Source organism: Prosopis cineraria, unplaced genomic scaffold, assembly GCF_029017545.1.
Source record: "Prosopis cineraria cultivar Desert tree isolate PC_DT_omini unplaced genomic scaffold, ASM2901754v1 PC9, whole genome shotgun sequence".
Taxonomy (NCBI): domain Eukaryota; kingdom Viridiplantae; phylum Streptophyta; class Magnoliopsida; order Fabales; family Fabaceae; genus Prosopis; species Prosopis cineraria.
Window position 1 is genome coordinate 21,046,052 of NW_026555340.1, and position 71,923 is coordinate 21,117,974.

Genomic DNA, 71,923 nt, shown 5'->3' on the forward strand with positions numbered 1-71,923 from the left:
ACCACTCATCCTAAAGATGCTGCTTCTGCTACATCTTCTTCATGATCCTTCCTATTTGCTTGTCAGCTACAATTGATTGAGAAATGACGATACATACATACTTAATATACTTCAAATCTAACTTTAATTTTTCTATGGTAGAGTGAAACATTTTAATTACTTGAATGAGATTGAAAGTTTGAACCTTATAAAAGGTCAAAAAAAAAAAAAGCATTCGAAAAGTTACCACTAATCGAATCTACTAATGCTTAAATTTGATTTGATAGCCTTGGCTCTCATTGCACATAAAAATGTAAAAGTTTGACATGTAAATATTAAAATTTAACTTGTAAATGAACTAATTAAAAAAACAATTAATTTTTTTATTTGAAACCTGAATGTAATTCTCTCAAAAAAAAAAAGTTGTGCAAAAGTTATTTTTCTTGTCCTATTTATAAATTACTTCCTACATGTTTTATCAGAGTCAAGAAAAACTTTAAAACTTATTAACTTCATTTAAAAATTTAATAATTTATCAATTTTACCCCCATTAAATATACATATTTTAATAATATATTTCTCTTTTCAATATTCAATGAAGGGTAAATGAAAAAATTTGTTAAAAATTAATTCAATAAGGTGACTTATAAATAGGTCAAAAAAATCTTTTCTCTATATCATAAATAAGATTAAAATGAGTACATTAAAAAAAAACAATCATATATTAACAAGGCTCCTAACAATTGTTTTTACTTTGATATTTTGACATAGGAATACCACTTACATATTGAGGGAAAAAAATGAAGATAACACACACGTCACACAGGAATCACACACACACAAAAAGGCCATTCGAAGGCGTTTGAATTTTATATATATATATATATATATAATAAAAAAGAATGTGTGTGTGGGGTAAGACTTGATGGTTTGTAGGACCACATGTGTTGTTTTGGGCTCTAGATCTGTGCAATTACCGAAGATGGTCCCACGAATTGGCTTTTGAGAGTTTTTATGTTTTGGTTTCGGACTCTGGAATGCATGCCTTCTTTTTTCGTTTCTCTCGGTCGTCGTTCCCACATCATCATTCTCACAGTCCCACACTATAAGGACACGTATCATTAACTTAACCCGAGTCCTAAATTTCTTGCACTAAAGAAAAAGCACATATGACATACTAATCCGGTTTTATATACAAGTTACCTCCGAGAAGAAATTTATAGTTTGATTCTTTTGCATAAAAAAGGTGAATCACTATATACTTTTTTTAATTTTATCTTTTTACCATTTTTAACTAATAGAGTATAAAAATGTAGGGAGAATTACTTTAAGATCTTACTCAACACAATTAATTATTCTTAGATTTATTGATTAACTAAATTTAAGAAAATGACAAATAATTTTTTCAAAAAATTACGTAAGAGAGAAATTACTGTTGAGTTTTGGTGAAGTTATTAAAGTGTGTGCGGAATTGATAATTTAACTATTTTTTCTTAGTTTTGATGAAATTGTTAGAATGTAGATGAAATTGTGTGTTGATTCTCTCCTCTTTCATTTCTATCATCTTTTTTTTTTTTTTCCTTTCTAATCATTAGATTAAGATTTGGATGGTTTAGATTTGATTTCTAATAAAATTATTATTAACATGTTAAATTATAAAAGTATAAATAATAAAATTTAAATTGCTAAAATTTAATATGTGTGTGTGTGTGAACAATTAAAAAATACAGTAAAAACAAATAAAATAAAATATTTTATGAAAAAATCAAATCTAAATCATTTAGAGTTTAATTAGAAATTAGGAAGAAGAGGGAAAAAGGATCATATATATGTGCGTGTGAGTGTGTATGCAGCTATAGATATATACATATACGTGCACACATCACCATCATCATCCATCGCCTTCATTGAAAGAGATTTACATGTTGAGGAAGCTGATTAGATAAGCTTGATTTGATTATCATGGAAGTCCACTCATTACTCATGTCTTAGATGTCAACAAAAGAATTCAACTTGGCGTGCTGCCTATATGTGTATATATTGGTCTTCTTATGAGTCTATCATACTTTCTAATTAACTCAACCATTAATTAAGCAATTCTAATTTTTTGTACTATGATCTTCTATTTCAAAAAAATTGATTATATGAATACATAAATCATTGTAACATTAGTTTAATTCAAAGGTTCAAAAGAATGTCTGGTTGATTTGTGTGCATTTCAAAACTAATTAATAGCATGTTTTTACTTATTTGACCTCGTATGTACTAAATGAATTTTAATATTTTTTATGAATTCATCACGTATGTAATAACATTACGGGATCAAATTTGAGTATTGTTGATTCTAGGTGAAGGCCATAGAGGTAACTCTCTTGACATTTTCCCCCCATTCACGATGTTCAAAAATATGATCTTATTAAAGAAGAATTGAGCCTCTCCTATGATATAAATATTTGAACAAATTGTACTATCCATGAGTTATCAACAGTGTGACCTTAATTTATATCTCATAATCTCTCGTCATGCACAAATTTATTAATGGAACAAACTCAAATTGACATTCCAAAATATTTAATAACACTTTATCCCATTTTATCCGTGGAGTAACTTACTATTTATTATTTCAATAATTTTTTAGAGGAGTAGATAAAAGTTAAAGAGAATATTATGAAAGTTGTTGGGTTAGACATTTTAATTAACAATATTTCTAAAAATTTAATAAATGATAGAATCTAATGGTAAACGAGTTGTTGTTCTTGTATTATAATAATGTTTTTATAGACATTAAATGCCGCAGATTCAGTATATATGTTTTATTTTTACATACTCTTTTCATTAAAAAACATAAAACATTTTTAAGGTAAAATGTTAAAAAAATATAAGATATTTTAAGTCTTTCAATGTATAATTAATGAGGAGTTTTTTTTTAAAAAATACCTATAATTAAGGATGTAATCAATAAAATTTTTTAATTAAGAAGCCATATTAATTAAAAACATGGAAAGAATGTGCAATTTTTAAAAAACAATTAACTCATTCTTTAAGGGTGCAATTTGGTTAAAAATGCTTTATAATATTGAAGAGAGAAAGTACTTATTATATTTTTTAATATGTACTCCCTCAGTCTCAAATTATAGGATACTTTTATGAAAGATTTAACATCTCAAATATAAGACACTTTGATAAAACTAAGGTTTCATTAATAATACTTTTTCAATATTACCCTTTCCATATATTCTTTCTCTTCAATATTTTTTCATCAATAGAGTATTGAATGAATGACATTTTTAAAAGTTTATATTTTTGTCTTGAAAAAGTAAGGTTGTAAAGCATATTTAATAAACTTTATTGATATGTGAAATTTTGTCTAAAAATATTTTATAATTTGAGACGGAAGGAATACAATGTAATTGTCTTGAGAAACAAAATACTCCCTTTTCCCCCTGTTATATTCACCAGAACCAAAAAGAGGTGGTTAGTTCATTAACTTTGTCTTAAAATAAAAATAAACTTTTAATTTTACTCTTATTTAAATGAAAAAATTTTAAATCTACATTACATTCTCTCTTAGTTAATGATTTTAAATAAAAACAATATTAAAAAATATAATTAATATTTCATTAAATGCCTTTTATTAATAATTAAATTTGTTTAAACACGTCCTATAATGAAATGAAAGGAATACTATTCACTGTTGACAAATGCATATGATTTTTAATCTGGAATGTTGGTCTTTGTATTCATTAAAGTATGAGAAAATTAAAGCCCTAACTATTCATCTGACTTTAATTTTGCTTTGGGACCTGCTTGGCAATGATGAGAATAAATACAAGCAGACACTACTTAGTGGGGGTTTATGAACTTGTTTAAGTTTATTATATTCTTTCTATCTCAAATTATACGATATTTTTAGATAAAATCTTACATATCAATAAATTTCATTAAATACACTTAACAATCTTATCTTTTCAAAACAATAATATAAACTTTCTATAATATCCATAATTTAATATATTAAAAAGACAAGTGATGAAAATTAATTATAGAGAAAAAATAATATTAAAATTAATATATTTAATAAAACTTTAATTTACTCAAAGTATCTTATATTTTAAAAAAAAAAACTTTTTTAAAAATATTTTATAATTTAAGACGGAAGAAATAATATATATATATATATATATTATATGACATTAGTTTTTTGTGTTTCATCGGAAGAAGTGGAGATTTTATTGCGTTATGAAATGAAATGGCCCCTGTGCTTCTTTTCTTTTTTTCCCCACTTCTTCCTTTTTCAAATGGTCATATGCCCCAAATTGCAGTATTGCGCCGTCAGCTCTTTTACTTTTTATATTAAGTCCTTCGGATATTTCTTAATTTCTTAATTACAATTGGTTTTAGCTAATCAGGCCCCAAACAGCCAACATAATTATATAAACATATTTCAAATCCATTATAAATAATAAATTATCCACAACAAAACCCTTGAAATCCGAACACTGGTGCACTCCCTAGGTTTATAAAATTTTGCTTTCACACTGACCAAAAATGTCATCAAATAACTTAGATTGTATTAAAATTATTGAGTACGTAGCATTTTATTAAACTACTCTTGATTTACATATTCTCTTAAATACTCTCTTTCATGTTTTAAGATAAAAAGATTAATTTTTTGAAATTTTAAAGCGACAAATTTTAGTAAATAGCACAAAGCTCCAAAATGATAATTTTTACAAATTGAAGGAAGTATACTCCTCCATTTAAAATTTTATGGTTTTTTTTTTACTCTTTTCATGTTTAAAAATATAATACATTTTGATGGTTTTTTAGGAGTAACTAATGTTTTTTTTCCCGAAAAATTCTCTTAATGAATATCAATTTGAATTAATGAGTTTTTCATACTTATTTGTGATTAAGTTACCCTATTAAGTAATAATATTTATTTGTGGTTATTAAGTTAAAATTTGAAGGGAGTATAATATATAATCATAACAAACAACAAGTAAAAGTGAACATTTGATCTTCTAATTTTATATAAGATCTCAATTTAGCCCTTTAATTTTATAAACATTTTTTCAATCTTTTAACCTTAATGTCATTAGTTTTAAATGATTACTTTTTATTTCAATTATTAGTATTATAAAAAAAATTAAACTTAACATATTAACATTTAAGAATATCTTGTCAATATTTAAAAGATCAATTTCAGCATTTTTTGTTAATGAGAATAATGATATTAGAGTTAAGGAACATAAACACACTTTATAAAATTAAAGAATATGAGTAAAACTTTATATAAAATTAAAGAACCCAATATATAGTCATCCCAACGAGTAACATCAATATAAAATGCATATTGTAAATATCTCAATAACTAATCAAAATAATCAAAGTAAAATTTAATAAACATACCTGTGAATTCCTTGATTTGGAAATTAAAAAATGTAAGTGTAAGTAAAGATCTCAATTATTTAAAGAGAAGGCATGTTCACAACTTACTAAATTCCTTTAACCTTCAAAGGATATAGAGAAATTGAGAGAGCATAAAGACAGTGAGATGTTGGCCTTATAAGAATTAGGGTTATATTCACTTTTATAAATATACATACATACATATATTATTTTAACTCTTTTTCAAATTCTCTTGTCCTAATCAACTAAACGATAGGAAAAATAATTGACAGTTAAAAGGTTATATGTTAAGCCTTTGTCTAATAAATTTATTTGTATGATTTATTTATCATAGTCCATCAATAAAGGTTATAAAGGGCTAATATGTTTTGGGTTAAATAAAGGATCGCAAATCCACAGTATTACAACAATACATTTTAATTATAGTACATGTTTTAAAAAATGATAGGTATGGTCAACGAGTTCAAAGTTTGGAAGCAAAAGGCAAAGCAGAGAAAGAGGCACTTTGGTTTGGAACGCTTCATTACTCATTCATACGGCGACGGACGACTATTCAAACTTACGATGGGGCGGCGCTTGCTCCAAGTCATGAAAGATTGAAAATATTCTTAGTCAAAGATTCTATATCCTTTTAATTTTGTTACCCAGTGAAGCCATTGAGAAAGTTGAATTAATTTATTTTGAATTTTTAAATTTAAATTTTAAAATATGTAATCACATTACATAAAAATATTGAAGATCAAGATCGTCGGGGCCAAAATAATCTAGCCTAGGTTTCTCATAATATTAGGAGATTAAATAAAAAAATTTCTATATTCTTTTATTTTTTTTACAGTTCCTTTTATAAAATAATAAGTGAGTTAACTCAATTATTATAAATGATTATAGAAAAGGGAAAAAAGAGAATTTGGATCCTATCTTATGATAGAAGAGAGTTAAGATCCTTTTGGTTTTGGATGACGAAAGAGATGTAGATTAGAATATCTCATCGCATAATTTGATTATTATTTTTCCAATGGATTGTTTATTAGTGGCAGTTAGAAAAAAAATCCAAAAATATCATAATTTCCCCTCTAATTTTCAATTTGTCCCATTTAATTTTAATTCATTTCTTTCTTCTCCTTCAATTTCTTTTTTTTTGTAATTGTTCCCTCGATTTTATAATATAAGTTTTTTTTTACAAGAAATTTTTTGCTTCACGCTGTATATCTTCTTAAAAGTTTAAAACATTATTTATTATAATTTTTTTATTTTTCAAGGTATCACACAGTCAATGTTCAACAGTTGTAAAATTAATCTCTTAAAAAATCTGAGTGACATTTTTCTTATTATACCCTTATTTATACAAGTGATATGGAAATGTTTTTTTTTTTTTGCATTAAAGTAAGGGTAAACTTGACAATGCAGTCAATAATTTGATGTATTGATTGCATTTATGAATATGTGTATCAAAACTTTAAAAAATTTATATTTTAAAATGGAAGAATTATTACCTAAGTATCTAATAAATTTAATTAGGTCAGATAAATTCATAATTCTTCATACTAATCAAATTAGTCAACATCTTTTGATGAAATATCATCATGTTCATGTATAGTTAAATCAAGAAGTTCTTTGGCAAAAAAGCAGCTCATTTAGATTCAAGATTATTCGGAAGACATGTTTTCAGTTGTTACTTCATTGGATTATCAATGGCAACTTCTCAACCTCTATTGATTCCAGTTCTCTTGGTATCATTATCATCCACCATACGATTATAAGCTTCTAAATAACCTTCAACAAAAATATTTTACAGCTCTTAATTATGATATTAATTTCCCAATTTCTCGATTTGTCTCATGCTCATTCCATATTTCTAAGTTTATATGTCTTAATTCTGGTATTGTTCTTAAACCTATTCTATCTTAGAACTATTTTTACTTTTAAATATATTGATCTTTTTATAAAAAAAATTTAAATCAATCAACATTTTCATATAAAATGAATTTATCCAACAACATCTCAGATGAAATAATCTAATGAGAAATACAATATTGCCTTAGGTTTTTATTACAAAGTGCTTTTAACTACTTCATTGAAATCAAGAAATGGTATTTAACTCATTAAATTATGTCTTAAAATGAAAAAAAATCTAAATTTACTCCTATTAAAAAATAGAAAAAAAGATACATAGTATACATTAAGTCATAAAATAATATTAAATTTATAACAGGGATAAACTAAAAAATAATAATAAATAATTCTTTATGTGTTATATATTAAGGATAAAAAAATCCTTCTAAAAAATATCTTATAAAACAATTATGTTAAGAGAATTAATCCTCCGTCAATTCTATTCAATTAAGTTGTCCTTGAACTTGACCCAATAGTACATGTATCAAATAATAAATTAAAATCCAAAATAAACCAAATAATATATGTTGAAACACAAAAAAGCTGAAGAGAGATTTGAGAGTACTGGTCTACTGGAAGCCAGCTAGGTACTAAAATACCTGCATATTTCTCTCTAACCAATTTGCAGATAATGAGGCATTAAAGAACCCCGCAAAGTTGGCAACAGATAAGAGCCTAGTTAAAAGCTGTTGTGAATCACAGACACAGAAGACCCAGCACCTCAAATCTGGGCACCCTGCCCTTATTTCAAAGGACATGAAATAAGACACTACACAGAGATCCAAACCCAAAAAGTATTCCTAAACCCTACATTCCATGGCACCACATTCTGATTCTGATACACTCGTAATCACCTATCACTCACTTAACCTAACACATTTCTCTATATATCTAAGAAAGACAAGTTTTTGATTGGGTTCATATTCCCAAAATTGAAACTTTTTTGTTGCTTTGTTTTGTTTTGCTTCAGATTCAATCACATGTGTGTATGTGTGTGTGGGTATAGTTGTCATATTCATGCATACATACCCCTGCCTGAATATGATTTAGCCCTCTCACAAAATAGTAGTAGCTTCTCTTCCAAACATTCCTTGCCTAACAAAAGATGAAACAAATAATTAAATAATGTGTAGAGAGAGAGAGAGAGAGAGAGTACAAGGACATGTCTGATATAGGTGTATATACACATATTCGCTTTAGCTTTTGTTCATTCTTTAACTGCTTTTAGTCTTTTGCTTTGATTAGAAGACCAAAATGGGAAGAAGAAGAAAACATTACACAGCTATATAGGATACTGCCAGATCTCCCTCTCTCTCATCTTCCCCGCCCCCCCCCTACTCTCTCTCTCACTTTGCTGACTAGGGGCAGCCTTTGTTCGTGCTGACCAAGTCGTTTTGCGTTGAAGCGTTAAAGCGAAACGACCTGCCCGTTGCCCCTTCATGTTGGGTTTGTCTTTATTAGCTGAGGTTAAGATTACAGATACATTAGGAGGGGAAAAAAAAAAAAAAAGCGCGCTCCCCCCCCCCCCACACAGTCTCTCTCTCTCTCTCTCTCTCTCTCGCATTCGCTGGGCTGCGCTTTATTCCGTTCAAATTCGATACTTTGCTGTTTGTTACAGAGAACGAGGAGGCCCTTTTGTTTCCGAAGACAGAGAAAGAGAAGTTGGACCTCTCTCTCTTTCTCTCTCTCTCTTATATGTCTATGTCTCCCACATTGTCTTGTTCAATTTCAGAATCTCATCTCACTTCCACGCATCAAAGTGTTCTCTCTCTCTTTCGCGGCCTTGCGCTTTTTCTCATCATATTTACTGGGGTGTTAGCTTCTTTGCTTCCTAGTTCCTGCATTTTGCAGTTTGGCAGCCATACTTAGCACCAGAAAGAGCAAAGAAAGAAAACCCATTTGCCATTTGGTGTTTATCTATTTGGGTTGTGAGCTGAGTCGTTTCTCAAGTGATTTCTCAGGTTGGTTGGAGCTCTAAGAATTTAAGAATTAGAGCATCAAATGTGGGTATTCTTGTTTCAAAGTTCCAAAGGGAGAGAAGCAGGAGACTGGAGAAAGGGCTTTTGTTCTTTGAATTTCTGAAGAATTTTGGGTAATTGATTCTCTCTCAGTGACACACCCAGAAACCCAGAAGTAGCGGAGAACCATACTTTGCATTGGAGCTGAAGAGCTGTATGAAGTAGAAATTTTAACAATGAGAGATGGGAATTCCAAGAAAAGCAAGGTTCTTCTTTGTTTATAAAGCGAATTGTTTTATATCTTTCAGGTTTATTAAGAGTTTACTGACTGTTTGTTGATTTGCCAATTTGATGATTGAAGCTCTCTTGGTCCAAGAAAATGGTCAGGAAGTTCTTCAATATCAAAAGCAAACCTGAAGAATTTCAAGCCGATGGTCGTGTTTATGGAGGTGGGTTTCTGGGTTTTCTTCAGAATTCAACTTTTTTTTCATGGTTGATTGACGATTTTCTAACAGAATAGGGTTAATTAAGCTGAACAATAATCTCAGACTTCAATCCCACAATGCAAAAGCCTTGTATATTCTCAGGTTTCTGCTGGTTTCGGAGAACCCGAGGAAAGTCGACAAATAAAATCACTTAGAAAGGAGAACAAAGCATAGTATAATTCATCAAGTTTTGGCTGATTCTGTCTTTTTTGTTATCTAATTTTTAAAAGATTTAGTTTGGCCAATTGTAAATCAGCTTCAAACTGTTGTAATATGCCTGTCATCTATGAGTGCTCTGAATTTTTATATTTTTCCAATTTTTTTTTTAAAACTCTTTTCGTTTCTTGGTATCCAAACAAAGATGGAGCTTATTCTTCCTTCTCGTAACGTTTGACAGTCAATTTCGTTCTCTGGCTGCTTCATGGATACATATTTTGATTTTGTTCTTTGAATTTGATGATGTATTGACCCTGCTTGCTTTCTCCAGGAAGTGACGTAGATTACAGAAGCAGAAGTAGCTTCTCTGAGAGAGAGCCATGCACAATCAAGAAAAGCAAAACAGGTACAGATTTCCTCTATAGGCTAAAGAATTTCCAGTTATTAGTTAAAATCCTTTTAACCTTGTTCTGATCAACAGAGAAGTTTAGCCGGGGAACCGAGCAGGTCAGGCGAAGAATGAATCTTGACCATCCGCGAATCATAGATGTGCAGAACTATAGGTACATATATATCTATGCTTTGATCCATTTCTTTTTAATTGAAAATCCTTTTGGTTGCACTCAGTCTCTTATGGTTGATTTTTTATATATTTTTTTTTTCCTGAGTAGCATGTTTGTTGCAACATGGAATGTGGCTGGAAGATCTCCACCAAGTAATATGTGTTTAGATGATTGGCTCCATGCCTCGCCACCTGCGGATATTTATGTTCTTGGGTAGGAATCTGGTACTCGTCAACATCTTTTAAAATCAAGATCTGTATTAATGACTTCATACTGAGAGACTTCTACCTTTCTCTTCAGATTTCAAGAGATTGTTCCGTTGAATGCTGGTAACATTCTGGGTTCAGAGGACAATGGCCCGGCGAAAAAATGGATGGCTCTAATTCGAAAGACTCTGAACAATCTTCCGGGTGCTAGTGGAGGTAGCGCATGCTATACGCCATCTCCCATTCCTAAGCCTGTTGTAGAGTTGAATGCAGACTTTGAGGAATCAGCTAGGCAGAAGAATTCATCTTTCTTCCATCGCCGGTCTTTTCAAACAACTTCGAGTAGCTGGGGTATGGACAATGATCCTATGATTGCGCATCCACGATTAGATCGAAGATACAGTGTCTGTGATCGTGTGATTTTTGGTCACAGGCCTAGCGACTTTGATCCCAGTTTTAGATGGGGTTATAGACCTAGTGACTATTCCCGGGCAAGTGACTATTCCAGACCAAGTGACTATTCAAGATGGGGTTCATCGGATGATGATAATGGTCTTGGGGATTCGCCAAGTACAGTTCTGTTTTCGCCGATGTCCTATGGTGGACCTACGCCCAATGAAGATGGGTTTGGAATGCCAGTAGGTTCTAGGTACTGTCTTGTTGCAAGCAAGCAAATGGTAGGGATATTTCTTACCATATGGGTGAGAAGTGAGTTAAAAGATCATGTAAAAAACATGAAAGTATCATGTGTTGGAAGAGGATTGATGGGATATTTCGGAAATAAGGTAATTTAATAGTCAATTGTTGATAGCCCTAACTTTTTCTGGTTTCTTATAGTTGTTCATTGTGAAAATGTGTGTTACTTGAGATTGAATATAAGAGGAGTTCTTGTTCCTATATTTACAGGGATCCATCTCAATTAGCATGTCTCTGCATGAAACAAGCTTTTGCTTTATTTGTACTCATTTAACCTCAGGACAGAAAGAGGGTGACGAGTTGAGAAGAAATTCTGATGTGATGGAGATTCTTAAGAAAACAAGGTTTCCTCGTGTTCATGGCGACACTGAGAAGTCTCCAGAGACAATCCTTGAGCACGAGTTTGTAACTTACTCATATATTACACTTTCAGTCTCCCCCAAATTCTCAAGCCCCTTAACAGCATTCTAATTCTGAATAATTTATGTGCAGTCGAGTTATATGGCTTGGAGATCTAAATTACCGGATTGCCCTCTCCTACCGTTCTGCTAAAGCACTTGTTGAGATGCAAAACTGGAGAGCATTGCTGGAGAATGACCAGGTATGTCTATATATTCTTGCTAATGGTTGAACTATTGCATTGAACAAGTAAAATTAATCTTGATATGAATTGACATTGCTTGCAGTTGAGAATAGAGCAGAGAAGAGGTCGTGTATTTGTGGGGTGGAATGAAGGGAAGATATATTTCCCTCCAACATATAAGTATTCAACTAATTCAGACCGATATGCTGGCGATGATATGCACCCGAAGGAGAAGAGGCGAACACCTGCTTGGTAAGATAAACATCCAAACAAAAAGTAATAGGAATTTAGCAGAGACACATAACAAATGCAGAAATAAGGCAAGTTATATGATGATGAAGTAAAATACAATTAGATGGTAAAACATGAAGCATGAGGTTTGTTCTTGATTGGGGTATATGAGTTTTTTAAATTTTTACATCTCATGCCAATTAAACTATTTTTCTTTGTATAGGTGTGATCGCATCTTGTGGTATGGAGAAGGTCTCCACCAGTCATCTTATGTTCGCGGGGAATCCAAGTTTTCTGATCATAGACCTGTTTATGGCATCTTTTGGGTTGAAGTCGAGTCGAGTCATGGAAAATTGAAGAAAAGTATGAGTTGCTCTCGTTCTCGAATTGAGGCCGAAGAACTTCTGCCATATTCCCACGGATATACTGAACTAAACTTCTTCTAAATAAAAGGAGGAGCTTGTTTGACATGAGATATGTTCATTTGTATTCAAGTAAGCTCTCTCTCTTCCTCTCCCTCATCCATGGAGACAATCTCAAACTTCCAATGCACAGTTTTCTTTTAAAAACTTAGGTACCTCAGGAGAGAGTGTAAATGATTTGGATATTTTCTATTGCTTTGAAGCTCATGCGCACAGAAACTATTCAAAACATGTGAGAACTTTTTTATCTTTAGGTCTGAAAATGATTTTAAGGGGTCACTCTCCTACATAGGCATGACTTTTTTCTGGTTTACTTGATGGCTTAGACCAAAAGTACAAGATTCTGGAGCTCTTTAAAAGAATCATATGGCTCAGCATAATAATATAGTGGATTCTGCAACCCAAACATTAGAGCCTAAGGAATATACTATTATAATAGTCCAGCAGTTTAGTCATGCTTTTAAGGATATCTCATAATCAAACTTGATTTTATGGATTTCTTTAGTTAGGCCTATCAATGTATTCTGCAGAACATGTTCTGCTTAGCAGAATCTCAAGTCTGTTTTCTCAATCATCTCCTGCTTTGAAGTCCTTTTTGTTCTTTTCTTTATTGTTCTCACTTCTTTCTTTTTTTGCATTTCCAATTAATTAAAATCAGAAAATTTACATGCACCTGTTACTTACTGTTCAGAATTTGGTCCCCCATTGTGGAGGAATTTCATCCATGGAAGAGAGGAGAGTGACAACGACAACCCATTTCCCTCAAACCGAAAAAGGTGAGTTCTTTCATCTCTTGGGTCAATTTTTTTTTTTTTTTGCTTTTTCCTTGGCTTTGGCTTTTTTGGGTCTCTCAGCTTCTTTGTCTAATTTCTCACCTTTACTTTATATCTTTTTCAGGCTCTAATCTCTAGTTTTGCTCTCTACAGTGTCATGCCTTGCGTTGCCTAACCCACACAGTACCTTCTTTTATCATCATCCTGGTAGCTACTACTCACTCACACCAGATTCAGTACAATGCATAATCATTAGGTGCTGCATTTTGACTATCATTCTCAATGCTTAACCAAATGGACCCTTCAATTATTGGTAATTAACAAGTCCCTCTGACTTGCTTTGTTGTTCTTTCTGGTGATTGATTCTTCTTGATCTGCAATTCTGCATGCTGATAATAATTGTTATTTCTTTTTCCGGTGGTTGTGTTGCAGGAAGTGGAAGATTATTTTTTTTTTATTCAAGATTCTTTGATTTTTTTTGAAGAGATTTATGATGATGAAGGGTGAAATGAAAGATGGTTGAGAGAATAATCATCTGGGCACTACTGACTTTTTTTTTTGGTTTCAAATGCAAAGAGAGAAAACAAGGAAAAAAAATGAAAAAGAAAGAGTTTTGATGTATACTGACTGTAAAAGTGATGCCAAAAAAGGATTGTACGAAGCGGAAGAAGAAGAGAGAAAAACAGAGAAAATAAAAAAGAAATTGATTTTGATGATTGGATTTCAAGGCCTTCTTTTTTTCTTTCTTCTGCTCTGTTCTCTGTCACTGTCTCCATTATTAAATAAAGGTGGTGGCTTTACCAAATAGAATAGTCTGCATGCATGTCCTTTTTCTTTTTTCCTTTCCTTTTAACTAAAATAAAATTATTTTATTTTATTCTTGGAGGGTAATTAAAACCAAAAAGTTTAAGCACAGAGTTTGCAGGCTTGGCAGGTTACTTGAGAGGGTGCTGTTTACATGCATGCCTGTGCTGTGTCTATTGCTGTTTCACTTTTGACTAATTGGTGTTTTCTTTAATTTCTTTTCAATTTCTTAAACTTAGAATCACGAGACATTCTAACACAAATTCTAATAAATAATTACTCTATATCATTATTATGTATAAAATTTATTATTGTTTTTTCAAGGACTAAGAATACCAACCAAATTATCAGCTGCTTATAACATATCATGTAGCTTTGTGTAGTGAATAGTTATAGTAACACCGAATAATTTTTTTTTTGAAGTTACTCATTGGTCTCAATTTATAAAATATTTTTAGAGATAATTTGATATATCAAAATATAAAATGTTTTGACAAAAATAAAGTTTTATTAATAATAATTATTTTAATACTATCTCTATTTTTTTTCATTTTTTTAATTAGTTTCTTTTCCTATCTCTCTTATTAATGAATAATGGAGAGTATTTTTGAAAGTTTATAAAAAAATAAAATTGTAAATTGTATTTGAATTATTTCATTGGTATGTAATTATGTGAAAAAAAAATTTATAAATTAAAACGGAGGCATAGCACATTAGACCATAATTAGTTGAATACATGAGTGTAGAATAATTTTATGGATAATCTTTTTATTTGAAAGATTTTGAATTTAAAACAATAGTTAAAGGGATCAAATATAAATGTAGTTGCTTAAATGAATCATGTAGTCATGAATGCTATAAAAATTTAAAAAAAAATTAATGGGTTGCTTATGAAATCTGAATTAATTAATTAATTATTTGGAGACCACATATTAGGCGTTAATCGTTGCTTTATTATCCCAACGGCATAAACTACTATTAAATGTGAGTATGTGACTGATGTGATTCAAAGAAAAGAAACGCTGCAAGTTAATTAGGACAATTACTTGTGAGAAGATGATACTTCAATATTTTTAAGACCTTTAATTACATTTAAAAGTTATGAATTCCAAAAATTCTTAAGGAAAAAAAAGAAATATTTAGTATATGATGAATTTATTGAGCAGACAAAAAAAAATGCCCCTCCCTACAAATATATGATAATGAGTAGCATATCTTATTTTCATCTAGCTTGCTCTTTTTTTTTTTAAATTGGTTTGTTTAACTGTATGGAATAAAAAAATGGAAACAATATTGTTTTTGACTTTTGTATTCTACTTCATTTTAAGAATAAGCTTCTCATCAATATTTCATAGTGTGTTTGGATTAATGACTATTTGATTTAAATCAAATTTCTCATTTGAATATATAAAAATTTAAGTATTTGGATTTGAATCCATTTTTTATTATTTTTTTATAATTTTAAATTTGCTATATACTCTAGTCATTTGAAATTTCTATCATTTCAAGCCTTTTGTTATCTTTGTATTTCTACTAGTAATGCTTCTGTAACTCTCACATATTTTTTTATCTCTTATTCTAATCACTCATCGATTAAAAAATAGAGGTAAGTTTATCACTTCTAATTTTTTATTTTTGTTTTGAATTTCAACTCATTTAAATCTCTTTTTCATTTGAAATCTTTTAAACAAGCCAGATAAAGAATTTTAAATACATGCATTTTAAATGTGAGATTTGGTATGTAAGATTTTAAATTTAAAATTCAAATTTAAATCCATCAATCCAAATATAACCTAAAAGAAATTAGAGAAAATAGATTATGATGATCATGTGTTATCACAAACATATAGATACTAACTTTTATAATGTGAGTCCTGCTTGTTGTATACAGCTCTTGGTTGCATTTATTTGTTGTTAGCTGTTATGCCTGGTAGTTAGTTTTTTCCCCTCAACACATGACTTCTTGTGTATGCCATAGCCATTGCATTAAAAAGAAAAACAACAAAAAATAAAAAGAATAACTGTTTTGTGTTACTGATATTTGGCTCTGCAATTTCTTCATTCATTCCTCCATGTTGACTCTCAAACAAGTGGATGATTCTGGTTTGTTTGGGACCATTCAATATTATATCTTCCTGGGTTGGGCTAGGACAAATTTATCTTTTTGGTTCCCTCTTCTTTGTTTGGGACCATTGCTTTTTCTTTTGAAGTAATTATAATTGAGTCCCAAACAAATTAAATTAATGACGATTAGGTGTTTAATAATTTTTTTAAAGAATGAGTTGTAATTATCAATTTACACATATACAAATATAAAATTCAATTACAATTTAAAAGCCATATTTGAATATTATATATTTTATCTACAATTGAAACTATTGAATTATCAATGGTTCTTACTTTTTTATATAATTATTGGATTGAATCAAATTTAAATATTATTGGGTCTAATTGAAAATAATTCTTTTAGAAGTGTTTTATCACTTTATGTTACGGGTTCGTTTGGATTTCAGTTGGATATAATAGATTATGAAAATAATTGATTAAGTGGTAGATTTTAATCATAATTGATTATGTTAAAACGCAATCTGTTTGGATACTCATGCTAATAATTTTTTAAAGATTCAAATTTTATTAAGAAAAAAAAGAAGAGAAAAAAGTTTTGTTTTAGTTTTATTAAATTTTCTGCCTTTTTTGTGATTTTTTTCTTGGACTTTTTATGTAATTTACTTATATAACTTTGTAACAAAAACACGCAGAAGTGGAGAAGTTGAGATTTGGAGTGTTGGGAAAAAATCAATTTTTTGGGAAAAAATCAATTTTAGAAAAAAGTGGGTGTTTGGGTAAATTATGGCTTAATCGATTTTTTTGCCCTTAAAATCGATTAAGTCCTCAATCCAAACAGGTATTCATAGAAAGTCAAATTTGAAACTTGGTGCTTAAGTGACATGACAAGTGTCTATTAGATTATCAATGGTTCTTCTTCTTCTTCTTCTTTTTTTTGACACAAAATCAATGGTTCTTAAAAGATGTATAATGAAAGATAACTGCAAGATGACTGCTTTAAGGTGGGCTATATTAATTTTGGACCAACTATTTGGACTACAAATTTATAAGTGATATTGGACCTAACAAACCTTGTTTATCCATCAAAATTTATTTAAGTATAACTATGCTTCTTTATATAGAACAAAAAAAAAATTGAAGGCTTGTTTGACTGTTAAATAGGATGAAAATAAAATGAATTAAAAAAATTAAAATAAAATTAAACTAAATTATCCTTTTTTTACAATAACCATGATAAAACCTAATACTACACATTACAAATGTGAGAATCATCATAATCATCACAAATCTCATGAATTATGATTCTCAATTTTATAAATTAAATTATTCTTTTCTTTATGAACAATGAACATAGTTGATTTATCTCTTATCTACATTTTAATTGGTTTATTTTTATTTTTATTTTTTTAATGCATTCCATTCTTATATTTTTTAACAACTAAACAACCTTTAAATATAAATATGCATGCATGCTTCTGCCACTTGAAAATAATAAAAAAGACAAATAAAAGAACTATACACAATATCTGGTCCTTGTTCCTCATCATTAGAGCTGTGCAAACAGGTTATGAGCTAGTTCGCGAGCTAGGCTGCTCAGGTTACTGCATTAGTGAGTTGGATTGGGCTAACCCGTCAAGATAAACAAGTTAGAAAAACTCAATCCAATCTATATATTAACATGCTAGTGAGCCTGCGGGCCAACCTACAAAATATGATTTTATTTTTTAAAATTATAATCAATATATCATATACATAGATAATGATTTTTCTCATTTTATTTTTTAAAATAAAATTTGAATATAAATCTAAATTATTTTTATCAACGAATTTATATTTGTAATTTCAATCGATAAATCTTATGAGATTAACAAATAATATATATTCAAAATATTTTTATAAAAACTAAGAAATAATTAATTTACAAACTATAATAAAAATTTCATTTGCAAATTATAAGAAAGATTTACATTATCTTTTAAATGTAAAGAACATAATTGAGACTCAAATTATAAATTTGAGAAATATAATTATTATTGTAAATTTATAAGAAGATATATTATGGTTGAAAAAAATAATTTTTTTTTTAAAAATAAGCTAACCTACGGGACAACTTGTTTTAACCTATCATTTTTGCGGGTTAAATTAGTCCAACCTATTTTAAAAAATGAGCTAATTTTTTTAACTCAACTCATTAAAATTTACAAGTTGAACGAGCTAGTTCGTAAACTCAACTCGTTTTCTCGACTCTACTCATCATTATCAACCTTCCCGCTTATACTTTAACCCTCTGATAAGATCCAAAGCTTCTCTACCTCGTCTATAGTTATATTCACAGCCTTCAACTTCAATTACATTGCATGCACACTCACACGTGTACTCTTCACCTCTACAACTGCTCAAAACTTCGATGATTGAAAACATAAGTTAAATGTAAAAATAACAATATTATAATTGTTAAAGTATTAATATTTTAATAATATATTGCCAGTTACGGTGATTCGATAATCACAAGGTGCCAAATCAAGGTGGGAGGTTAAAATAATATTTTTTATTTTTGAGTAAATGAATAAATTATCTTTAAAATTTTAGGTGTAAGAGCATCATAGACTCTAAACTTTTTTATTATACAAATTATTTTCTCAATTTTTGAAAATAGTACAATCAGGCCATTTTCATAAATAAAAATTAATTTTAACCGTTAGTTGACTATAAAATGATCTAAAAAATGACCTAAAATTACAGACAAGAACCAAATCTTTTTCATATTTTTTGTAATTTTTGAGATCATTTTTTTATCTTTTTTTAATCAACTAACAATTAAAATTAATTTTTGTTTGGCAAAAAAATTTGTTGATTTTTTGTACAATAAATAAGTTCACAATTTATGATGTTACTGAATCTAAAATTTAATGAATAATTTTCTTATTTATGCTTTATCTCTGGTAATTTATTTATAAGGTAAAAATTTAATTGATATTAAGTTTTTATAATGTACTAATTTGTAATTTTTTATTAATCAAAAGTCAAAGCTAATATTTATTATAACATTACACCTTTCTTTTCTTTTATTGTTGAAGTGTAACATTGCACTAAAACAAATTAAAATTTGTGGTCCCATATGCTCTCAACATGAGAATAATTATAGTGAACTTCTCGTTCAGGTAATAACGAGGTAAAACGGATCGCAATGGATTAAAAAAAAAAAAAGATACATCCAAGCGTCGGGTAATTTAAAGGAAAAGGAAGAGGGAATATACAACGTGCACTGATGATAAGCCAAATTGAATGTGGCTCAGGTAAACAAATTCCGAGCATCCTTAATTTATTTACGTCAGACGATAACAGAAACCTCAGCCCCATCGAAGATCAATTAATTACTTCTCTTTTCTCTGCCATGACAGTACCGTAACAAACTGGATATGCACGAAAAGACAAATAAAAAATTAAAAGAATTAAAGAACTATACACCATACACTATATGCCGTCCTTGTTCATCATCTTCTTCTTCTACCTTTCAACTTCTACATTTTCCACCTCCGTTAAGATCCAAAATTTTCTTTGGTGTCCACATTCATAGGCTTCAACCTCAATTACATGCACACTCACACGTGTAGTCTTCACCTATCTAGCTGTCCAAAACTTTCTTCTTAACTCACAAGTCACACCGTACGTCGTCCCCACCTGAAGATGATGCTCTCTGCAAATTCTTCTCAAAATTTTTTGTCTGTTTCTGAAACAACACTCGTCAAGCTGCATGATGCTCCAAACCCCAAATGTCATCCATGCATTGAAACCAGACCTCACGCTCCTTCATTTTCTTCTGTATAAATACCCAACTGATCTTCCTCTTCATTCCATCAGCACTCATCGTTAGCTCTTCTATCCGTGATCATCAATCATGGATTCTATCATAGCCAGGCTCCGTCTTCTCCTATTTCTGGGTTCTGTTATCCTCGCGGTGGCCTCCATTGGCCTTGCTTACTCGGATGAACAGAGCTCTAACTACCGAGTCTGTGTCAAAAGCTGTGCCTTTCACAACAGTCTCGCCTGCCAAGCTCGTTGCAAGCTGACGAACGACGCCGAAGAGAAGGAAGAAGCAGCGGAACGTGACCCTCGTCTTCCTGACCCTCGCCGCCGTCCATGGCAGCAGCCGGAGGAGAAGGAACAAGAAAGACGCGAAGAGGGGGAAGAGGAGGAGGAACGACCTCAGTGGCAGAGAGAGAAGGAACAAGAAGAACGTCAACGCCGCCGACGACCTGGTAAGAGGTCGGGAGAAAAAGAAGAAGAAGAAGAGGGACAAGGACAAGAAGAGAAGGAACAGGAACAGGAACAGGAAGAACAGAAACAGCAACGGGAAAACCCGTATTACCTACCCTCTGATAGATTTCAGACCCGTTTCGAGAACGAACACGGTCGGATCCGGGTTCTTCAAAGATTCGACAACATATCCGATCACCTTCGGATGCTCAAATATTACCGGATCATCGAGTACGTATCCAGACCCGGAACCCTCCTCATCCCCCACCACTCTGATGCCGAGTACCTCGTCGTCGCCATTCAAGGTACGTAAACAGCCGTGATCTTTAATTCATTCTAGCATTCTGGGTATTATATAACATACATATATATTGAAAGCTACCTAAACTTGAAACATGATTTGATTAATTCCAGGAAGGGCCTTAGTTACTATTGTGCTTCCCAACTACAAACAGTCCTTCAACCTCAAGCAGTACGATGTTCTGAGGGTTCCTGCAGGGGCTATATGTTATACTGTTAATCGAGCTAACAATCAAGATCTTCAGCTGATCAAACTCGCTTTACCCGTCAACACTCCTGGTCAATTTGAGGTTTGTTCTTAACTATCAATTTCATATATTAATTAATCCTCGGAATCTCCGAAAAGATTCTCATTATCGATGATCACATTGTGTGTAGAACTTCTACCCCTCTGGCAATCACATCCCCCAATCCTACTTCAAAGCCTTCAACAAGAAGACTCTCCAGGCAGCCTTCAAGGTAAGAAGCATCATCGACATCATTGATGTGACAGTTTTTTTTTTTGGCTGTGTTCTGATTGATTAAAGTTGTGGATTGATGCGGAACAGGCACCGTACGAGGAGATACAGAGCGTGTTCTGGGGATCAGAGGGGCAAGAACAGGGTTCAGAAGAAGGAGTGATAGTGAAGTTGGAGAGAGAACGGTTAAGATCATTGCTGAGGAGGCCAGCCCAATCAAGTTCATCATCAAGGGAAGAGAGAGAATCATCATTAGGTCCTTTCAACTTGAGAAACATCGAACCTCACTACTCCAACAACCATGGCTCCTTACGTGAAGCTCACCCTCATAACTACCAATCCCTTCAAGACCTCGGCATCGGTATCACTCACTTAAAGCTCAGAGAGGTATTCACACTGCAAACACGCGAAGACACGTCACTGAACCAATCAAAGTCTTTTATTTAGAATATGAGTCGGACTTGATGGGCGTTCTGCTTAAGTCTATTTAGAATTTGGGCTTGAAAATTTCTATGCAGCAGTGTTTAAGTTTTGTAAAAATGAACTATTAAGTCTTCTTTTTTATTTTAAATTTTACCTTTAAAAATTAAGATATTTTCAATTTTTAAATTAAATTTAGATTTTTAAAATATTATAATTTGAATTTAAAAAGGCCTATCAATACAGAATTGGATTTTTAAAAAGGATCGATTTTAAAGTAAACGGGCTTTTGGGTCGGAGTTGACATGATCTCTACTAGGAACAATGTGGCGTGGTGAATTTTGATGATGAATTGCAGGGATCTCTGTTTCTGCCTCACTACAATACAAGGGCGATAGTACTGGGCTTTGTGGCTGACGGAGAAGGAGACACTGAGATGGCGTGCCCACATCTGGCGAACCAGCAGAGATCATCATCAGAAGATGAAGAAGGAGGAGAGTATAACCGAAAAGGTAGAAGACAGAGCGAGAGCGAACAGGGACAGCAACGGCAACGACAACAACAGGAGGAAGATCAAGAAGAACAACAAGATCAGCGTAGAGAAGGACAGGTTAAGAGGTTGTCGGCGAAACTGTCGAAGAGTGGTCTTTACATATCTCCGGCAGGTCATCCGGTGGCCATCAGAGCCTCAGGGAACAGCAACTTGGAGGTGGTCGAGTTCATCCTTAACGCCCCCTACAACTTCAGGAACTTCCTCGCAGGTACGTAACACACACACACACACAGAGGCGAAGAATGATCAGGATATATATAACATATGGGTGATAAATATGTGAATGAAGGTGCGAGAGACAATGTACTGAAGAATATAGACAGAGAGGTGATGGAGGCGGCATCTGAAAGGTCAAGTAAAGAATTGGAGAAGCTGCTCCGTCGGCAGGAAGCGTCGTACTTTGTGGATCGTGAGGATCAGCCACGAGGGGGAGACAAGTCGCCGAGGAAGCCAAACAAGGTTGCTTGGTCTTCAATCTTGACGGCTTTCATGTGAGTGAGTCAGTGAGCGAGCGTTGTGCACTCTATAATTAATAATAAATAAATAAAGTATGTAATGATGCCATCTTTAATTAGCCTATTATAAGGCACGTATGTAAGGGCTTATTATAGTATCTAATCTAAGGGCTTATCCCATAAATGTGAGCTGTACACGAAAGGAGTAGTACTATATGTATCTGATCTATCCTTGTATGAATAAAATGACGCCTAGTTTTTCTCTTTCATAAATAAATGGCTTCTCTCTTCTAAGTTCTAATCGATATCTTCTGTTTCTATGTGTACCTAGCCATGTCTTGATGAGTACTAATCATTATGGAACTACTTGAACACACTTTTCAATTTCAAGATAAAATGATCACTTTAATTTGAATTAGTGTGGTCAAAATTTACTTATTCAAAAAATGTTTCAGTTATAGTTATTGGATGTTATCAACACACTTATTATCATGTTACGTAGGATACTTATTGAATGAATAAATTTGTGTCCAAAGGTAGAACCATATCACCCTACCCCCCAACTGGCCAATGTCATTCTTCATTACTTTTTGGACTAGATTTGGTATATTGGGCTTGAAGGAGAAATTATTGAGGCCCAATCCAATTTTATGGAATATAAGCTCAACGACTAGCCAACTTGTTAGAACGCTACGTTTAGAAAGATTTATGACAGAGTCTCACCCATTCTTCCTCACATTTGAATTACATGGCACACTAACTCTCACCTCTCTACACAATGAAGTTTACCCTCAATGATATGATAGTGTGGATAGTTACCTATTCTTTCTTGTTCCAAAGTTCAAATTTAAAGGAGTGCGTTGTTACCACTTTTTTTATAAATAAGCAACGAGTGTATAATTGAGGTTATTTTGACACTCTGCATATTCAACCCAATCAACTAAACAATTTGCCCAATGCAATAGTTAGACACTTGACCCAGTGTCATCCCCAGTTTTCCCAGTGCAACTCTATCACTATAGCTTAGGCTCCCTTAACTATTTTACTTTATCTTTTCCTTCGTTGGACGGATAACCCATTACACTTACTCACCAGTAATGCAATCCGGCAATGTGCATTGCTTGACATGCTCCTAGTTTTTCACTGTGCTTTGGCACTCCAAGGAAGGGATCTTAGAAACCTACACAATTGTTTGATCTAACTCTCATCTTGAGGATCTATTCCTCTGACACACCTGGCAAACCCTTAAGGGGTAGGAAGCTCCAAACCTAAATTCCAAAACCAAACCGACAATTATATATACTACAAGCTTGTTGTCTCTCCTCACACCAGTGCATGCAGCGAGGCATACGCCTCATAATCCAAACTAATACCTCTCCCTTATCTTATCATCCTATCCAGGAAATAGGCATCCACAATTATACATTTATGTATAAATAATATGTGTGTGTATATGTAAGTTATATATTTTATTCATTATTTAAAAAACATTAAAATATGCAATTCAATAGTTTACAAAATATTTATTTTTGATTAATTTTATCCTTTTATTTATAAATTTATACCGTACAAATTATATATCTTGTTAAATTATTATAAAAATAGAGCATTCTTATTAAATATAGATTCATTTTTCTTATTTAATTTTTCTATAATTAAATTAGTTAAGATTACTTTAAAGATGCCAAATATGTAATATTTTAAAATTCAAATATTACTATAGTAATTTATTTTTTGACAAAATTTGAAGATCTGTCCTAATATCATTGTTCAAATAATCAATATGCAATAACATAGGAAGCATGTAAAAAATATAAACGTTCAGTAACTATTTTTAATTCTTTCTCAAAGTTAATGTATTAGATTTGTTTCCAGTAAATTATATATAAGACATATAGTTTTCGATTTATTTAAAATATTTCATAAACATACAAGTTTTATTGTCTAACATTTATAAATTTATAGAAAATTTTTAATAATATTAATTTTCTAATTAAAAATATCTAATTAGTTATAAACATTATCTTTCAAAAAAAAAAAAAATTGGCCCCCCAACGTTGATAAGCTGGTTCCGCCCTTGTTTGTGTTACTAAATTCAAATCCAAGTAATATAGCTTAGGAATGACCTTTAATTTCTTATAAATAACAAATAATATATTACTCTTCTGATCTTATTTATAAGGTAGATAAAAAATAATATTTGGTCTTACTTATATGACATTTGTCAATTTTCAATGTTTTTCTTTATCTTTTTACTTTTATTAAATATTTTGAATAAAAATATTAATAATAAGATTCAAGAATATTTATTAGGGGTAAATGTGAAAACTTATTAAATTTTAAAATAATATTAATGAGATTTAAAATTTTTTAATTCTTGTAAAACATGTCAAAATATGTTAAAATTAACTTATAAATAGGATAAAAAAAAAATCCTTAACTATCAGTAATTTTTTATTTTAAGCTTCACAGTCATTTTATTTGTAAATTAAATGGTAGCGACATAAATGTGAACCTACATATTCACTGATAACTTAAGGCAAGCCCAAACTAATTTAACAAGTTATTATAATCAAGCGTTTAAAAATTATTGGACTTGGTTTAGGGAAGGGGCTGCGCGAACGCAGGCCCCCACTTTCACAAATTATGACGTAGGCTCCACTATTCAAGTAGACCTTAGGCATACACCCCTCCCAAGTGCAGTGGAAGTCACATGCCTAGGCTATGGGCCTTGTTGATCACCCATTAACCCCGTCCAGGTAAGTATGTTTTAATTGTTCTCCTTCCCTTGCTTTTATAGTCTCTCTTCCACTCTTACACTTCTTGTATGCTCGATGTGGGACTCTCATTGATATCAGCCAAGCTTCCTTTCCTAACTAGCTAATTATATATCCACATCATCTGAGCGGCTGAGCGTTTCTTATGAAAAGTTCACTTTACAACAAACTTAGAAAATTGCACGAACTTAATTATCACTTTCTAAAACAAAAGATAAAAAATTACATATATAAGCTAAGAAAGTGATTAAAATTGTGTGCGTTTCTTATCACGCATCGCCATTCCCCAGCAAAATTTCATAATAGACATCGCTACTTTTACTTTTTTAATTATTGTAAAAGTTTCAGTTCATGATATGTGAGATTATTAAATGCCTATAATATTATTAAAAAATTGTACCGAGAAAATAAAACATTTGGATCATATATATGTGGTATTAAACATCCTGTAATTACCTCCTAGCATCATACTGTATTTTGGCAGATTAACCGTCCGAGAATTAGAGGTTAAAATGATTGGCATGGATTAACATAAATTAGGTCTAACAAAATAAGCTAATATTTTATAACATGATAAATTAAAGTTTGAATTCTTGCTACAAAAAGTGTTCATATTTAATACTCAACTGTGCTTTGAACATGAGTGTTTTTGTTAAGTGGACACTTGAGCAAAATAAAAAAAAGATTGCCATTGGGTAAAGGATATAATTACTATTTGTACATGAGGACTGCAAGGCTGCTTGGAAGAGCAGCATCTTCCACCAAATAAGCTGCAATACCTCTATCTATGATGGGATGGTAGCTTGATGAGCATAATATAAAACCCATAATTGAGCATAAACAAAACAATGGAAGGCATATGAACGGTGGAAAGTTCCATAAATACTTGAAGTCTAATCTAGTCTCAAAGACTTGCAAAAAATAGAAAAGAACAATATCACCCCAAGTGTTTGGTCCTGTTCAACTTCATTGGATTACCAGCCAAAAAAAAAACTTCATTAGATTGTCTTGGTGAACGTTCTAATAGAAGAACCCATCAAAACCTAAGACATATATCCCGCCCTTAACATCAACCTTGCTGGGAATATCAGTATCACATCTCACTTGGTGTTTGGTACCTTTCCTTCCTAAGAAACCATCAACATCTGTTACTCTCATCCTCAAGTTTGATTGACTTCTTTCTTTTTTCTTTTTAAAAGACAAGGTCCTCAATGAAGAATGTTATAACATTAAAAGCATATGCATCTTCTCATGAAATTTTAGCCTGTAAATAGTATAGGGTGTCAGATGAAAACTTATCACAAAACTTGCACTTCCTATCAATGGCTAAATGGAATGTTCCATGATTAGAATGTCACTCTACGCCAATCCCACCATGAGTGCAGTCCTTTTTAGGATAGGTATCTTCAAAGTCCTAAATTTTGATCCTTTTACTCATCCTACTTTCTAAACCAAATGACTCTGCTCTTCACTTGCATTCAGACTTGTCACCCTTAACTTCATCTTGTGATCGACAATGGTATGAGACAACTTTTACTGAAGCTTCTTGAGGACAACATTGAGTGATAGCTCTAACTCCAGACAATTGAGCAGAAGAAATATATAGGCTAGAGGAGCTATCATATTTGACACCAACTGGTTGAGAACCCACAGCAAAAAGGGAACTTGGGATTGACAATTGGAAGCTACTTTACAATGTCTAGCAACATGTTCTATTCCTATGCAAGAAGGACACACTCTTCTAACTTGCTCCAAAACAATTGACACATTCAAAGTCACACCATCAATTAATTTTAAATTATTAAGATTGATAGAGCTCAGGCAAAATTCAGAAATGTAAACTTGAAGGCGCAAACCAAAACCTTTGAAATGGCTTTTATCATCATAGAAAATAAAATTTCCAAAACACTGTCCAACATACCATGCTGTTTTCACATCGTGATATTGCAACATCCATGGTCCATGAAAAATTATATAATTTAAATCCTCCTCATATTACAAGTAAAGTAAAAATGAGTTTTGAAAATTGTTGAACCATTGATATCAACCCTTGCAATTTCCAATGGATGCTAATCAAGAATAACAAGTTTGAGATATGTAACTATCAACCATCAATCACCATAGCAAAAAGGAAGAGGTTCTTATTAACAGATAACATGTTGAACACATAAGAAAGAAACATAGTTTCATATCTTCCACAAAATTGAAACGGTAAAGATGGAATATTGATTGATGTTAATAACACAGTAAATTGGAAGATGCAAACAAATTTTGGGAAAAAATCTGTAGATTGATCAGTTAACGCTGGCTTGAGTACTAGAAAAAAATTGAGCAGTATTAAAAAAGTTGATGAAGAAGATTATTGTGAAGAAAATCTAACTCTGAATCAACAGTAGAGATAGGAAGACAAATGATACTTCCCTACATCAGAAGGCAGGTCTAATCCTTGTTAATGCAAATTAAGACAAGAGTGAGATTGAGAGATGAAGAGATGATGGATGAGAAGACAAGCGATAGCGGTAATGGTAGCTAGGGTTAGAGATGTAAGGTTGTCCTTACTAATTCTCACTTGACTAAACACTCTAATGGTAATCATAGAATTAACCCTTAAGAATTACCCTTACATCAGAAAGTCATTACAGTTTTCCAAAAGTCAAAACCAACATAAATGAGATCATACATTTTTTAAGTTTTAAAACATAACCACATAATTTTTATAAGCCCAAAATTAAAGTACAAATGATTACAGAAGCATGGGATATCAGTTTGTATCAAAGAATTTGCATTTAAGTTGAAAATAACATTCTAGTACAAGAAAAAGAGGATGCATTGCGGTATGTTACACATGAGTCACGACATGTTTCTCTCTATGTCATACTCTGTGGCACATTGCATATAATTGACAGACATTTGACAACAATAGGGGCTAAACTTCTAATGCCTCTCAATTCATTCAATGTCTAATTAAGGTGATCTAGATGTTAATAGAAAGCTCTTTTAGAGCTCTAGTTAATAGTATTAGTCTTATATACAAATTATTTCTCAATTAAGATTTGGATATCCATTTGCAAAATCACTCTTTTTTACACTTAAACCACAACTAAGGTGTTTAATTTCACTATCAAGTGCCAGGAGCTCATAACCATCCCTTGACCACACTCAATAGACTAAAAGATACATGTGCTATACACTACATCACTCTAATAACATGCACATCACATTTTTAATACTCAACCTCTTAATTTTTAAAAATAGCAAGGGAAGTCAATTTCTCACGAATCATCATAATCATGCATTTACACATTTACTTATTTGCATTATTATTTTAGCTCTTTCTAAATACACACACAAAGAACTTATAACCTATAGCTCAAAATACAATTTCTAACATCAACATCAATTGGTGCAAGTAAATCAAAAGAATATGCACTCTGCCTAGATGGCATTTTCATATTAGATTACACATAATAAATCAAAATAGAAGCCTACTATTAGAAATCAAATATCCTAGGCCTTGGGTGCTTTTCACCTGCCTTGACTTAGTTAGCTCTTGTAAATATTGAAGAGAGAAGGGTAAGTATAACTATTAAATAATCGAGATATATCTTTATATTTATATTAATGCATGTCAATTAATTACATAAATGCAAGTAGCAAACAAAACCATTTCACATTATTCCACAACTTACAAGTCCAATCATTCACAACATTATCAACATGCAAATAAATAAATATATCTCAAAAGGGTCATAATGATAATAACAATGTGCCCTTAATAATAATAGGTAAAGCCACAATAATAACAACCATATAATTATAATATGATATGCAAGATCAATGCCTTCCTTATATCCTCCTGACACCCTAAACATCAAACCATGTGCTATTTTAAGGGATTGATCCATATAATTAGACTATCCAAGCCTTCTACTTGTGAGGAATTTTCTGACCAAGACTACTACACTCACTTATGGGTTATAGTTTTCTCCAAATTATATACTATGGGGTGCCATATCCTTAAGCTTGCTTTCTTATTGAACAAGTGAAAGCTAGTTAGGTTTAAGTCCCTCATAAAATAAGTGAGACAATATAAATATATGATCAAGGTGAGCCATCGAGCTTTGAATGGCGATCATACCACATAGATTTAAATTTACTACTACTCTTCTTAAGCAAACTTCATCATAAAAGACCATAATGTACAAATGCTTAACTCATAGCATGCCTTTAATCATCATGACTAGTACATAATATATCATCATCATTTTCATCATATCACAAATCATCATATATTTCTCCCAACACAACTCAACATATAACTCTACAAACACTTACAAGTTTCTCCATATAACTCACCCATTGACAATCATTTCATTTGCATGTTCACACATACATTTATCCTTTCAACGATTCATAACTCATAACCTTTAATTTTCAAATACTTCATACCATACTTGCATAAAATAATTTCACATATCTCTATAATAGTTTATAAAACCAAATAACTAATTAACACACAAAAATAAAAGTAACATTTCTCTTGATTACCTCAAATATTTGAGAGGTTAAATGCTTACCCCTTAATACAATCAATTTTAAAGCTTTCTTCAAGCTCGAATGGTGCCAAAAGGGTGATAAATTTACAATTAGTAATACCCATAATCATTAATTTCACTATTAATGAAATTACAACCCTCAGAACAACACTTTGACTACTCAAAATCCCAATCTCCTTGCATTTGAACATATCCATTAAGTTTATTATCTCCCATTGTCTCCAACTAACATCAACAAACTTTCTAGTCATAATTAATAGCACTAAACAACTCTTAACCACCTCATTTATAACTATTTTCAGCCATTAATTGCTTCCTTCCACCAAACACTAATAAAGTTTTGAATACTAGATTTAAATAATCTAAATAACTTTCGTTAACACTATTTAAGTTAATGGGTTCGGATTCATAACTTCATATGTCCAAAAATAACTTCCATAACTCAAACCCTTACTCAAAAACTTGAGAAAATGGAAAAGGATGGAAGTAGAGGGTTTAGAAAACTTATCTTTAATGTTTACAAGCTTCAAAATGCTTCTAGACCTTTTAATTAGACATGCCCTAATAGAGCTTCTCCTGCGTTCTTCATTTTCTCTATGCAATTAACAAGGCTCTTTTTTTTTTTCAAAAATTCAACCACACATCACGACATGCTACACATGCACTGTGGCACATGATACAGAGATTTAGGCTTTGCGTTTCTGTGACTCATGCTACGGCATCCAATGCGGCATGTGGTATAGAGCCACTTTTTCTTGTTTTTCTCTCTTATTGACGTCTAGGTGATCTGGTTTTGCTTTATATCCAAACCTAAGGCTAAAACTACAACTCAATACATTCATTAGCTCTATCTAACACACACCATACTAATTTACTTAATTAACCTCATTTAACTTAGTTAATTAGGGGTTAATTTTCAAGATGTTATAAGAAAGACAAAGGCTCTCCATTCAACAACAACAAAGGTTCTCTACCATTAAGAGCTAATATGTTTCGAGACCAATCAAAGCCGAGTTGTTGCATATCAACATATTGAAGAGGAAGATTAAGATTGAGATTGAGATGCACAGATGCAAGGATGCGGTGGCGGGGTTTGGGTTGCAGAGACAAAGCTCTCCCTCCAGTAATTTGCATGCCCTACTCTACTTGTGTTCAAGATGTTGCTTAGTTGAGATTGATCCTCTATGGATCCTTTTTATAATTTTTTTTAAATAAAAAAACTAGTTGATTGTTCACAAGGAATTGAGTTATTCATTAATTCCTTTTTTTAAATCTTCAATGAAGGACAACATAAATGCAAACCTACATGTTACTAAGTCAAGCCAAGCCCAAACTATTTTAATAATTTATAATTGAGTTTTTAAAAAATTGTTGAACTTAGCATAGGGAAGAGGCTGCGCGAACGCAAGCCTCCACTACCACAAATTATAACGTAGGCTCTACCATTCAGGTAGACCTTAGGCATGCACCACTCCCGAGTGCAATGGAGATCACAGGCCTAGGACATGGGCCTTTTTGATCACCCATTAACCCCGTCCAGGTAAGTATGTTTCACATGTTCTCATTCCCTTTCTTTTATGCTCTCTCTTCCACTCTCCCACTTCTCATCTGCTCGATGTGGACTCGCACCATTTTGATATCACCCAGACTTCCCTTCCTTTCCTAATTAATTATCCATATCGATCATCTCTGGGCGTTTCTCATGCTTCCTTAGCGATACAATGACACTATCATATTCCAGTAGAAACTAAAAGTAACCCCGACTTTAAATAGAAATCGATGTATCATGATGATATGATACTCCAATCAATTTAAGGTAAAACAAAAGAAATTTGGAAATTTTATTGATTATGCCACGAAACTTTGTCAAAATACAGTGTATATATGTACAGGATTCATTCTAACGAGAACGATATTTGCTGACAAAACTTGTTTTAGCGGGTCCAAGCGAAGTAGACATAATAGCTACAGCAGAAGAGTCAATTGCCAAGAGATTATAATAATATGGAGGGGAGATATAGGGAGAAAATAATACATGTAGCAAATTGGTTGAAATCAGAACCAGAGTCAATGACGATCGATGAGATAATATAATATATCCTTTTCACACACATCTTTGTTATCTTACATTCTCATTTTCCCAGTAGACAACGAATGCAGGCAAAGCCTGTTAACCCATACAAAACTGAAATATGAATGAGAGGAAAAGAAAATCAATGAACTTATTCATAATTATGATAGAAAATTACAATAAAAAAAATCTTCAAAGGATTATTAATTACAAAACTAATCCCAAAACTCTCCAAAGGGTAATCCATGAGGTCTGGATTCAACCTTCTACTGAATACCTAACTCTTAAACATTTATATAAGCTTAGGGTATAATCAATATAATAACTAACTTTTTGTTAGTACTATATTCAATACTTCCACAAAGCCATTACGGTAATAGTTCTTCATTCTGTTGTCCACACACACACACACACAGAGACAGATTATGGCTTAAAACCTGAGTTTGGACCGAGCACTCTTCAAAACAACTGCGTACGTAAAATGTTTAAGGCGTTGAAAGTTGAAACCATCAATAACATTATAGCAGTTTCACACAAAAAGATTGATGGCTTGATTTATTTACTATAGCAGTCCAAGATGAAGAAAACACAAATGCCTACAAAACGGAATAAAACACACACACAAAACGGAATAAAACTACAAGCAGAAGCCTCCTTAGCCCTTCAAGCATCTTCCGAAAGCGGAACAAACACACACACACACACACAAACGCCTACATACATCAATACATATATCATTGCCATTGAAAGGAAGCTTCCAAGATGGAAGACAATGGAGCCTAGTTTTGGAAGACAAGGAAGCTCTAATTTGGAAGATGTCAGAACGGAAGAGAAGATAAGGCTTCTGTTTCTGGTCTTGGGAACCTTGTCCTTCTTCTCTCCTGTTTTACTTGTTCCTCTTTCTCACGACGTCGTTCTCTCTCCTCCTTCTGTCTCTCCTCACTCTCATGTCTTTCTTTTCTCTCCCTTTCTCTCTCCTTCTCAGGATCACGATGAAGCTGGTGGTGGCCTGCGACTCGGTTTCCTTGGTTAAAGGATCGTTTTCTTCTTGTTCACGGCTTAATTTTGACACACACGACGTCGTATTTCGGATTCTTGTTTTCCCATGGCATGGCTGAGGCCGGCCATAACCAGGAAACAGTACCTGCAAACAACAAATGACGAACCTTCGTGGCTTTCAAGGTAGTACTGTCTGGTGGACAAACTCGCAATACTCCTCGTTAAAAATCTGACGAGGATGAAGACTCGGGTGTTAATCTGTACATATAGGAGATGGAAGGAGCTTTTTCTTTTTGAAAAAGAAAATTAAGTAAATTGGCACTGCGAACACGAGCAGGTCAGGTCATTTCAAAAAACACTTATAAAATTACTTACAAAGTCCTTACATTTTTAGTGGGATTTAAAACATGATCTTATTAATTGTGAATTAGATCTTTATTAACTGTAACGATTTTATTGGTAGGAATTCGAGTACTTCTTAATTTTTGCTTTAACTATAGGCATGGGCTTGAGAATTTTGGGAGGCAGGTGGTGTCATGATGAAGGTGAGCATATGTGTAAGTTTTAATCATTTGCATGTCATGAGTAAAGGACACGTGGGCATGGGTGGCGTGGAGGCTGATGAGTGTTTCAGCAAAATGGACAAGAACTCGAGAAGATTACCAAAGCATTGAATACTGAGGAATCAGTGTCATGTGTTCATTTGAGTGCGAGTACTCTGTCAGACTGTGGCGAAAAAAAAAATTATTTTAAGAAATTGCTAATTAAAAATTTTCCATTTGGATGAAGCAAATTTAATTTGGAGTCCATATTACAATCATACCTCTCAAACCACAAGCCAAACATGGACAGTGTATCGTAACAGCCTAAGAATAATTGTTATTTTGAAATTGTACAAAAAATACTAACAAATAGTCTAAATTTTAATCAAAATTAATAATATTTTAAAACAACCTTACTTAGTATAATGCCTTAACCTTAAATTAGAGTTCAAGTGAAATGTAAATATACCAAAAGCAGAGCAATGTCATCTCTCATGTATTAAGAAGGAAGTAATTTCATCTCTCTGTATAATTTTCATTAATTTAACTATTAATTGACCAAAAAAATATACAATTGTAAGCAAGTTAAAGTAAAATCATGTTCAAAGAAAATAAGCCATAGAAAAAAAAAGTAAACTATTTTATGCACCAATGCGTTTGCATGGTGAAAAAGTAGATTAAGATCTCAATCCTTAAACTTTGCTCAAAAAAAGAAAAACAAAAATCTCAATCCTTTAACATCCAAGAAAAAGTATGATATTAAATATTGGTGTTTATATATAAAGGATGACTCTATTAATGGTCGCTTTATTTCATGTTTCAACATCATCTTTGTCTAACTATATATATCCTGCTGAAGCAAGAAATTTAAGATAAGGAAGAAAAAGGGGACCATGAATATGACAAATAAAGTAAAAAAATTCGAATAATTCATATGGTTTGCAGATCCAGGTTGCAGCTGTATTAGATTCTATGTTCAATCATAGTATTATAAATTATATGTTTTCTTGCACGAGCCAATGTTCGCCTCGCCATGAGCCAGTAGATATACTATATATATAAATAAATAAAATATATATATATATATATCCCTTAAAAGGGACAAATATATTTGTCGTTGTTCATACTTAGTCCTCGGTACTTGCAAATTACATAGTACATGTACGAGGCACACAAGATGCACACTCCATTCGCCACGTTTATACACATGTCATAATTGCTGCATTGAGTGATCAGAAACTGAGAATATATCAGCTGTGTAATTTGTATGTAAAGACAACACACACACATATATAAATTAAGTATTAATTTAAGAGTTAATAATTAAAATTATAGTTAAACATGTAATTAAATTTGTTATAAAGCATTTTATTAAAGTGAGTGAGATACCAGTTTAATAGTTTACTAATTCAATGGACAAATTAACCCAGATTTTTATATTATATATAATCATGAAAGAAACAATTGTATATGAAAAAACTTGATGCTTAGTGGCCATGTTCGCAAATTTCAAGGTAGTATAGTATATTGGAGGGTTTATGTGCAGTGCAGTGATATATATGCGCGCGCGCGCGGGGGGCTGAGCAAATTAAAAGGAATGAGTAAGTTCTCAGAAATGACGATGAAAGTACTTCGTCATTTATCCTTTTTGTCTGTGGTCCAACATTACCTTATTCAATAAGTCAGGTTTTGATTTTGCGTTGATTTTGGTTAGAACATTTAAGACGCGCATGGTTTTGAACATAGCTGTGACCTAACCAAAGCAAACGTAATGTTTTGACCAAAATTAACTCAAAACCAAACTCGCATGCTCTAAGACTATTAGAATTAATCCAATCCTATTTGTAAGTTAAATATGATTAAATTTAGAGAAGAGTATTGATTTCTTAAAAAATTTCTATAAAATTTTCAAATTATCCTTAATTAAAATTACTAACATTATCCTTAAATCTTAAAATCAAACATGTCACGCCTAAATGAACCGCCGTTTCTTTTTTTAGCAAATACAGAGAACAGAGCTCTAATACTCAATCTCAATCCAAGCCTGAAAAGAGGTAAAGCTCACTCCCAAGAATGGTGCATTCTTTATCTTATAGACCTTGTTAAGTAAGTGTGAGTTAATTTTACTTAATAAGGGAAAAAGTTAGCTGGATTGAAAAGGATATAAGTAAAAAAAATCCATAAATTCAATATTTAATTTTGAATTAAAATAAGACATCATATAAACATTGAATGGCCTAGCCTAATTAAGATTTTTGAATGATCTCCTGGTTGAGAAGGAACCCACCTAGACCAAATGAAACCATCGATCAATATGTGGACGTTTTTAAAATTAACTAACTAATGATTCATTAAGTTTTATGAAGTGTCTTTAATTAAAGACGGGAAGGAATATTTGTTTGTTCAAGCCTAGCCCTGGATGTGAGAACTAACTCAGTGGAAACCATCAGGACGAAAAATAAACTTAGACTTATCAAGACAGAAATTAAAAGAAAGGGCAACAAAAGTAAATATTAGGGCTTGATTTATTTATTATAGTAATAGTAGAAAGCCAGAGCTCTGATTACATACAAAAGCCTCCTTCAAGCCCTTATATGCCCACACATATATATACATGCAAGCATTAGATTATTATTACATAGCCAATCAAAAGAAAGCATCTTCATCCAAAATGGAAGACAATGGAGCCCGCTCTTCGTCTCCTTCCTCATCACCTCGCTGCTGACGACGCTGCGCATTCACGAAGTATGATTTCTTCTGGTTTTTGATCAGTCTCTCCACTTCTTCGCCAGACCCTGGGAATGCCCTCTCCTTCACTACCCTTGGTATCTCATTAATCACGTTGTCTCTCTCACCTTCACCAAAACAATCAAAAAACCAAGTTAGCTTTATCTTGACTCATTAATATCAATGATCATCATATCAGATGAGTTTTAGCTAAGTCTCACACACACACACACACACGTATAGATAGATAGATACCTCCAAGGAAGTTTCTCTGGTTGTTCTCAGCATTGAGCAGGAATGCGATCATCCTTACATCATTCCTCTTTGAAGCTCTGAGGGCAAGTGGATGACCTGCGAGGGCCACGTAAGCATCACCTTGATTCAGCCTAGAAGAAACCCTCTGAATGTGTCCTTCACTTTGACTTTGTTCTTCTTCCTCTTGCTGCTGTTGCTGCTGCCGCTGTTGCTGCTCTCTCTCTTGATCTTGATCTTGTTCTTGTTCTTGTTCTTCTGATCTTTGATTAGCCAGATGTGGGGATGCAATTTCGACTTTTGCCATTCCATCAATAATTTGAGCCAGCACTATGGCCCTTGAGTTGTAGTGTGGTAGAAACAGAGATCCCTAGAGACGACATTATTCAACACAAAATGAATTATATATATCATCATCGTAATTGTAATTTTGTAATAAAGCATGGTTAAATAAGTACCCTTTTGAGCTCTAGCCAACCGACAGAGATATCCAAGTCTCTGAGTTGGTGGAATTCCTCAGGACAAGCCTCCCACAAGTTACCATATTCGTTGGAATAACGAGCATGAAGGTTTTTCAAGTTCATGATTGGGTTTCTTCTTCTTCTTCTTGGGCTTGAAGATGATTCGGCATGCCTTCTTAGTTCTCTTGCGTGTTCTCTCGACAATCTCACAATCACTCCCTCATTTGAACTCTGTTCTTGTCCTTGCCCTCCTTGTTGTCGGTTTCCAAATAGGATCCTTCGAATCTCGTTGATGTTCTCCTGTTTCACAACACGTTACAACGTTAATTAATCAGAACACAAATTAAATGAATGCTTATAATAATGATGATATAAATTAGAAACACATAAAACTTTAAATGTATCTAATCAAAATGGTTTAAAGAGCTATTCGATTTGGAACAAAAGAAAACTGTGAAAAAAAAAAAAAAAAAAAATAAAAAAATGAAGGATAAAGAAAAAATATAGTTAAAAGAGAGACTTGAAATTAAAAAAAAGTACAAGCTTAAAAGTTTCACAACTAGGAATATTATAAATATGTCTAATCAACTATTTTAATAAAATATGTTATTTTCTTTATTTTAAGAATAGGTTAATTTAAAACTATTTTAATAAAATATTTTATTTTCTTTATTTTTAGAATAGCTTAATTTAAATATTTGAGAGATGTGTTGTTGTTATTGGGCTAGCTCTCACATCAAAGGTAGCCTCGAGAGTTTTCCTGCTGAAGGCCTGGTAGTAAGACTGAGGGTTTTGATTGCCTGCCGGATACCAATTCTGCATTAGGAATCAACAAACAAATCCCCATGAGATTTTTGTTCGTAAAGATCAAAACTTGAAGAACAAATTAAATAACAAAGAAGGAGAAGTCTGAAGTCAATTTATGTTTGAATGATTGATGATGATGACCTCATAATTCCCAGGTATGTTGACGGGAAGAACAAGGCTTGCAGCTCTGAACCTCTGGTTTTCTTCAAGATTTGCAGTATAAACAAGGGACCCTGCTGGGACCTTCACCACGTCACCTTCCTCTATTTTGAAGGTCTCTCTATTAGTCTGGTTCACAATACTAGTAATGGCCCTTCCTGTCATAATTAATTATTAATTAATAAGAATATTTATCAACCGATTATATATATATATATATATTGAATGAAAAAAGGTCAAGACTTGCCTTCGACGGCAACAAGAAGAACTTCAGCATCGCGATGGTGGGGGAGAAACAGAGAATGTGGTTTTAACTCGTACTCGACAAGTCGATAGTTTCGGAGCCCTCGAAGGTGATTGGATCTCTGGTCGAACCTTGGGAGGATTCGGATCCGACCACGTTCGTTCTCGTAACGAGTTTGGAAGCTTTTAGATCGGAAAAGATAAGGATTCTGGTTCCGTGAGCGCTGGTCCTCGTCCTCCCTCAAGCTATGGCCAACAGAATCAGAGACCATTGCCAGGAAAACAGAACCCAGAAACAACATCAACAGAGGAAGCTTCGCCATTGTTGATAATCACTCACAAAGTCTCAGATCACTACTCGTCGATGCAAATCTGAGAATGACGAGTCGGGTATTTATAACGGAAAAAGCTGCCGAAGGAAGCACCAGCAAGGTTAGCTAGCTAGCAGCAGTGGATAGTGCCATGAAGAGTTGAACGTACGTGTACGTGTAAGGTTTGATTTGCATCTCATGCATGGACGACACGTGGACTGGAGGAGGCATGCAAGGTGACGAGTGTTTCACGATGGGACAAGAAGGGAAGACGATAAATATGACACACTGAACCTGGGAAAACATCTGCAGTAAAACTTCCAGCTATATTTCACCTTTGCTTTGTTGCTTGGATTTATCCTTAGTTTGCAAAAGGATGAGTAGGGCCTAACTAATAAATTAAATGTAAAAAAGATGAAGAGAAATGTAACATTGTTTTTAAGTTAATGAATTATTGTAATGGGGTGTGCCTTGTATCTGAGACGATTGAGTCTGAGAGATGCGAAATTAATTGAAGTTATAATTAAAGCTTTAAGTTTAATGAAGATGCATGGGATGGGACCAGTGTTCTGAATCAAGAATGATCATGTATGAATGTAAGGAATGTTGGATTTATATGTGTGGGTTCACATTTACTACCTTCTTCTCCAGTTTCTAATTTATAAAATATTTGTGGGAAAATTTGGCACATCCAAAAATATAAAACATTTTAAAAAGATTAAATTTTTATTAAATAAGTTTAATTTAATATTATTCTCTCTCTCTATTTAATTTCCATCCCTCTCTCTTTTCAATATATTAAAAAATATTAGAAAAACTTCAACAAAATTAATGAATCTTAACTTAAAAAAATTGCTTCCATGAATGTATGGTTGGATTTTGGAATGAAGAATGATGATGAATGAGCGGGTAGAGATCACTGTTTTGAAATTAAAATCCAACCCATCTGATGAAGTGAGATATGAAATTTTGTTATTAACCAGCGATTGATTTGAATCCTAAGAATATCAATCTTTTTTCTTCCAATCCCTCATTTTTATCATAAGATTCGTTTAAACCATTCTCAAAAGACTTCAAAAGCATAATGGTTAAAAACTTCCTCTATGATACGTTACATTTTGATGTTTCAGAGCGTTTAATTAAACTCTTAACGAACAAGTGGCTGAGTGGATGAGAATAGAACAAGTCAAATTTGTATCTTGTCTCCAGAAATTTAAAACAAGTATGATGCATATGTTATCTTTTTCCAAAATTTGAGATTTGGTATTTTATATTTATGAACATTATATGGCAAAATACATTTGATTAAATTAAATGATAGCTATTGTATTATGTGAGACACTAGTGGGATGAGAGAACTCATGCCCTCATCGAATCCAAACCTAATGACTAATATAATCAAAATAAACACTTGTATTCAGAGATGGTTAGCTAGTGGCCCGGGTTCGCAAATCCCTTTGGTAGTATATTATTGGAGAGGGGCAATAATGATATATGTTTACCACTATAAAAATTGAATCTTTTTACTGTTTTTTATTGGAACACAAATATTATCAGTAACAGAGGGAGGGGGACCAACAGGTATGGGCCGCAGCCCCTAATTTTTTAAAATTTTTTTATATTATGTAAGTTACAGACTTTTGACTTTCTCAAAATTTATAAAACTTTTGTAATATATATGTTTTTTAATCTTGACTCCCTTATTCTTAAATCCTCACTCTGCCCTTGAATATTATAATTAACACAGTTAAAATACAACTAAACAAAAGAAAATTAAAGGAAGGGAAAAAAAAAAACAATCCATTTTATCAGTTTTCAGACGGAAAAAGAGATAGGAGGTGAAAGAGAGAAACAGAAATTGATCAATGATTCATGAATTGAGAGAGAAGATGTTTCAGGTATACATGCAAAATGCTACCATCTCTGTGAGCAGAGGATGGATATCATTTTATTTGACAATAATCAAATAAAAACTCTTTATTTGATTGTTATTAAAAACAACCATAAAATAAAATGGCGCATTTAATCTAACATATGTTTAAAAGTACAATCAATAAAATAATATTATTATTTTTATTATATATGGTTATTTTTTATTAATTATCTTTGTTAATTTTTTATTTTTAATATTAATTATAATTTACACTATAATCCTTGAATAATAGAAAGGAAATTAAATAATATATATAAGAAAAATTTTATACTTATGAAATTCAAAATTTTCACTACATTATAGATAAACATTATACCTTTTAAAAGAAATTAATACTTAGATACTCCCCGTATATGTACAAAACAATATTTTCTGGTCACGAGATGGCCCTAAAAACAAGAAAAGTAAAGGAAATTGTTTATTTAATTTTAAGGAGAGACCAGTCATTATAAGAAAAAAAATGTCATTTCCACATAAAGAAGAATAAGTGAAAAAGAGATTAATCTCACCCATATTTTTTAGGTTTAACTAATGACTTCTTTGAAGGAGTTGGTTACGAACTTTGTAAAAGTGCGAACATTTGAATAAGATAAATTTCTAAGATGAAACTAATTAATTTTACTCGTTAGAAGTCTATGATGATTGATCCACCAGCACTAATGCAAAAGGCTTCTTAAATTGATTGGTAAATTGCAAAGATATAGGTATTAATTCTGAAGATTTCTAAGATTTCTCGTAATGAGAACTACCCTACATGCATGTTCTTTTCAATATCTATGACCCAAAAAAAAAAAAAAAGCTACTTCCGCCATTTCAATGTGTAAGAGAAAATAATTATGTTACATGCTTTAAAAAAAAAATCAATTAACTATATATAAAAATAAAAAATTGATTAAAATACCCTTATATTCAATCAAAGTAAAGCTGTATTAATTATTTTTCATGAATGAAAATTATAAGATTATAAAGGACAGTTTAAAAAATTATAATAATTATGACTTTGCTTATATATATTAAAAAAAAAAAAACAAGTGTTAGTTCTCTTATATATCAAGAGAGAGAGTATATGATATTGGAGTTGATGATACTGTTCAGTCCATGCATATGCCTTGTTGAACTGCTATAAAAATGTGTCAGTTACTAATTAACAACAAATCTAAACAAAATTACGTTTTGTTACAAAGTTCATTAGTTTTAACTATAACTTCAGCTAAACTTATTTCTTGGTGCGATGTTAGTATCCATGACTTAATATATTCACAGTATTAATTTGTCCTATTTATGTGGACAAACGTGGCCTTTATTCAATTAGGGCTCCAGCTTAGTTACTGTGAACACGACTCATAATTAGAGGCAAGAGAGAACTTAAAACAAATGGCAACGAAGAGAGGAACAGTACTACAATTTCACACAAAGTTAGGGCTCGATTTATTCGTTTATTTATTTATTTATTGTAGCAGTAGAAAGCCATATCATCAGCTCTGATACATACATATGCAAAAGCCTCCTCCCCATAGCAAGTATTTATTCAAGCCCTTATATTACATGCCCACAAGCATATAAGTATGCTGGCATTATTATTAGAAAGATTCCTAAATGGAAGACAATAGAGCCCTCTCTTCCTTATCTCCTTCTTCTTCCTCATCTTCATCACTTCGCTGCTGACGACGCTGAGCATTTACAAAGTATGATTTCTTCTGGTTTCCGAGGAGCTTTTCCACTTCTTCTCCAGATCCTGGGAATGCCAGCCCCTTCACTGTCTTAGGCATCTGATTAACTACGTTGTCTCTCTCGCCTTCAAAACAATCATCACCCAATAAGTTACAAGTTAAACACTTTAAATCAGACACACACGCACGCACGCACGCACAGAGTAACAGAAGAGAGAGGGAGAGATCACACACCTCCAAGGAAGTTCCTCTGGTTGTTCTCAGCATTAAGAAGGAACGCGACCATCCTCAGATCATTCTTCTTTGAGGCTCTGAGGGCTAGTGGGTGACCTGCAAGGGCTAGGAAAACATCACCTTGATGCAGCTTCGAAGAAACCCTCTGAATCTGTCCCTCTCTTCGTTCTTCATCTTGCTGCTGCTGTTCTTGCTCTTGCTCTCGCTCTCTCTCTTGATCTTGTTCTTGTTCTTCTGATCTTTGGTTATTAGCCAGATATGGAGATGCGATTTCAAGTCTTGATGTTCCATCAATAATTTGGCCTACCACTATGGCCTTTGTGTTGTAGTGTGGTAGAAACAAAGATCCCTAGAGACAACATTATTCAACACAAAATGAACTTATATGTATATTATTTGTGCATAATAATGTTGAATAAAGCATGGTTTAGTATATAATTACCCTTTTGAGTTCTAGCCAAACGACGGAGATTTCCAAGTCTTGAAGAAGGTTGATTTCCTCAGGGCGAGCTTCCCACAATTTACCATTGTCGTTGGAGTAACGAGGTTGAAGGTTTCTCAAGTTCAATATGCAAGATGATGATGAACTTGAATGCCTCCTTCTTCTTGGGCTCGACGATGATGATTCGGCTTGTTTTCTCAGTTCTCTTGCTTGTTCACTCGATAGCTGCACCATCACTCCCTCTTCTGAACTCTGTTCTTGCTGTCTGAGTAGGACCCTTTGAATCTCATTGTACTCCCTCTGTTTCAAAACATTACACCGTAAATTAATTAGAACACAAATGGAAGTTAACTAATAATTTATAATGATGATGATAATGTTGATTGGGCTCTCACGTCGAAGGTGGCCTCGAGAGTTTTCTTGCTGAAGGCCTTATAGTAAGACTGAGGGTTTTGATTGCCAGAGGGATACAAATTCTGCAGAAGGAAATTAATTAAACCAAACACACACCATGAGATTTCTGTTGGCAAAGATCAGAACTTGATGGATTGAATATAATCGATGTCTGAAAAATTGATCGATGACCTCGTATTGCCCAGGAATGTTGGTGGGAAGGATAAGACTAGCAGCTCTGAACCTCCTGTTTTCAATATTAGCAGTATAAACAAGTGACCCTGGTGGGATCCTCAGCACGTCACCTTGCTCCACGTGGTGGGTCTCTCTATTAGTCTGGTTCACAATAGTAGTAATGGCCTTTCCTGTAATAATCATGCATAATTAATCATCAATTAATAAGAATATTTATCTTCCAATATCATGTATGAACGAGGATTATCAAACTTGCCTTCGACCGCGATCAAGAGAGCTTCAGCATCGCGATGATGGGGGATGAAGAGAGAATTTGGTCGTAACGCGTATTCCACGTATCGATAGTTTCGGAGACCTCGAAGGTGGTTGGATTTCTTGTCGAACCTTGGGAGGATTCGGATGCTGCCATGTTGGTTCTGGAAGCGAGTTTGGAAGCTTCCAGATCGGAAATGGTAAGGATTCTGGTTCTGTGAACCTCGTCTTTCTAGCTCTTCTTCTTGTTCTTGTTCTTCTTCTTCCTGCTCACGACGATGTGATTCTGGGCCCTCTTCGTCTCCCTCGCGACGACGTCGTCTCTCATCTTCGCGCTCTCTTCTCTGCTGTTCACGTTGTCGTTGTTCCTCTTCTCGTTCTTGACGACGTCTTTCATCTCGCCGCCTCCTCTCCTCCTCACGTTCTCGCCGATCTTTTTCTCGTTGACCTTGTCGTCTTTCTTCCTGCTCACGGCTTTCTTCGTCGTCGTTGTCGTCTCCCTTGCGACGACTTCGTCTCTCATCTTCGCGTTCTCTTCTCTGCTCTCCACGTTGTCTCTGTTCCTCTTCTCGTTCTTGACGACGTCGTTCATCTCGCCGTCTCCTTTCCTCCTCACGTTCTCGCCGATCTCGTTCTCGTTGACCTTGTCGTCCTTCTTCTTCCTGATCACGGCCCTCTTCGTCGTCGTCGTCGTCATCGTCATCGTCTCCCTGGCGACGACGTCGTCTCTCATCTTCGCGCTCTCTTCTCTGCTCTTCACGTTGTCGTTGTTCCTCTTCTCGTTCTTGACGACGTCGTTCATCTCGCCGTCTCCTTTCCTCCTCACGTTCTCGCCGTTCTCGTTGACCTTGTCGTCCTTCTTCTTCCTGCTCACGGCCCTCTTCGTCGTCATCGTCGTCTCCCTGGCGACGACGTCGTCTCTCATCTTCGCGCTCTCTTCTCTGCTCTTCACGTTGTCGTTGTTCCTCTTCTTGTTCTTGACGACGTCGTTCCTCTCGTTGCCTCCTTTCCTCCTCACGTTCTCGCCGTTCTTGTTCTCGCGCCTTCTCTCGTTGACCTTGTCCTCGTTCCTGACCATATATATGTATTTGGCATTAATATCTTAATATATTATAGGATTAAATGACAAATTGTCTTAAGAAGTATAGGTACAAAAATGTTTTAGATTTTAACCTTATTTTTTATATAATATTTTTTCACAATAAGAACAATGTATTATTATTTCTATTATTAATAAATTGATAAAAAGAAAAGAAAAGCACTACAAAAATCTTTTCAATCATTTTTTGTAATTTTTGAATTCTTTTTATAATTTTCTGACAAATAACAGTAAAATTTATTTTTATTAGCGGAAAATGTAACATTACACTCATTTTTAAAAATTGAAAAAGAATATTATATTAAAAATATATGAGTTTCGTGGTCCTGTAATTTAAAGGTAAAATTACATTTTAATCGTTCACAAAATCATTTCACTGACTCATCAAAAGTCACAAATTCGTTGTACTAAATACTAAAACATGAATAGATATACACACACACACTCTTACCTGTGGATCACGTCCGCGTTCCCGCTCGCGTTGACCTTGTTCTTGTTCCTGACGATATATATACATATATGTATAATATCATTTTGGTTTGCTATATTACTTTACTGAGTCATCAAAAGTCACAAATTCATTGCACTAATACATGAATAGATAGATATACAGTCTTACCTGTGGATCACGTCCACTTTCTATCTCATTGATCATCCTGCAACGAGAGCGGCAAGCAAACTTGCGATAAGCAGCACCATTTTCAAGTTCGCAGCTTTTGACACAGAGGTGGTTTTTGGGATTCTGGTTTTCCCAGAAGGCAAGGCCGACAGAGACAGAGGCCATTGCCAGGAAAACTGAACCCAGAAACAGCAACAGAGGGAGCCTCGCTTGCAACAAAGTGCTACAAGAAGCCATTGTTGTGAACAGTCAGCGATCACAACTTTAAACTCATCGATGCAAATGTGGGAATGACAAGTCTGGTATTTATAGAAGCAGATCATGAAGGGAAGGACTACGCGCGTGTGTGAGGTTTGATTCAATTCTCATGCATGGAGGACATGTGGACTTGAAGTGGCATGCAAGGTGACGAGTGTTTCATGAGGTAGACAAAGGTGAAGATAATGATATGATGCATTGAACATAGACTGAATATGATACTACGTTGTGAAGCTGGTGGGCAGTTTTTTTTTTTTTCATTGACAACATTTAGGTGAAGTTAGATCTCGTAAGTTTATTAAGGTCAAGGCATGTATCAAAGTTTAAAAAGATACTTAGATAGCCTACTAATAAGATTCTCATGTTGACAACATTATTTGACTCCACAATTTTATAAATTATCCAATTAAATCATTACCAACTAAAATAACATTTATTTACTAGTGGGGAGCATTGAAATATATGGTAACACTGTAATTACAAGTTATCATCTTGTATTGCTCGTATATATCCTTATCCTAATGCATTCAAGAGTTGCATAAGGATGTGGGGTATGTACTATGGTAGGGCCCAACTAAAAATATGGAGGGAAAATATAATGATGAAGTTAATGAATTTTTCCATTAGGTTCTATTTGATGTGAAATAAAGTTGTAAAAGCATGTGAAGTTTATTGAAGAATGATAATTATTATCATGCAGAGAGACTACAGTTTCGGTGACAGAATATATTTATATATATATATATATAAGCTTGAGGTCTAATTTTATTAATTAGAGTCAAATTATTAAACTATACTCCCTCTATTAAAAAATATAAAATATTTTTTGAGGAGTTGGATGTTAAAAAATATAAGACATTTTTAATCTTTTGATGTGTAATCATTACTTTTTTTTAAAAGGTACCCCTATTGATAATGATTTATATATATTATAGGGTGTTTAAGAGGGGGTAAATATGGAAGGATAGAGTTAGTTTAAAAGTAGGTAATTATTTTATTAGAGGGTGAAATTCAGTTAAAAATACCTTATATTTTTTAATAAAAAGAATATATATGAATCACTTTTAATTTTAATATGATTGACATGTGTTAAAAAATAATATATTTTGATAAGATAAGGATGAGAAGTGGCACCATGAATATTGAGCTAATATATGGCTAGCTACATATAGTTCATAAGGGACAAGGAAATTTAATTGTGTGAATTTGTCGTTGTTGGTACTGAGTCCAAGGTAACACTAGAACACTCCATTCGCCACGTTTCATAAGATGTTTGAGTTGTGGATATATACCAACTCAAATTTGTGTGTGTGTAAAGAGAAGCAGCATATACAATGAAGAAAAATGGAAACTTTAATTTAATTACATAATGACAAACTTGGATTCAGATATGCTTCGCGGCCAGCTCGATCGCTTATCAAAGGTAGCTAGTCTTGGGTAGTATGTATATAGTCCCTACTGTATTTACCTAAAAGCCCTAAAATGTCCAAGCGTGAAGCTGTTAATAAGTATCAGCTCGACCCTTTATAAACTTGGCCAGGTCTTGAGGACTTAAGCCTATGAGACCCATCATCCTAAATTCAACACTTTTTTCTCTCAAGCCCTGCGCATAATTGACAAGGCTGAGGGTTAAGCCTTAAGGGCAGCATAACTTTTTTAGTTTTTTTTTTAAAAATATTATTTTTTGTCTCTATATTTTACTCAAATTTTATTATACATTTTTGCACTTTTTTTAATATTTTAAGTTTTTATATTTTTTTTTGCTTACAATATTAGTTCTTATAATTTTAGAGGGATGTTGATGTAGTACAAAAGGTATTAAGATTGCTAACGTGTCCACTAATAACGTTAAATTTGTGCTGATGTGTTAAATGAGTGTTGAGTTAGACTTTTTGATAAGCAAAATAAATTTTTAAAAAAGCTACATCAAATAAAAAAAAAGGCTAACATGAAGTTAAAAAAAAATTTCAACTTAAAATATCTCAAAAAAATATTTTAAACATATTTTAATATTAATTTTTAATCAGTAAGGCAACCAAATTTTTTTAAAAAAAATTGAGTCTTTTACATTTTTTTAGCATGGGCCAAATAAGCTCCAGCTTATAAAAAAGCTTAAATAACCAAGTTCGACCCCAACCTTTTTGGGCATATTCAAACCTGCTTAAATACCCAAATTCTTAAAATTTTTATTTTTAAAAAATAATCAATTTTTACTTTAAAATTAATTATTTTTATACTATAAAAATAAAACATATATTTTTGGTATACTTAAAAAATGTAGAAGACTCAATTTTTTTAAAAAAAAATTGTGGGTCTTAAAGTTTAAAAATTAAGATTAAAATATATTCTAAATATTTTTGAGATATTTTAAGTTGAGAGTTTTTTTAACTCTAAATTAGCCTTTTTTTATCTTATATAATTTTTAAAAAATTTATTTTGCTTATTAAAAAGTCCAACTCAACAACTATTTAACACATCAATATGAACATAACAATGTTACTAAACACATCAGCAATCTTGACACTATTTGTGCCATGTCAACATCCTTTTAAAACTATAAGGATCAAAGTTGTAGACAAAAAAGGTATAGGAAATTGAAAGACCAAAAAAAAAAAATACAATGACATATAACAAAACTTGAATAAAATATAGGAATAAAAAATAGTAGTGTTTTCTCTTTTTTTAATTATACTAATACATATATACGTTACAAAGTACCTTACTTAAATATCTAAAAGACAATAGTAAGCTCTGAAGTATAATAGAAATGATACATACTCCAAATAAAATTAAAATAATTAAAATGAAGTAAAATTGAAAGTTTATTCTAGTTTTAGATAAAGTTAATAATTTAACCACTTTTTTTGTTCTAATAAAGTAGTTAAAAGTGTCTTGTAATAGAGACTCAAGGGAATGATTAATAAGGCTTTCTAATTGAAACATTATATTCCTTTGGTACTATTTACAAGGTATTTTTAATATGTTTTATTAAAATTAAGAAAAATTTTAAACCTTATTAACTCTATCTATAAATTTAATTATTTTTCAACTTTACCTATTAAATATATATACTTTAATAACATTTTCTTTCTATTTGATAAATAGGATTAGAGAGAGTATTAAATAAAAATAAATATGAAAAGAGTGCATAATATTAAAGATAATTAAGAGTTTAATTAAATTAAAATTGTTTTATAACTAGAGAGAGTTTGTAAATGGCATCAAGTAGGGTCCCCACTATCACGTGTGATTACTCTTTATTCGTTGTTTTTTTTTTTCTATGGGGGGGGGGGGGATTCCAATTTAAAGGGCCCAATACTATCTCCCCTATGTCAATATTTATTGTCATAAATTCAAATTGGATTATTGTGATTCTCCCATTAATGCTATTAAATGCATAATCTCCCATAACATTAAAATTAAAATGTCACTGCATTAAATTCTACTCCTTATAAATCTCCTATAACATGCTAATTTCCAAATATCAAGTATAGAATACTCTCTTGTAGTTTCATCCTCAAAAATCAAAATGGTAGTCCAGATATCATCACCAATCTCTCCAATTATTGTCCTACTTGCATTCACTTCAGGTTCTGTCTCACATCTTTTCTTCCCCTTCTCATTTCCTATTTCTCTTTCTCTGACACACATACAATATTCCAACATACATGGGCATATATATTGAAAAATTTTGTTCATGTTCAGTGTTGAATGCATGTGAGCTTGCTACAATTGGAGGTGGTTGCCCAAATATCAAGGAGTGCACGGAGACTTGCCGTCCTTGTTATCGGGGTGTTGGCGAAGTTCATGCCTACTGTCGAGACGCCGGATATCCATACACCGCGTGTATTTGTAGCATGGAGAAAGGTGCTTCTTGTAATGTCGTTGGGCCACCCAAATGCCCTAGACCATGGCCACCATCATCTTCTTCAAGTAATGAGACCAATGTTAATGGAACTGTTGTCATAAATTAATAATGCCAATGTATTCACATAATAGAAACTTGACTTGATGCTGAAAATAAAAGCAAAGAAGTTGTAATGATCTTTATTGATGAGTAAAAATTTCACTTTTTGGACTAAAATTGTACTTCTATTTTATTTTTTTGTTCTATTGATCCATAGTAGACAAGGGGTACTATAATTCTAGGGGGCATCCTTTTAAGTGATCCCATAAGCCACTTTTTTTAACATATAGGTCCTTTTTATATAGATTCGATATCTGATAAAGTGTATTCTCTCCCTGTCCTAATTATAAGGCAAAGTTTTATAAAATTTATTTGGTCCTAAATATATGATAAAAATATAATAGTTAATTCTTTTTCTAGTTTCACTTCTTCTTAATTGCACCTAGTTATAATTCCTAGATGCTCACTTTATTGTTGCCATTAATTTTAGTGGAGGGTGAAATTGAAAAAATTAAGTAATTTTTACGAGTTTAAGAATATTAACTACCATTCATAAGGAACAGTGAAGGTTAACATTGTTTTATAATTAGGATAGGAGGAAGTAATTTGGGGATGCCAAAATTTTCTAAAATGAAATGATAGAGGAATACTCCCTTCATTTTATAAGATATTTTCTAAAGTGATTTGATGTTTGAAATAAAAGATGTTTTGAAAAAAATAATATTTCATTAATGATATGATTATATTCTGATATTATACCTCACTATTTTACTCTTTAAATTAATTTTTTTCATTTTCTCTCTTATTAATGAAAGGTACTTTTAAAAGTTTATAAAAAAAACTAGGATTATAAACTAATTTAATAAATTTTATTAGTATGCACAATTTTATTAAAAATGTTTTATAAATTAGGATGAAAGGATAAGTTTAACTTCAAACATATAAATGCTATAAAAAGCATGGGGTGGGTTCCTCTCGACTATGTTTTCCTTCCACTGCTTGTCCACTGCAAATCTAAACCACTGAAATTGAATGCGTACTTTTAAAAATTATCAAATTTAAATATCAACTTTAATTTAACGGTCTAGACCTGCTATCAATATTCATTATCATAAATAGGCTAAAATGTATCTTTTATTTTAGTTCAATCCTTTCATTTTATAAAGTATACTTTTAGTCCTCTAATTATAATATCATTAATTTCAAATGATTGTTTTTTTGCACCAGTCATTATTATTTTTTAAAAATTAAGTTTAATATGTCAATATTTGAGAATGTTTTGTCATTATTTAAAATTTAATGTAAAAATTTTTTGTTAATGAAATTAAGGATTGAAAAAATACCTTATAAAATTAAAGGATCAAAATGAAGCTTTAATTTATAAGGAAAAAAAAGTATTAAATGTGTACTTTAACCATCATAGATATGCTTAAGAGGATCCAAAACTATCAATATTCATTATCTTGAATTCATAATTGGATTGGGATTCTCCCATTAATAGTACCACATCTTGTCATTTTCCATATATATTCATATTATTTAAATTTTCCTATAAAATCCCACATATATAACATGCATATAGCTGGCGCAGCCAAGTGAAGCAAAATACTCTCTGAAAAATCAAATGGTCCGCTACTCATCCATTCTTTCTCCAATTATAGTCCTACTTGTATTCATCACTTCAGGTTCTGTCTCACATCTCTCTCACTCCATCATTTTCTATTTCTCATATATACAGATATTTCCTTCAGTCCTATTACTATATGACATCTTCTAAAATAATTATTTGGTCCTTAATATAAGATACTTTATGTGATATTAATTACATTTTTTTTATGTTACCCTTATTTAAACTTATAAACTACAAAAGAGAATGTAATATAAATTTAAAATTTTTCTCTTAAATTAGGGTAAAATTGAAAATTTATTCTATTTTCATGCAAAGTTAAGAACTTAACTACTTTTCCTTGATTCCAATGAAATACATTATAATAAGGACTGGAAAAATATGTTTGTAAAGGTATCCTCCTACCATACATACATTGAAATTTTTGTCCTTTTTCAGTGGTGAACTCATGTGAGCTAGCTACCATTGGAGGTGGTTGCCCTAATATAAAGGAATGCACGGAGACCTGTCGTCCTTGTTATCGGGGCGTCGGTGAAGTTCATGCCTATTGCCGACCGGCCGACGCTGGAATTCCATACGAAGAGTGTGTTTGTAGCATGCAAAAAGGTGCTTCTTGTAATGTTACCGGGCCACCTAAATGCCCTAGACCATGGCCACCTCCATCTTCTAGTGAGACCAATGTCAATGGAACTGTTATCATAAATTAATAATGTCAATGTATTCACATCATAGAAACGTGAACTTGATGAAGAAAATAAAAGGGAAAAAAGTTGTAATGATCATTGATGAGTAAGGATTGCACTTTTTTGACCAAAATTGTAATGTTTTTGTTTTTTATTTTATTTCTTAGGCACAAGCGGACTATTTTTTTTTGGAGAAAATCCTTTAAAAGTAATTTATTAGATTAAATGATATGCTACTTTTTCAATATATATGTCATTTTTATGTGGAACTAATCCGATAAAATGTACCCTTCCAGTCCTAATTATTAGGTAAAGTTTTAAAACTCTATTTGTTCTAAATATAGGATAAATATGTAGTGTTTTTTTTTCAATACTTCCCATTCTTAATTGCATCTGGTTGTAATTCTTATACACTCTCTTTGTTGTCATCATTAGTTTTAGTAAATAGCAAAATTAGAAAGTCAAACATTTTTACAAGTTCAAAGACATTAACTATCATTCCTTTGGTATTGTGAAGTTAGTTAACTTTTTCTTAGAGTAAAAGTATATTTTTGTTTTTGAAATATTATCTGAGAAACACCCAATACCTTAAACTATTAGTCAAAGCAATTTTACTATTAAAATAATTAAAATAAAGCATGTTTGTCCTTGCTGTCAAATTCTCAATACTGTTCATTAAAAAATGCTAACTTAAACTCCAATGTTGATCGTTACAAAATTTAATGGTAAGGACAAAAAATGTTCTATTTTAATTATATAAAAGGCAAAATTAATTCAATCACTAGTTTAAGATGTAGTGCTCCTCAAAGAATAGTTTAAGGACAAGAATGCTCCTTTACCTTTTCCTTATGATTAGAACTAGAGAGAATAGTTTGGAAGTGCTAAAATGACATATAATGATAGAAAAATACTCCCCCATACCTATTATAAGGCTCCTTAATAAAAGTCACATAGAAGGTTATTAATTAATATTTTCTAATTGTATCCCTAGCAAGTTACTAAAATGATAATTTAATTCTAATTTAATGTTTTTAGATGACTCGTCTAATATTATGTTTCTCTATCTCTAATAGGAGTGAAGTTGATTTTTTATTTAAAATGTTAAAATAGATTTAATGAGTTAATTACGCCCTTTAATTGGTTAATTCTAGTGAGGTACATAGTTAAAAGTAGCTTATTATAATAAGAAGGGAGAGTGCGCATGCCCCGTTAGGTAAAAGTGAAATGAAGTAAGAGAAGCAAAAGTAGAACCCAAATTTTACATGTTTGATATGCTTGATTTGGCTTCCTTGTGGAAGTCACTTTCATGAAAATCCATGGAACCAAATCCCCCACCAAAACCGTGGTTCCACTTCTATCAAAAGCCTCAAGCCTGACCATTTTTCCCTATCACCATCTTTCCTTGTTATTGACACTAAGGCCTGTGAAGAGGACTATTGTAGTGATGGCAATGACTTCGGGGATGACCAACATATGATGATGCACCTTCAGATAGCAAGGACAATTTTTGAAGAGTGGCCTTCAGCGGCAAGGTATGGGTCTTTGATTTCTGTAGCTAGTTCTTCAAAAGGGTAATTCTAATTGTGGTTTGATTTCTACGGTGGCCTTGAGACAAGGGGTCAAAGTTGGTGAAGCTCTAAGCAATTTTTACTCTCTGAGTTCCCCATTATTAGAGTAAAAATTGCAATCCTCTTCTTCCCTCTGCAGAAATCGAACTGGAATCAAAATCTCCCTCTCTGGCACATCCACCTCTAATGTTCAGTCGTGCCACCCTCTCCTTCTCTAGCATCTCACTTTCATCCACCTTCAATGTCAGCTTTACTCCTCTTCTCATTTCCGTTGTTCAACACAACTTCATTTTTGAAAATTCATCGTCAGTGGCTCCCCCTTCTTCCTGTGTTGTTTGATTGTTTTTTATTTGGAAATTTCAACAATTGTTGATTGTTTTTTATCTGGGGTTTTGATTATCTGTGCATGTATTCATTTTTTCATTTTGAGATTTTGATTATTTGTGTCTAGATTATCGTCTTTTATTTGGGGCTTTGATTCTTGATTGATTATTTTTATTGTCATGCTAGTTTATTCATTGTTGAAAATAGAGCCTATAATTCGGACAGATTGAGCTTAGCTCAAATAAGCCCTGCTTATATAAAGCTTAAAATAGTCAAGCTCATCCCTAATCTCTTTTGGCCCACTCAAGTTGGCCTGAATGTTTGAATTCTTTTTAAAAAACAACTTTAAAATTAAATTATTTTAATAGTATAAAATATAAAATTTATTTTTGGGATACCTAAAAAAATTGAAGACTCAATCTTTTAAACAAATTTCAAGGGTCTCAAAGTTTAAAAATCAAGATTAAAATATATTTTAATTCTTTTTTTAGATATTCTTTTAGATATGGATTCAAAATAATAAAAATCTAACATGTGAACATTTAAATTTTTAGAAAATATCTATAATAATACACTAAATATATGGCCCCTTAGTGTAAAATGACTCAAATTTAACGGATTAACTATTATATCTAATAGTAATTTTTATTTGGGTCAAGATTGAACTTAATTGGGCTTGTCTTGAATTTGTTCATGTCAACCTAGATAGGCTTGAATATTAAAAAAAAATGATGATATTCCTAAGCTCAGTCCTATTTTTCCTAAGCTTATTCAAATTTAATCAACTATCAACTCTAATTAAGAAAACATACTGATTCTTCAATTGATTTTTGAGTTTGATGATAGTTTACAATAGTTGTGAGGCATCTGATGGTGGAAGAGACTCTTTTGTTGGAGGGCATCTTTGTATTTATATATACTATAAATCATTATCTCAATTAAATATTATACTCCACTTCATTAGTATTACTACAAAAAGTTCTCTATATAATAGTTGTTTTACCAATATATAATGATTTTTAATCGCTAATATTATGGCTATATATTCTAAAAGTAACTATATAGGAGTTTTTAACTGCTATACAATGAGGTATATAATAGTTATTTACAAATAATTGTTATATAATTTGTTTTTAGTTTTGAATCCTTTGAAACTTTTAGACAACTATATTATTGGTTTTTTGACAAATATTTGTTATTGGAGTTGTTAAATATATAATACTCAAGCTCAGTCTTGGTCATTTTTTACACAAGTGGTTCAGCAATTATATAGTGATTATTTCAAAGTAATCGTTATATAATTTATTATGCCTTTTTAATGGGGGGTTGCATTTCTAACATCCTCTCTGCAACTACAAAACAAACATTCTTTGTAACAATAACCTAGCAATAGAATTCCAAATGAAACAAAAATCCATATATATTGAATAATATTTCAAAATTCAACTTTATTTTCCTATAATCACTTCTAAAATCTATTTGCAAATACTTCAAATTTCAAAAAATGCACCCTATACAGTAAACTAATTGCAAGAAAACTATTGTCAAGTTAATCATATTACAAGTTAAGTTGGCCAAAGTTAATAAAAACCAAAAATCGGCCACAGTCACTGTTTGTTTGCCTAATATAAAGAACTTACAGAATAATCTTAATGAGCAAGCCATTAAGCAATGATCATTCATCATCTTTATTGTTGTTACTTATTGCTTGAATATATACCAGGCTAACTCTGCAAAGACTCTTTCAATCTAAGCTACAATATGTGTGTCTACATATGCATCCTTATAGTTTGGTAAGACAAACATAATAACATAATCAAACTTAAGTATGTGATGCATGTAATATAATTAAATTATTTAAATTAATAAAGTAGAGATAGAAATCATACTTGGTCATCAAGCATATTTTCATTATCCAGCACATGCTCGACTATTTTTCATGTACCTCGCAATGCTATAATCACAATCTCTAGGTTTGTCACATTTTTTTTTGGGCTCTTTTGATCGAAAAAAATTAGTTACTTATAATATAATGAACTAAATTTGATCAAATAAATTAGTATTATGATACACCTAAATGTATTCTCATAATTACCACTAGGAACATGGTTGCAAAGGCAAACTTTTTGCTTCGATATATGTATACAGCCCTACATGATATTAGAAAACTTTGTATGAAAGATCATATAGAAATAATAATCTACACACATATGCCAAAAAAAAATTATTTAACTTATTTATCAAACATCACCATGATATATTTTTTTATTACCCAGTTTCCCTCTAAAAGGATCGAGGTACCACATCTTACCTTTATATGGATCGAGTACAAGTAGCATCTAATAGTTGTAATCACAATGAGCACATATTAACATATATTTATATAAAATAAATAAATTAAAAAAAATTAAATACTATTATTAAAAGTGATTCATCATCACAAAATAGTGCCAAGAAAATTTGATTGTTCCCACACTCATGTTGGCATAAGTAATCGAAGATGTCTTATGATTTGCTTTTCCCCTAGATCTCACTCATTAGCCCCCTTCCATAAGGGTAGATAAAGTGAATATTTATCAAAAACACCCTATTTGAGAGGCCTTTAGGTGCTATCATTGATGTGTAAAGATGCTTTACATGTCAAAATAATAAATAGATCAATAAATTAAAATGTGTTAAAAATAACTAAATTATTTATGATAATTTAAATATATATCATAAAAAGATTACGAAGAGTCATGCTTGCCTCTCTATAGTTATAATGTGTTTTAAAATTTCATTTTCACCTCACTCCCAGTCCCCACAAATTCCATGAAAAATCCTTCAATGCTGCCAAACGGAGTAGTAAGCCTTGCTTCTAACATGTGAATTCTATAAAAAGCATGGCCTTCTTAATGTTCATAATCATTAATATCATAAATATGCTTAAGAGGGTTGCAAAACTATTAATGTTCATTATCGTGAATTCATAATTGGATTAATGTGACTCTACCATGAATACTATTAACTAAACATCTTGTCGTTTTACATATATTCCTATAAAGTGAGCTATACTATATTGCTTTAAATTCTCCTTCCTATAAAATCTCACACAACACGCGATGCATAAGCTCTGCTTGTCAAACAAAATACTCTCTGAAAAATCAAATGGTTCACTTCTCATCCATTGTTTCTCCAATTTTGATCCTACTTTTATTCACTTCATTAGGTTCTGTCTCACATCTCTTTTCCACTCCATCATTTTCTATTTCTCATGCGCGCGCGCGCACATATATATTGAAATTTTTGTTCATGTTCAGCAGTGAACTCATGTGAACTGGCAACCATTGGAGGTGGCTGCCTGGATATAAAGGAATGCACAACGACCTATCATCCTTGTTATCGGGGCATCGCCGAAGTTCACATCTATTGCCGACCGGCTGATGCCGAAATTCCATACGATGAGTGTGTTTGTAGCATGCAAAAAGGTGCTTCTTGTAATGTCGCTGGTTCACCAAAATGCCCTAGACCATGGCCACCATGCACCTTGCCTTCTGTTGATGGTAAATGTTTATTGGAACTGTTATAATAAATTAATGTCAATGTAAAAATGTGAACAGATGGTAAAATTAATGAAAAGAAAAAAGTTGTAATAATCCCATAGGCTAATATTGGTCGTTTGTAGGATTTTTTTTTGTTTTATTTGGTAGGTTAATAATTTGGAAAATTACACCAGAACTTAAAGAAGAGAATTTAATATCGAGAGGTCTCATAAAATTTATAAAATATTCTCAAATTCTGTACATTTATAGCTTGACAAAGGCTTTACAATTGGGTAATGGGCATTTATAATTTGCTATTACAAGTTGTTATTTTTCTTTTACAAGTTGTAAATGTCCCTTATTAAGTTATAAATGCGTAGGATTTAAGATTTAGAAGTATTTTATAAATTTTATGGATCTTTTGATAATAAATTTTTTTCTGTGAGATCTAGGTGTAATTTTTCTTAATAATTTCACTTCAAGTTTTTAAACATTGCAGGGATATCTGATGAACGCTGGACCCATAGAGTCGTTTTCTTGGAAATTACCAAGCTTATGGAACTTCCTTGGACTCTGAAGATCACGCACATTTCCAGAGATCAAAATTAGGTTGCGGATGGGCTTGCTAAGAGGCTCTTTGTGTCTCTTCCTATTTCGCTTGTGTTCCTCCCTTTCTGAGGACCTTAGTATCGACTGATTCAATTGGGCCGGGATTTCAATTCCCCTTCTTAGTTGATTAATATATTATGGGCTTTGTCCCCATTTCTACCAAAAAAAAGACATCGTACGGGGATATCTTTTCTATTTTTAAAACATTTATTTAATCCAGTTTTTAATATCATTAGAATATTTTATTAAATATTTCTTCAAAATAAAATTTTATTAATGGTAAAAGTCACATTGTACTGTTTTCAAAAATTAAATAGGAACAATGTGCAAAAAATAAATTTAAGATTCCAAACTTTCATGGACCTATAATTTAAGAGTGAAATTGTTGTTTAGCCCAAACTATAAGGGAGTTATGTGCTATCTAACTTTTAATTTCAAGAGAAATTTGTAAAGATTTTAAAAATAAAAAATTTACATAATCATAATAAATAGAGGAGTCAAAATTTACATTTTAAGAAAATAAAAACCAGTAATAGTATTTTGAGAAATTTTAAATTTAACATAATCATGTGGTGCATGAACTTTTCTTCAAAGATGAGCCATATTAGATTATACTTGCTTATGTTAAACTTTGGATTTTTTTAAAAAAAGAAAAGTAATGAAAGAAAACTTATTTATAATTTAGAAAAGATGTAACTTTAGATCTCTATTTTTATTGTGTTTTGGTATTGGTCTCAATAATTTTAGTGTCATTGGTAACGATTTAATGGTGATTAACATATGTATAAACTCTATTACTTCTTATATGAACTTGTTAAAATTATGTTCAACTATATAAAAAATGAGTAGAAAAAAAAAAAAAAGGACATGAAATCAGAATCTTCAATTGTTGTTAGGATTTAGAGTTTAAGATTTACGATAGATAGACGAAATATTAGTAACCATTTTGTTCCATACACTGTGTAACTATATCATAATTTTATCAACTAACTAACAAAATTAGACAAAACAAATTTAACTCTGTTAAGAAATTTGAAACAACGAAATAAAAATATAAAAATTAATATTAAAAAATGTTAAAAATATGGGCCAATTATTGTTTTCCTATAATTTGTAAAAAATTATATTAAAATTTCATCTAAAAAAATTAATTACTTTCAATTTTATTGATAATTTAAGAGAATTAATATGGAATTTACAGTAATTGTCCCTAATTTATTTGTAATCCTTACCCGACCGCCTGTGGCTGTATTGGCAGAATCCATTGGACTCCGAACCGACCCGGACTTGCTGCCGCCCAACTTGTTGCGCACGAAGGCTCTCTTGTCTCTGAGAGAACAAAAGAGAGTAATCTGTGGAAAGAAAAAGGAGCGGGATAGATCAAAAACAGAGATAATCGAAGGAGCAGATCGAGCAAATGGAGTGCGTATTCGGACTTGTCGGAAATGGCTTCGCGATTGTGGCGGCGGATACATCTGCGGTGCACAGCATCCTAGTCCACAAGTCCAACGAGGACAAGATCATGGTCCTCGATTCTCACAGCTTATCGCTGCTAGTGGCGAGCCCGGAGACAGGTCCCGCCTTCCCTCTTGTTTGATATTAGGGTTTCATCGTTTTTGGAGTGATTTTTGTTTTGTGATATTCATTCGTGTTGATGCAGGGTTCAATTCACCGAGTACATTCAGAAAAACGTGGCCCTCTATCAGTTCCGTAATGGGATCCCTTTGACCACTGCCGCCGCTGCCAATTTCACGCGTGGCGAGCTTGCCACTGCTTTGCGCAAGGTTTGGACTCCCTTTTCTCATCTCTGCTTATTATTGTTCATGTGACTGTTTTGATTAATTTTTGGTTTTAGGGTTTTGGCTTCAGCTTTTAGCTTTGAAATTTCTGGGTCTCAATTTTTTTCTATTTTAATCTTAGTTTGGGCAAGTGAATTTTGTTTACTTTTTTCATTTTACTCTTACCGAGACTTTTGGTGTTGAATAATCGTATGTATCACAGTATATGCCTCCCGTGGATTGTACACTTTCTGGCACTCACATTGGGTTGAAGAAAATCTGAGAAAATTTTGAAATTTTAGGTCTAGCTTTCCTATCATTATTTCTTTATTTATTTTGGATCCAGAACAAAAATTCCTTGTGATGTACTCTCACTCAATGAAAGAATAGCATCTGTTGGTAGCGTGGTAGTCTTTATATTGGTTAGTGTTAATAAAGCAAACTTCCATGTATGTGATCTCTTTACCTGCTCTACCCAAGCGTTGTGTGCCTTTAAGCATGTCTAGAAATATTCTTCAGAGCAATAGAAGGAAGTCCATTTGAAGCTAATTTTAATATTTTAGGCATAATTGTACCATTGACAGTTCATGTTGTGATTATCGTCCTTGTCATCCTTTTTTTACCTGCGATATATAATTGCATTGTATATATCCTCAAACAATATATATGCACTTTTTCTGGATGCATGCATGATTCTACTGCTGCCTCTTGACTTTGCTTGAAGTGATCTTTTGGAATGTTTATCCGCCTAGATACTAATTTTGTTCATTCAATATTTTGTGCTTCAATGAATCCTCTTGCTTGGGGATTCTCTGCTACTTATATGGATATCTTATATCTTGTTGGCATGTGCCTATTTGTATCTTACTTAGAATTTGCAGCATTGGCCTGCCTTTTTACCTAGCTAGGCCTTACAAGTGATGATTAAGGATCTTTTTTAAATGCAAATTTGCATCTGCTGCGTCCTGCATGATTCTGAAGCCTCTATGATTTTTGGTCATGTTTGTGGAACTTGGGTAATGCTTTTGCAACAACAAGCCTTATCCCACTAGGTGAAGTTGGCTACATGAATTATATGACGCCATTTTGTTTTATCATTTATTAGGCTTTTAGCTTCGAAAAGTGTTCTCTTTAGCCTTCTTATACCCTTCTTGACAGGGTTTAAAGTTATCTATTCCACTCTTCTCAAAAGTTTTCATTTTGGTAATGCTTTTACCTGTTACAAAATTTCCCTCATATCATGCATCCCACAAGATTATAGATTCACCAAGACTTATTTTGTTTTTGTTTTTCAACATTGATAGGCTAGTAATAATTAGATGTTGGGATAAAAGAGGGTGCTTGTAGTGAGAGAGCAAAAGTTGATGCAGAGTGGAAATGCTGGTGGTTTACCAACGTATTGTAGGTGAAACGTTTCTTGATTAATGCAGGAACAGCTGTGGCTATTACTTGGTAGTGATGTAGGGTTTTTATGGTAGTAGTCAGGTATCAATTAGCTGAAGTGTCAATATAAAATCAAATCTTGGCCAGGCACCAGCATTGTTGGTGGCCATACTTCCGAAGTTGATTTGACTGCAAGCACTTGTGCTTTTAGAGCGCTATTTCCCTTTTCAGTTCTTTAAAAACTTTGGTTTGTTTAGCCATTGTTGCAAGAGACACAGCCATATCATATTTTGATGTAATGTGGGAGATTATATTTTGGGTTCTGAAGTTTCACCTTTTCTTGATTTATTAATATTTAAAATTGCTGACAATTTGTTTATGCCAATAGGGAAATGTATCCAGAAGAGTTATCATTTGTTGTTTGAAGCTGTAACTGTGAATTAGATTTGCATTTAGTTTGTTATTAATTTTGTTGCAACAATATGATTGATGCTCACTTTGCATGGTGAGAAGATATCCTATGAATCTCCAAAAACAACAAACATTTTGGTGGATGGAAACAGTGCCTCAGCTGCAGTTTCAATAAACAATACTATATTTGAAGTTTTAGATTAAGTTTCAGATTGTTAGCAAGTACATCGCAAGTCACTTGAGTTTAATTTGCTTTAGACTGAATAATCACATATTTCTCATGCCAGATGAAGATAATTCCTATGCAAAACCAACAGTTATGGCTGTGGGAAAATGTGATTCTGTTGTTCTGTTCTACCACTGGGAAAGGGCTTTCCAGATTGTTTCATCTGTATATTACTTGTGTTATTTTTCTCATAGCTCAATGAATAGTCATATCTGAATAGTTCCTACTTCAGTGGCCCACTTGGTTTTCCATTGCTTCTATGATTATTTTATCTGCGTGGTTATATCTGTAAAGATTTCTCTATTTTGATTTTTTTTTTACTGTTGGCTGGAATTCTGCATTTTCCTTCGTAGAAGAATAAAAATATTAAAAGAAAAAACTTGTTTCATGTATATTTAGTCTCATGGCTTATGGCGACATATAAACCCACCACACGCCCCCAAGGCACTATATATTCCATCATCAATGAAAAGTGAGATACAGATTTTTATTCTTCAAACCCGTGTAGCTTGAGTTGGTTTTAGGAAAAATTGTATACAAGGACTGCTGAAGAAAGTTATTCGTAAATAAGGACCAACACAGAATTATTTATTGTTAAAATAGAAATAGGGACTTGTTTTTTCCCAAATGGTGACTTGTTATTGATCCTTATCTGTGAATAACTTTCTTCAAAGGTCCTTACATGCAATTTCCCCTTGTTTTTTATGTATGATTTAGAAGTGGTATGCCTGTGAATGTGACAAGTTGTTATTGCTTAAATTCTATTTGCAGTTAATGTATCACCTTAACAATGGATGTGAGTTAATTTCTCTATGAATTTGGTTTGATTCAGAGTCCATACTTTGTGAACATCCTTCTTGCTGGCTATGACAAAGACAGGCCCTTCCCTCTACTATATTGACTACATTGCTTCACTTCACAAGGTTGAGAAGGGAGCTTTTGGCTATGGCTCCTATTTTTCACTCTCAATGATGGACAGACACTTCCATAGTGGAATGTCAGTGGAGGAAGCAATTGATTTGGTTGATAAGTGCATCTTGGAAATAAGATCCAGGCTGGTTGTGGCCCCACCAAACTTTGTCATCAAGATCGTTGATAAGGATGGAGCAAGAGAGTATGCATGGCGCGAATCAGTAAAGGAAGCTTCTGCTCCCCCAGCTTAAGTTAGTCACCAAACTTCATTTTATTTTTACCCTTTCAGCTTCTTTCACTTTAATGGTAAGATGTGTTGTGATATGTCTGCAAATCTTGGTGTAGAAGTACTTGAAAGCGTATAAATTGTGACTTGAGTCGATTTATCTCTGGACTAGTGCTTCTCATGAAATGACAACGTGGCAATTTATGAAGCATACTTGATTTTAATTTCTTTCTTTCAACCGGCTAAAGTTGCACGAGTTTATAGCTCTTGTCTTTTAAGCAAATGGTTGAGGGTTTGAACCTCGACTCATATATGTAGTAATTTAGTTGGAAAAAATTTATACTTTGTTCTCGATATGTCGAAGGAGATAATCTATGCCGTTAGTGGAGTCTACTTGTGCATGCCTTAAAAAATGTCTTTCTTTTTTTTTTTTTCGTAATAACGAACCATGTGGAATCCTGACCAATTTGAATACAAGCCAAATCAGTTGTCAATTTGTGGGAGCTTTCCAATGTTTTCTCCTTCACGTACAGAATACTTGAATTCAAAACTTTAAATAGGGGAATAACTTGTTTCATGTGAAAGTACGTGTGATTTTGAATAAAACACAAACTTTTTTTCATGAGCCCGCATGAGGATCCGCCTCTGTTGAAACTTGAAATGTTAGAATGATACTAATAAATTGACAAGAAAATAACACCAATAGCGAAGCCTTGATGTTACTTGCCAAGTTTACTTTGTATTTCACAAGACCGAAATTATCAATTTAAAATGTCACTTGTTGTGCCAAAAAATGTTATTTGTTGATGAGTTGTGGATCTAGTGCTTTGTAGTATATTTTGGAGGAGTTATGAATTTTTGAAGCCTAGTTGTCAATCATTTACGTAAAACTAAATTGTTATTCTTATTTTTAAATCTAATTGTTATATAAAATATTTGTATTCTATCGTTAAAATGTATCTGTGGCCTAGTAGCTATAAAAAAAAATTTCGGTGAAGTTACAAATTTAATCACAAACTATTTTTTGATGAACATTGAATATCCTATATTATGGATTGGTGCAAAAAAAAAAACATAAATTAGGAAAAGCATAGTAGTTGATACCTTTTCATTTATATGAGCAAACGTCCATTTGTTGACCAGCTATTTGACTAAAAAAAAAACATGTATTGTTCTCACTGAAGCACTGAAGCAAGAGGAGGGTGTGGCTGGCGACGTTTGAGATGGCAGAAGAAGCGATGCAAGCATACGATCAAGCTTGCCTCTATGAATCATTGAAATAAGCAGGCATCATGATGAGTGCATTCTTAATGGTTTGACTCAGAAATGCTTCAGTCACTTCTTTCATTTTCGTGAGGGCCATAGAGGAGATCTCTTCAGGAGCAAAACGTTTCTCTTTGCCTTCATAATCATGGGCTTGTCATGGGCATCGGGAACAACCTTAAAAGGCTAGAGCTTCATGTCATTTTGAATAAAGGCACTGGAGAATCTCAATTCGATGAGCCGTTTCGTGTCGAACATGGTGTTCTGAGGGTTCATGGTGACTTGATTCTTCGCGGCATTGTTAATTAAACTCTTTATGTCAATGAAAGCTACGTAAGAAGGGGTGGTTCTGTTACCTTGATCATTCACAATGATCTCAACATGGTCGTGTGTGTGTAATGCGTTCGTGTGTGTGTCTTCTCGTTTTGTTGCAATTCAAGAGGGAGATGGAGATTGCTGTGGTGTCACTTTTTCACGTGGGCCCTACATTAATAAACGTCTATTTCTTAAAAGTAAATAGAAGGTGCCCCGCTCCAATTTGTGAGTTAGTAATTTTATTCTGCACCTGATATAAATTGTTCAGTGTTTTCTTAAAAATAATTTAAATTAAATTTGTACTCTTATCAAAAAAATGTCTAAAAAATCTAAAGGAATTGAGTTTAAGTTCCACTTAGGCCCCACCTTTCCAATAATTCACCCACCTACTACCACCATATGTGCTCCCACTACCAGCGTTGGAAATACTTCCTTTGTTTTTATTTATAAATAAACTATCATTTTTTACTTATTTTTTTTATAAACAAAATTATATATTTCAATAAATATTTATTATATATTTTTAAAATCACCTCTCATAATTTACATTAATAAAAATAATTAATACTTGCTTATGTTAATTAACATAAGATATTTTACTTTAATTTTTTTATTTTCAGACATAATTACTATGATTAACTAACTTTTTAAATTGTGTGATATAATTTTTTTTCTTATATATAAGAATGGAGAGAGTAGAATTGAGGAGTCGAAATAAGTTTTGTTCTAATGAAATCAATATACTCACGGAAACAAATGTATTTTTTTTTTGTTTTATAATGAAAATAATATAAGAATGAAAATAAAGATAATCAAATAACTATAATATTTGTGAATTAAAAATATGTTAAAACATTTATCATCACTTTTTAAATTAGTAAAAAATGTCGTTTACATATATTGCATAAAAATATTAAGGTATAAATATATTTTTTTCATTTTTGACTCTAATTTTTTTTTAACGTCATCAATAACAAAATAATAACTTTGATTAATTCATTGCTAAAAATTATATGATTAAAATTATATTTTTAAGAAAATAAAATAAAATTATATTTCCTTATTTTTTGAAATATTTCTTCATCATGGATTTATTTATTTTTTTAGTAATTTTAATTTATCAATGAAGGTATGATAATAATTTCACCTTGCATTTCCAATAATACTTTCCTTTTTCTGATTGTCGAATTGGGATAATTATCATTCTCATTCCCGCTAATGAGAGAATGGACTTTATTTTATTTATTTATTTCATTATGCGTATAACATATTTTACAATTTGTATTACTATATTTTTTTATCAAAATATTTCTCTATAAGACTTAAAAAATTAAAAATGAATATTTTTTAATTATTAGAAATATATATTACTTGATATCCATCCCCTAAAATTGAAATATATAACATATATTTTCATGCATATATTATAAAATTTTGAAAATTGTTGTATTTGATGTATATCAGATACACAAATGCATGCCGGTATTTTTTAGACATGAACCATATCAAATACAAAATTTTTAAAACCACATATTATTCATGAATTATATAAACCATACAAGATGTCAGATGAAGAAACAACTTTTTTTTTTTTTCCCGTGTGTATGAGATTGAGAGTGCCTGGATTCGGACTTGTGGCTTGACTTGTGAAAACAAAACATTTTCACCTCCAAGCCACAGGGTTCATCTGGCAGGTGAAGAAGCAACTACTCTTAAATTTCATACAGTACTTAAGAAAAAGTCTCTAGTTTTCACACAAACCATAGGACAAGCGTAATGATGACAAAGGTGGTGGACAATCTGTTATATTATAATTTCATGTATAGAAATTTCTTTGATGCCTCGAAAAATATTTTCTTAGCAAAAATGAGAAGTGCATCTGTTATAATTTCTTTTTTTAAAAAAAATTATCATTTACTATTTTAAAAACATTTTTTTTTCGTATATCAAACATTGCCTAACTTACACTCTATGTATTACACAGCAACACAGCAATTATTCTCATTCTAATTGAATGTTGTAAAAGCAGACAACATCCCACAAAAACTAATGTCATAATACACACACACACAGAGTACACTCACATCTGCGGATGGAAATATAAGTGGGAAGAGGCAAGTGAACATTAAAATTATTTCAAAGAGAAAAGAAAGACCAGAGTAAATGAAGCATTGGATAAATTAACGACGAAAAAAACCAGTTGGCACACATATTTGAACAAACAACAAGTGAATAACAAAATCTTCCTCTACAGTATTTAAGCAACAACAATTCTGTTTTCTCTTGTACATGTAATGTATATATAGTTGTCCCATGAACTAAGTCTAATTTGCCCCAAAAAAAAAAAAAGAACTAAGTCTAATACACGTGATTGGTTCAATTATTGAGAGTAATGACATGGAAATGAATGAAGATTAGCTAACTAAGCAAGATCAGGAGCACACATGTACGTCATAAGCAGAAAAAGTAACGTTATAAGTAGTAGCCACCTTGTGTTCCTGCATATCTGAGTCTTTGATGAACTGTCACTGTGGTGGTGCCCTGCTCCTCCTATCACTCCATGAGGATTCCATCCTCCACCTGGCCTTGTCCTTGCCCCATTACCGCCACGGCTACCGGAGGAACCGCCTCTGGCTCCACCACCTCCGATGCCACCAGTGCCCCCTCTGGCTCCGCCACCGGCTGCGGTGCCCTTAGATGGTATTTTCGCCTGAGAAGATGTCGCCCTTCCAGACCCTATGTATAATATCATACTTGATACAAAGAATAAGATAATGAAAAAACAATTATCTTATAAGTTATATATATCAGCCGATCGTTCACAACCAATCTAGTTTTTATTTTAAAACATTAATTAAAAAACATCATAATATATATATATATATCCTCCTTTTCTTTTAAGGATCAAAATATCTATATTGAAGAAGGTAGCAGAGAAAGAGCCATATCTCAATACCATCGACGTAATGTTTACTCAGTGAAAATATAAATGTTCTTCTTTTTATGATTTTTTTATTAAAATACATATAAAATTTATATATTTACTTGTGAGTGTGAGAAAGAGGGAGAGAGATTTTATATAAGTAAATTTTGGTTTATTGGTTTAATTGTACTTATCTATGGTTATATTTCATACAAGAAAACAATTTTAGTCCACTTAAGTTTCAGTTAAAGCAATGTTGTTGTGTGAATCTATTTATTTCTCATTTCACTCGCATTATATTTTTTTCTTTTTGCAGGCTAAAAGAAAATCACATTGATATGTTTTACCTCTAATAATTTCTTGAAAAATAAAAGTCATTGAACACAAACTGATTCGTTTTCCTTGAAAATCACATTGATATATTTCACCTCTATTTAGTTCTCATTTCACTAACATGTTTTTAATGAAGCTGAACTATTTATATTGTTGAAAATATCCTGGCTCCAAAAAAAAAATAGCAATATTGAAATAACTAATTAATTTAATGCTGCACTATCTACAAATACAAATACTGTGGCTCCATTATTTTCAGTCCTAAATAATGTTTATTTTTCAATTTTTTACATATTTTATTTATAGCTTTATATAATATTTTTTATAGAGAATTTCAGTGCTTAAAAAAGAAAAATAAGTGAGTAAGCATTTCAAGATCCGTCACCCACCACTAGAAGCAGAAGGAACTGTGAGCCCTAAAGTTGGAGAGAAGTTCAAAGGAGGAAGAGCCGGCGATTCTGTGAATTAATGAAAAGAGAAAAGATGTCATTAATTGATTCTACCTTTATGCAATATTTGTTAACAATTTTCTCAAGAAATGTACGCAACATTTGTTAATGTGTTGGAATGAGCGCAGGAAAATCTTCCGAAGTTTGGAGGAAGATAAGCTCAAAGAATCAAGAAAATATGAGGAGCAGATACAAGATTCCAAACCTGAACACAGAGAATTCATTGACAGAGCTCCAGCAGATTCGCCATTAGCGAGAGGACAATCCGAAGACAGTGAAAGAAGTCTGCTACTGTTAAGAGGAAAGCCTAGGATCGGAGGCTCCCGAAGAAGATAACAGAAGCAAACAGCGACGCCGGATTCGGCGGCGGCATAGAAGGCATTGCAGCAGTTGGCAGAGGCGGCGTCGGCAAGATCGTTAGGCGGAGATGCAACGTAAGACAGACATGGAGAAAATAAAACGAGTTCATCGGTGCAGGTCGGTGCAGGTGACGTTACCGGCGACGCCGTGGAAGGTAGCTGTGGCAACGCCGCGGGGGGTAGCGATGGCGACGCCTCGGCGAGGAGAAGAGAACAAGAGACGACGATGAAGGCGAGAAGCGAAGGAACGGCGAATGCCATTGGAGACGGAGACGGTTGGCGAATCGTCGAAACTCGAAAGTCGAAACTGTAAAAGTTCAAGCATAGCATTGATGTTCTTTCAAGCTTTTTGTCAAATTTCTCTTTCTTAGGGTATATATAGTTATAGTGGATAAATTATTTGCAATCCCCTGGGGTGACCACAAAATTTAAAAAAGTAACATTTAGATATAAAAATTAAATAATCGGTTATTCTATTTAAGACTCAATGGACCTGTCCTCCCAGTGAATTCAAAAGGACAAAAATCTCCTGGTAGTATTTCTAAATATCACTCGGATATCAATAGTATTTTTTATTGGATATTTTAATATATTTAATTAATTTTAATTTTTGTAATTGAAGATTTTTAATGTTATCATTTAATACTACCTTTTTAAAATTAAATTTTTTATTTATCAATGCATTTTTATATTTTTAATATACATTTTATAAAAAAATTATAATTTTAAGTTTAATATTTTTCTCTAAAAATATCAAACTAGTTACAAAAATATATAAAAGAAAATTTCTGTCTATTTTTATTATTATATATTTCAATTGACTTTTGAATGAAATTATTCAAATAAATTTTGGTTTATTTAATTGACTTAAAAAATAAAGGTATTTAAACAAAAATTATGTTAACATTCACAATTTTTTTTTAAACTCAGTTGTAAATTTTTTTAATTTAAGCATACACCCACTGAGGAGATAGTTAACTCATTTACCTTTTCTTTTTCCTGAATAATTCATTTACCTTTCAGTATTTGCAAGCATAAATAATATATAGATTTTCATAAATATAAAAAATACTTGACAATATTAATTTGAAATCTTCCCAAAACCTTTTACATTAACAAAGAAATAAATTGTAATGTCTTGTAAATGTCAAGAAAATTATAATGTTTTTCCCCCACTTCCCAATCAGTCCCCGCATTCTTCTCCATTATTTGAACGGTTAAGACATCTTAAACAAAATTGCGAAGTTTTAACTAGTGAAGTAATCTATGCTAATCTTCTTCTTTTTTTGACCAAGTAATCTATACCTATCTAAACCAGCGGCCTAAATCTATTAAATATATGGGAAAGGATAATAAGTAAGGGTGATCAAAGGTATAGTTTGGTTTAGTTTTGATCAACACATGAACCAGACCAAACTAATCAATTTACACAAAAAATGATGCTTGATTGGTTTTTTATTAAAGTTGGTTTGGTTCAATTTGGTTTCTATATGAATCAAGTTTTATTTTTTTTTTTTTTTGACTTTTTTCCTTTCATATTCCAACATCAAGTCACATTCTTAACATGGAAATGAATATATATTGAAAATAAAAATATGTAAATTTCATTATCAATAAACATCAAAATATATGCATTGCAAGTAACGTTAAAACGAGTTAAATTTCATTACAAATTATTTTAATGTCTATAACAAAAAAATTGTTTTAAATCAATAAAAGGAAAATTATTTATCTAAAATTATTTAAAAGATCATTCTTGAAGTAACAATTGCCAATGCCACTAGTGCCTGTTAATTTCAATATCTGAGAAAAAAGAGAGAGGAAAACATGTGAAAATATGAATTCAAAAATAATAATCATAACAAATAAGAGTCATAGTACTTACATGTATAAAATAAAAATAACTGAAGATCCTTAATAATCAAAAGTTATCATCGTCATTTAGGATGACAACTTTAAGATCTAAAGGCAAAATAAACAAATAAATTGTAAACACAATTTATATTTAAAGGTTTCAAACTTGTTAAAATAAAATATTTATAAAGATATTACCTAACTCAATTTTCTCAATTTCCTCAATTTCCTCAACTTTCTCTTCAATATCACATGACAATGGAGTAGATCGAAACCAATTTTGTGCACATACAAAGGCTTCAACAGTCTTGGCACTCAATGAGCTTCTATATTCATTTAGTATATGACCCCCTATATTAAAAGCAGCTTCTGAGGCTACAATAGACACAAGCATAGTCAATACATTATTTAAAAGAATTCACTTTTCACCAACTAAGGATGTCAAATTTGTTGCACATTTTCTCTCTACTATCCACCAAGTAGAGGTCCACTTTTAATTAATTCTCAATATCATCATCTTCATTCATGACTTTGTCAAACTTCATTGCAATTGAATCTTTTTCATTCTCTTCATGAGAAACAACTTTCTTATTTTTTTGATTGAATATTGGTTGGACTTTTCTTTGTGCCATGAAAAGCCTTGTAATTTTCATACATTTTGATAAATAACTCTTTCACTTGCCAAGTATAATGTTCAGCCATGTCTTCATTGTAGAGTTTCTTTAAATTCCATTTCATAAATTTTAATTTATACCTAGGATCAAGCACCACTGCTATAAAGATCATGATATTCATATTATTCACATCTTCCCAATACTTATCACATTTTATTTTCATTTTTATAGCCATCAAACTTAATAAAGGATCATCACTTTCACACATACTTCTCAAGGATTTTGCCATCAAGCAAAAGTCATAAAAGTATTGAGATGATGTTACAAATAATGAGTCGAAGACATTTTTAGTGACACAAAAGATTTTTAAGAACTTTACAAAAACACATGCTTTATCCCAATCTTGAATTATAGTTTGCTTCACATAGAAAATGAGTTGGTGAAGCACAAATAAATTGAACTAAATTTCTAATTCTTTGTAAAAGACTCATTAATCTCCTTTAGCCCATCATTGACAACTAAATTCATAATGTATGCACAACATCTAACATGCATATGTTCTCCTTTCATTATGTGACCATTCCAATCAAATATTTTATCTTTCACATAAGCTATAACAATATCATTAGATGAAGCATTATCAACTGTAATGATAAAAACACTATCAATCCTCCAATTCAACAACAAACAACTTCCTATCAATCCACTAATGGTATCAACTTTATGGTCAGCAATTTTGACAAAAATTCAAAATTTTTTTATGCAACTTCCATTCATCGTCAATGAAATGTCTAGTAAGACATAAGTAACTCATGCTCTGTATATATGTCTAGCAATCAATAGTTAGACAAACACTTTGACGAGACTTGGAAAATGCACTCCTTAACTTAGCTTGTTCAAATAAAAAAAGATTCCAACAATCTCTAGCTACTGTAAAGCATGACGGAAGAGGAAATAAAGGCTATGC

The 71,923-nt window shown here is 32.0% G+C and overlaps 5 protein-coding genes, 2 non-coding genes and 1 pseudogene across 10 annotated transcripts; 3 read left to right on the forward strand and 5 right to left on the reverse strand.

Moving 5' to 3' along the window:
• The first annotated feature begins 8,815 nt into the window (after positions 1–8,815).
• Positions 8,816–14,078, forward strand: LOC129320614 (type IV inositol polyphosphate 5-phosphatase 7-like). Of its 3 annotated transcripts, none has more exons than XM_054966141.1 (13): positions 8,816–9,508; positions 9,604–9,691; positions 10,215–10,289; positions 10,365–10,446; positions 10,555–10,659; positions 10,747–11,437; positions 11,559–11,749; positions 11,841–11,949; positions 12,035–12,183; positions 12,386–12,656; positions 13,276–13,360; positions 13,482–13,670; positions 13,790–14,078. In XM_054966141.1, exons 1-10 carry the CDS (start codon positions 9,479–9,481, stop codon positions 12,606–12,608), a joined length of 1,743 nt encoding a protein of 580 aa, XP_054822116.1. In that variant the 5' UTR covers positions 8,816–9,478; the 3' UTR covers positions 12,609–12,656; positions 13,276–13,360; positions 13,482–13,670; positions 13,790–14,078. The 3 variants fall into 3 exon arrangements, with proteins under 3 accessions (XP_054822116.1, XP_054822118.1, XP_054822117.1); XM_054966143.1 differs by having other exon boundaries at positions 13,482–13,613; XM_054966142.1 differs by having other exon boundaries at positions 13,511–13,670.
• A 6,037-nt stretch (positions 14,079–20,115) lies between these two features.
• Positions 20,116–22,912, forward strand: LOC129319289 (provicilin-like). Its single transcript, XM_054964307.1, has 6 exons — positions 20,116–20,790; positions 20,900–21,075; positions 21,164–21,244; positions 21,334–21,630; positions 22,022–22,424; positions 22,506–22,912. The coding sequence occupies exons 1-6, from the start codon at positions 20,127–20,129 to the stop codon at positions 22,709–22,711; spliced, it is 1,827 nt and encodes a 608-aa protein (XP_054820282.1). The 5' UTR covers positions 20,116–20,126; the 3' UTR covers positions 22,712–22,912.
• A 2,365-nt stretch (positions 22,913–25,277) lies between these two features.
• Positions 25,278–25,438, reverse strand: LOC129321125 (U1 spliceosomal RNA). The gene has a single exon (XR_008595916.1). It is a non-coding gene; the product is annotated as a U1 spliceosomal RNA (small nuclear RNA).
• Positions 25,439–31,392: 5,954 nt separating this feature from the next.
• Positions 31,393–31,552, reverse strand: LOC129321136 (U1 spliceosomal RNA). The gene has a single exon (XR_008595925.1). It is a non-coding gene; the product is annotated as a U1 spliceosomal RNA (small nuclear RNA).
• A 4,710-nt stretch (positions 31,553–36,262) lies between these two features.
• On the reverse strand, positions 36,263–38,588 carry LOC129319653 (conglutin beta 1-like). The gene is made up of 7 exons (XM_054964744.1): positions 38,266–38,588; positions 38,005–38,176; positions 37,792–37,872; positions 37,054–37,356; positions 36,885–36,965; positions 36,599–36,809; positions 36,263–36,471 (listed from the first exon to the last, which is right to left on the reverse strand). The coding sequence occupies exons 1-7, from the start codon at positions 38,586–38,588 to the stop codon at positions 36,263–36,265; spliced, it is 1,380 nt and encodes a 459-aa protein (XP_054820719.1).
• Positions 38,589–41,941: 3,353 nt separating this feature from the next.
• LOC129319654 (vicilin-like) lies at positions 41,942–45,650 on the reverse strand. The gene is made up of 8 exons (XM_054964745.1): positions 45,414–45,650; positions 45,246–45,293; positions 43,700–44,765; positions 43,441–43,613; positions 43,251–43,331; positions 42,856–43,155; positions 42,414–42,762; positions 41,942–42,304 (listed from the first exon to the last, which is right to left on the reverse strand). The coding sequence occupies exons 1-8, from the start codon at positions 45,648–45,650 to the stop codon at positions 42,102–42,104; spliced, it is 2,457 nt and encodes an 818-aa protein (XP_054820720.1). The 3' UTR covers positions 41,942–42,101.
• A 13,586-nt stretch (positions 45,651–59,236) lies between these two features.
• LOC129319982 (proteasome subunit beta type-2-A-like) lies at positions 59,237–63,070 on the forward strand (annotated as a pseudogene).
• A 3,671-nt stretch (positions 63,071–66,741) lies between these two features.
• Positions 66,742–68,820, reverse strand: LOC129319505 (non-specific lipid transfer protein GPI-anchored 2-like). Of its 2 annotated transcripts, XM_054964606.1 has the most exons (3): positions 68,335–68,820; positions 68,070–68,138; positions 66,742–67,160 (listed from the first exon to the last, which is right to left on the reverse strand). In XM_054964606.1, exons 1-3 carry the CDS (start codon positions 68,816–68,818, stop codon positions 66,847–66,849), a joined length of 867 nt encoding a protein of 288 aa, XP_054820581.1. In that variant the 5' UTR covers positions 68,819–68,820; the 3' UTR covers positions 66,742–66,846. The 2 variants fall into 2 exon arrangements, with proteins under 2 accessions (XP_054820581.1, XP_054820582.1); XM_054964607.1 differs by lacking the exon at positions 68,070–68,138.
• Between the last annotated feature and the right edge of the window lie 3,103 nt (positions 68,821–71,923).

Excerpts from the sequence above, each read along its gene's own strand:
- LOC129319653 (XM_054964744.1), bottom strand. The coding sequence starts at position 38,588 with ATGGCGAAGCTTCCTCTGTTGATGTTGTTTCTGGGTTCTGTTTTCCTG. Across the intron at positions 38,177-38,265 it reads CTTGTTGCCGTCGAAGGCAA|GGCCATTACTAGTATTGTGA; the intron begins GTCTTGACCTTT and ends TATGACAGGAAG. Across the intron at positions 37,357-37,791 it reads CTCTCGAGGCTACCTTTGAT|GAGAACATCAACGAGATTCG; the intron begins GTGAGAGCTAGC and ends GTTGTGAAACAG.
- LOC129319505 (XM_054964606.1), bottom strand. The coding sequence starts at position 68,818 with ATGCTATGCTTGAACTTTTACAGTTTCGACTTTCGAGTTTCGACGATT. Across the intron at positions 68,139-68,334 it reads AATGAATTCTCTGTGTTCAG|AATCGCCGGCTCTTCCTCCT; the intron begins GTTTGGAATCTT and ends ATTAATTCACAG. Across the intron at positions 67,161-68,069 it reads AGTTCCTTCTGCTTCTAGTG|GGTCTGGAAGGGCGACATCT; the intron begins GTGGGTGACGGA and ends TATTATACATAG.
- LOC129319654 (XM_054964745.1), bottom strand. The coding sequence starts at position 45,650 with ATGGCTTCTTGTAGCACTTTGTTGCAAGCGAGGCTCCCTCTGTTGCTG. Across the intron at positions 43,332-43,440 it reads ACATTCCTGGGCAATACGAG|AATTTGTATCCCTCTGGCAA; the intron begins GTCATCGATCAA and ends TTCCTTCTGCAG. Across the intron at positions 43,156-43,250 it reads CTCTCGAGGCCACCTTCGAC|AGGGAGTACAATGAGATTCA; the intron begins GTGAGAGCCCAA and ends GTTTTGAAACAG.
- LOC129320614 (XM_054966141.1), top strand. The coding sequence starts at position 9,479 with ATGAGAGATGGGAATTCCAAGAAAAGCAAG. Across the intron at positions 11,750-11,840 it reads GAGACAATCCTTGAGCACGA|TCGAGTTATATGGCTTGGAG; the intron begins GTTTGTAACTTA and ends ATTTATGTGCAG. Across the intron at positions 12,184-12,385 it reads AAGAGGCGAACACCTGCTTG|GTGTGATCGCATCTTGTGGT; the intron begins GTAAGATAAACA and ends TTCTTTGTATAG.
- LOC129319289 (XM_054964307.1), top strand. The coding sequence starts at position 20,127 with ATGGATTCTATCATAGCCAGGCTCCGTCTTCTCCTATTTCTGGGTTCT. Across the intron at positions 20,791-20,899 it reads CCTCGTCGTCGCCATTCAAG|GAAGGGCCTTAGTTACTATT; the intron begins GTACGTAAACAG and ends GATTAATTCCAG. Across the intron at positions 22,425-22,505 it reads CTTCAGGAACTTCCTCGCAG|GTGCGAGAGACAATGTACTG; the intron begins GTACGTAACACA and ends ATGTGAATGAAG.